Source organism: Lissotriton helveticus, chromosome 8 (genome assembly GCF_964261635.1).
Source record: "Lissotriton helveticus chromosome 8, aLisHel1.1, whole genome shotgun sequence".
Lineage (NCBI taxonomy): Eukaryota > Metazoa > Chordata > Amphibia > Caudata > Salamandridae > Lissotriton > Lissotriton helveticus.
This window is the reverse complement of record NC_136069.1, coordinates 91,359,788-91,431,876: the sequence shown is the minus strand read 5'-3', so window position 1 is coordinate 91,431,876 and position 72,089 is coordinate 91,359,788.

Genomic DNA, 72,089 nt, shown 5'->3' with positions numbered 1-72,089 from the left:
TCAAGCAGTGAAGATTACCCCTGCCGCTAGTCCAAGGAAACAATCCCCTATTGAAATAACAATTGGTAGGTGCTGGAAAAGCCCAAGCATGACCTACAACCGGGTAAAACCGTGAGTTTACCTATGATTGCCCACAACTCACCAAGGTTAGGGTACGCCTTAGAGTGCGTAGACCGCCTGGGAGTGAATCTTTATCTTTTCTTTTTCTTTTCATCTTTTGGTTCTGATGAATGCTTCGCTGAATAGAGCAACTTAAAAGCAGAAACATGTTGACCTTTTAAAGGACATACTTGACTCGAATAGTTGTCAGGAAATGTCTGAATCACTGTTTTTAATAATGACAAACTGACTCCTTATTAAAATTGTTGTGGAGGACAGCTTGCCATATTTTAAATCACATATTTTGCACCTTTTTCTTTTTCACATAGTTGGGATCTGCTCCACTGTAACTAAGTTGTAGCAGCAGTCCAGGGAGACAGTTTGTCCCCTTGGTAAAACCCTATGATGAAGCATGTCATCAACTATGTTGATGAGTGAGGGTTTTAATAAAAAGCTCTAAATATTCCAACCAAAACTTGTTTCCTGTGTCTATACTCTAATAGCTATATTTGTTTCTTGCACCAAATGGGAGAGTCTTAGTTCTCCTTTTTTGTGCATATTATAATACTGGAATTGACAATTCCGCTGTACTTCCTTGGTTACTCCTCTGTTGTTTTTGAGATTATTTGTGTGGGGGACAGGAGTGCCCTTTTTTTCCCTACCTCTCTTGTTGTTTTTGATATAGATCCCTAATATCCAGAATTCCCATGTAGGGGGCAAGGATGTGTCAGTGCAGAGTGCTAGGGCTGCGACTATGTCTCCACAGGAAGATTGGAGGGAGGTGGAAGACCATAGCATGTGGAGCAGGTCCACGTTGAGCTGCCGACAGCATGGACATTCTGAGGTGGCAAGGTTAAAATATCTGTTTATTTTGTTGGGTTAAAGGTACGCTCTCTGTATGATGTATGTTTGTATGAGCTTGAATTTAGAGTCCTTTGGTTCATGTGAAGAGCCAGCAAGATTGGCGTCCCATTCCTTGTCAGTCCAGGGTTGGCCTCTGTCCGCTTCCCAGCGGGTGCAAAGATTCAGCCTTGGTTTCAGCATGTGTGTAAGTAAAGCCCCCATCAATCAATGTACTATATGTGATCCCGTCCCCATTACATGAAAATACTGGAGTAGCAGCTGTGTTGGTGGCTCAGCTGATAGACCTCCCAATAAGGCCGAAAAGGCTCTTGTGAGGGAGGTATGCAGAAGGAATTGCCCTGCAGACAAGTCAGTGTCTTCTGCCAATGCCTCAAAAGTTAATAATGCACCATCTCTGTAGAAGTCCCACAGGGTGTCTATACCTACTGTGTGTCAATGTGTGAGAACCACCTCAGAAGTGGCCGTCCTCCCCCTAGGTGTCCCCAAGAGTGGCAGTATCGGGGCATACGAGATTGTCGCATGGGTGAGATGTAAGCTCCTCCTGTAGCATCTGTACGCCAATCCCAGATGTAATTGGGGTGGCCGTGGGGGCATGGCAGCTGGATAGAATAAGTGATAGATTTGGGAGTGAGTCCACAGCTGCTGCAAGGTTGCCGTGTATTCCAGACTATTGCCACTTAGCCATTTCATCACCCGCTGTAGCTGGGCCGCTATATAGTACAGTTCCATATTGGGGAGGACCAACCCCCCCTGACTGGTAGGAGCATATAATTTCCACAATGCAACTCGGAGTCTGCCCTTGTTCCATATTAAGTCTCGGAGTTTTGCACCACTTGAAGCTTATTTATAGTGGCCTTATCAGCCCCAAGATAGAGCACATTCCCATAATCAATACGAGAAGTCACAAGAGCCTGGACGACAGTTTTCCGAGTAGAGCAGGGTAGCATCCACAGGATCTTCTGCAACCATCTTAGGGTGGAAAAACAGATTGCAGCGACCTTAGTTACCTGCTGTCTCATAGAGAGCCTATCATCTATGAGAAAACCTAGGTTGCTGGCACCGGGGGCTGACTTCGGCAGAGGGCCCATATCACTGGGCCAATGTCGAGGGCCCCACAGGTCTTTATTCTTGCCCAGGATGGCAACCTCGGTCTTGTCACCGTTGAGCTTGAGCAGATGGTTGTGCATCCAAGCAGCAACGCGTGACAGGCCAAATTTCAAGGCCGAGATCTCATTGCCCTCACTGCTGGAAAGAGAGAACACAATCTGCGTGTCATCGGCGTACGAATAGATTGTCAGACCGGCGTCCTCCACGATAGTAGCAAGGGGTCTGATATAGATATTAAACAGCACAGTGCTGAGAATCGACCCCTGAGGGACGCCGTATGCCGATGAGTAAACAGCAGATTCAGCTTCTGTTGAGAACACCTGAAATATACGCTCACCTAAAAAGGAGGTAATCCAGGCCAGCGCAGATCCAGCAACACCAAGGGAGCGGAGAGAATCAAGAAGGATGGAATGAGACACGGTATCGAACGCTGCACTCAAATCCAAAAGGATGAGTGCGAAGGTCTCCCCGCGATCGATACCGTGCCGAAGCCTCTCCGTCACCCCGAGGAGAGCGGACTCAGTGGAATAATATGCGCGAAACCCGGATTGGGACGGATGAAGATATCCCACGTTCTCGACAAATGAATTAAGCTGAGTGTTCACATGTCATTCCAAGATTTTGGAACATGCAGGCAGCAGGGATATATGCCTGAAATTGGCTAAGTTAGAGGTGTCCTCACCGGTCTTTTTCAGCAGGGGAACTACCATGGCATGCTTCCACTCTTGCGCCACCAGAGACTCTGTAAGAGATGAGTTTAGGAGTCTCATTAGGACTCTTCGTGGTTCAAGGTCCAACAGTTTTAAAATTTTTATAGGAACAGGGTCCCTAGGAGAGACCTGATACTGTTCAGACACGAGAGGAAGGTGGTGTCATCAAACAAAGACCAATCGTGAATGTACATTGAAGGGGGAGGAAGAGGATTGCTAAAAGTAGCCACCGGTTGGGAGTCAGCAAGTGGCGGGGAAGTATTGAAAATTTCATGAATACGCTCCACCTTAGAAATAAAAAAATCTGCGATAGCATCACACTGTGATTTATCCAATGCGGGAGCAGAAAGTACTGTGTCTGCTCCCGTTAGCTTCTTCACCACAGCAAAAAGAGTCCGTGGACAGTTCTGTGCCTGGGTAATTGTGGATGCGGTAAAAGTGGCTTTGCCCAATTTACAGTTAACATGGTAGCTTTTTAATGCAACTTTATAAATCACCTTACTGGAGGTAGAATAGGAAAGTCTCCATTTCCTTTCCAACGCCTTGCACTTGGCTTGTTGTAATTTTAAATCTTCAGAGAACCAAGGTGCCGGAGGATGAAGGGATCTATGGTTATTAGATAAAGGAGGAGAGGATGCAATTACAGCATCCATTAACCACTGGGAAACTGCAGCATTAGATTCTGAACCAGAGCTTTCCAGAATCTGAATAGATTCAGTAAGATGATGATTAAAAGTCACCATATTGAGCTTGTCCCATCGATAGGAAGGCTTGCTCTTGCAAACACAGGGCTTAGAGTTGGGTGAGGAGGAAGGTAACATAAAATGTACCGCAAAATGGTCAGACCATTCTAATGGGCGGGCCCTTTGGGAGCAATCATAAGGCAAATTAGAGATGATTGGGTCTAACAAATGACCGGCCGAGTGGGTGGCCCCAGAGTTACGAAGTAAAAGATTAAAAACTTCAAGGTCAGACAATAACGACCGACTAAGAGTACCTTCCACATCTTCAAGATGGATATTTAGATCACCAAGAATGGTGAAATTAGCCGTTTTAAGTAACACGGGAGATATAATATCAGCCAACGATGATATCCAAGGGCCAGCATTGCCCGGAGGGCGATATATTAAAAGAACGGACAGCGTTAGTTGAGGGCCAATCTTCAATTTGAAGAGTGCGGTCTCACTTCCAGGAAGGGGGAACGACTCCAATTTACATTGGTAGATGGTTTTAAAAATAATAGCGATCCCCCCACCCTTCCCGGAAACCCTGTCCTGGTGTACCATAGCATAATTGTTGGGAACGGCTGTGGCAATGTCAGGTCCAGAGCTTTCGTGAAGCCAGGTCTCAGTCAGAAACAATGCATCAGGCGACTCATCATTTATAAAGTCAAATAAATTGAATTTATTTTTGGGGAGCGATCTGCAATTTATGCTCCAAAATTGAAGAGGAAGGGAGGCTAAAAGTTTCTTAGTGGGCTTCCTTTTACCCCGGTGATGCGCCTTAGCAGTTTGTGTCTTTGAAAGCAACATCTTACCGGTGGAAAAGCCACAACCAGCACAAGTGAAGTAATGGGTAGGCAAAGTATATAACGTACAAGGGGCGGATATATGGGGTCGCAAAGATCGTAGAGTAGATGCAGAGTACGTTAAACGAATGGCAGAAGAATCGTGGGGTAACCGGCCCGAGCTAAGATACAAGGAGTCAGTGTACTGCCCGTCCTGCAGCCCGTCCTCAGCACGGACGGGCGCAGACGGGCAGAACTCAGGCGAAACTCCGGCGAAATTTCGGCGATCCCGCTGCGCGTTACCGCTGCGCGTCAGCATGCTTTGATTTATGCTGGTCTAGCCTCCTAGCGACTAGACCGCTGGGAGCATGAAGCGCCGCCGGGTGTGTGCCCCACCAAAGATGGCCGCCACACGAGACAGGGCGAGGGACCCGCGAAATGCGGTGTTTTCCCGATTACAGTGCAGGTAAGCGGGACAGAGGTGCAAGTATGCGAGGCCAGTTAAAAACAGGGGAAAATAGAAATAAAATCAACTAATTAGACAAAAAGAGGTAATTTTTTAAATTATGCACGCGGAACTGCACGAAAATGCAGCGCTAGTCCTGTGATGCACCAGAGCTTGTGAGAACGCTCACCTGAGATTGCCTTGCTTTATGCTGGTCTAGCCTCCTAGCGACTAGACCGCTGGGAGCATGAAGCGCCGCCGGGCGTGTGCCTCACCAAAGATGGCCGCCACACGAGACAGGGCGAGGGACCCGCGAAATGCGGTGTTTTCCCAATTACAGTGCAGGTAAGCGGGACAGAGGTGCAAGCATGCGAGGCCAGTTAAAAACAGGGGAAAATAGAAATAAAATCAACTAATTAGACAAAAAGAGGTAATTTTTAAAATTATGCACGCGGAACTGCATGAAAATGCAGCGCTAGTCCTGTGATGCACCAGAGCTTGTGAGAACGCTCACCTGAGATTGCCTTGCTTTATGCTGGTCTAGCCTCCTAGCGACTAGACCGCTGGGAGCATGAAGCGCCGCCGGGCGTGTGCCCCACCAAAGATGGCCACCACACGAGACAGGGCGAGGGACCCGCGAAATGCGGTGTTTTCCCGATTACAGTGCAGGTAAGCGGGACAGAGGTGCAAGTATGCGAGGCCAGTTAAAAACAGGGGAAAATAGAAATAAAATCAACTAATTAGACAAAAAGAGGTAATTTTTTTAATTATGCACGCGGAACTGCACGAAAATGCAGCGCTAGTCCTGTGATGCACCAGAGCTTACTAGGCACATACAACAATATGTCATCGGCATATAGAGAGATGGCATGCATCCCATCCCCCCAGCTGTATTCCCCACGCATCGCTACTAGCTCGAAGTAACATCGCCAGTGGCTCCATGGCCAGAGAGAAGAGCAGCGGGGACAACGGGCAACCCTGGCGTGTCCCCCGCCTCACTCTAATGGGGTCGGATATGAGCCTACCCGTGCGGATCAGAACAGTAGGACACTGATATAGCAGCTGGACCATGCTCAAGTAATGATCACCAAGCTCGTATTTGTTCAGCACCGCCCCTAGATAGGGCCAGTCCAGAGAATGAAAGGCCTTCTTCAGGTCCAATACCTGGCAGCCAGAGCAGGGCCATCTATGTGTTGCATATTGCTGTAGCCGAAAAAACATACAGATTTTGAGTGAAGTATTCCTAGTGGGAACAAAACCGTTCTGGTCAGGGTGTACCAGCGTTTCTCACTACGGGTGAAAGAGGCTTAGCCAGCAATGCTGCAAGAATGTTGTAATCAGTGTTAAGAAGCGTTAGTGGACGATAGGAACCCAGAGATTCAGGGTGTTTGTCAAGCTTAAGGAGAGACACCAGCAGGTCATCGTTTTGCGTAGCAGTGAGCCTGGAAGCGTCTATTGCGGCCTCATACATCTTCAGCAGCTGTGCTACTAATATGTGCGCATAAGCTTTGTAAAATTCAGTCGGCAGTCCGTCCGGTCCTGGCAACTTCACTTTAGACAACGAGAATATACAGTCCCGTATCTCCTCCGCAAGAAGAGGATAATTCAGTTCCTCTTTTTGTGTGTGCATAGGCTGTAGTATAGCCTTCTCTTCAAGATAGAGCTCTAGCTCCAGAGACATAACCTGTGTGCTGGATTTGTACATGTCCCAGTAATGAGTCACAAATGCTCCATATATGACGTGCTGTGTTTACGCTACTTCTCCAGTTGCCATGCGTACAGATGTGACAGGGAACGTCAACTCATTTTGATGTACGAGCCACATGAGCAATTTCCCAGCTTTGTCCCCAATGTGGTGCGTCTGCGCCGAATGTGCAGCATAGTTTAGACATCGCTGCCGCTATAGCAATCGTGCATTTTCCTCCCTGTGACCGTCGACTTGCCCTTGGGACCCCCCCAGTCGCTTCTCGCTCACTAGAAGCCAGTTTCTTTCTAAAGTGGTGAGTTCCTTTTCCAGTTGCAATCGGATGGCAGCTTGTGTTCCCAAACCCCCACGACTACCTTGAGGGTGTCCCACTTTAACACTGGCGGCAAAGCTGTGCCGACATTGTCTTCAAAGTATTGAGCCACATTAGTAGCTAGCAGGTCACATAATGATGCGTCAAGTAGGACAGCTGGTTGAAGCCGCCACACAGGAATAGGAGGTACTGCATCTTCCGATTGCAACTCCACCATGTGCGGGTTATGATCGGAGTGTGTCCGAACCATATAGTAAGACCCAAAGACACACAGTAGAAGATCATTCGACACCATAAAGTGATCTAAACTTCCATGAAGGTCATGCGCTCCCGAGTAATAGGAATATACCCTATCCTGCTGGTGGCTGTGGCGCCAAGCGTCAAATAATTACCAGTGCATAGCCCAATGATGTAACGCTTTTGCAGCAGTGTGTGTAGCCATTCCGGGCAAGGGAGGAAAGGAGCGGTCCAGTGAGACATCAATACACTATTATAGTCACCAACTAGTGTCATGGGAACATCATGCCACTCGGCCAGCTTGTGGGAAATCAATTTCAGAAAGGCTGCCTGTTCCATGTTGGGAGCATACAGCGATGCAATTATGATCCGCCTCCCGTCCAATACACCCTTGACTAGGACGTACCTACCCTCTGCGTCTATATTGGAGCCTACCACCCGAAAGGGAGTCCCTGACCTGACCCACACCAAAACCCCAAGTGCATACGCCGAATAACCTGTTGCATATAGTTGACCCCTCCAGTGGCTATGTAGTTGTGCCACTTCTGGCTTGTGTAAGTGTGTCTCCTGTAGGAGTGCTATTTGTATGTGGTGGCGTTTCAGATAGGAGTAAATGAGATATCGACGTGACGGACTGTGAATGCCTCTCACATTCCAGATCCCTTTCCTAATAGGTGCCATAGCATTCAGGTACTAGCAGCACAGTCGGTCCAGTCAGACCAAGGGGAGGGGTGAGTCAGTGCTACATGGTTGCGGGCAAGTCTAGTGTGCATCCCCCTTTGCAGGCCAATGTCACAATTGTCCCACCTGAGTACATAAACGATGGCATGCTGAGCAATAAAACAAATAACAGAAATAAAAAAGAAAAAGAAAACAATATCACATTGGCTAATATGCAACAGGCAACCACCCAAACTTGAAGCAAATACCAGCAGGGAGAGTGTGCAACAGGCAATCGTCCAAACCATGTAGTTAAACATCATTCAAGCTATGTCTAGGGGTGTGTGTTGCATGCTACTATCTACGAGTGTGTAGGAAAGAGGAGAGTCTCCCGGGGCTCCCGACTGTCAGCTAGTCATGAATTCAACAGTGCTGTGCCCTCTACCAGTCGAAGATAGGAGATACCATGTGTCATATCTTAAACAGTGTCACGCTAAATAGTTGGGAGATTGCAATAATTATTTACAGTGTTAGAGTAGAGCATACAATCACAAGTGTTCTACATGCCTAGCACCCCACAATAGTACATAACGTTCGGCCATATACTTGCATGTACAATCAATAGGCGTTGATGGTTTCAAGCGAAATGGTACAGCAACAAGCATCAAGCTATGTCATCAGGAGTCTGAGGAGTGACAACCGGCAGTTCATGAGTCTTGCGTGATTAGAGGGTCATCTGAGAGGTCTTCAGCATCACTGGTCTGATCTTGCTGACTGGAGGTGGACGCGCTTTCCTCCATCTGTGACCTGCTGATACATCCCACAGCTTGAAGAGCACCTCGTCGGCCCTGCAACACTTGGTCCTGATCTGGGCCTGTTTTTTGAGAGAGTTGTAAGTGCTCCAGTTTTTTCCCCCTGGTGCGGCCACGCCGGGAGACCTCACCCGTTGTTCTGTCTTTTGCATGGTCAGGTGATGATCCAGCCCAGAAGGAGAGTACGTAGCAAGCCAGTCCTCAGCCTCCTCTGATGTGGTGAAAAAGTGCGTTTTACCACTTGCCACTACTCTCAGGCATGCCGGAAACAATAAGGAGTATTTCAAATTGTTCTGCCTCAGGTATTTCTTCACCACCATTTAAGAATACCTCTGTTTTTGTACTTGGATTGTGTAGTCAGGTAAGAACATTACCTTTTGATTGACCACTTGAGTCTCGTTTGGTTTCCTGCAAGATTGTGTCCCTGGTTCTATAATTCAACAGACGGATCAAGAGCGGTCTGGGATTGGACCCCGATGGCAGGTGTCTTACTGTCAACAACAAAATGCAGAGAAAGGGTCTCCTCTGGCAAGAGGGCATGCAGCCATGCTTCGTCGTAGGCGATGGTATTTATCCCCTCTGTTCCCTCTGGCAGGCCCACCACTCGCACGTTTTTGCGTTGTGCCCAACCTTCGGCATCTTCTGCCCTTTCCTCGAGAAAGTCCACTCTGTTGGTGAGGTGTTGTATATGCTTGTCCGCTGCCGCCACTCGGGGAGTCAATTCCGCTGCCGTGATTTCAAGCGCATTACTACAATACGCTAGTTTGCAATGGTCTGCGTGGAGAAGCATCAGGTCAATGACTCCCTTGTCAATTTTGCTTTCCAGAGCAGTTCAGTTGTGGTTCAAGGTCTCCCCCAATTTTTCCACTGCTACCAGGACCGCTTCTAACTTGCTGGTCATAATGGCCGGAGGTTCTGTAGCCGCCATATGGCCCGCATTAGCCCTGGTTTGTGGGGGTGGAGCCGGTGTGCCAGTCACGCTCGTTTAAAAAAAACTTCTGCCACGCAACATCGATTTAGGAGTGACCAAGGGTTGGCACGTATCAAAAAGACATCCAGTCGAGTTGCAGCAGTACAGCCAGGTTTTCACTCCGTACCCAAGGGATTTTTTCCAGTACCTGCGTGCACAATACTGTCTCCTGTATCTCCAAGGCTTCCCCCCCTTTTGCCTGTAGCGTGTGGCCTCTTGGCATACTCTGTCAGTGGCAAGATACTCCGGTGACACATGGGGGACAGTTCCGGGGCAGCTCCCCGAGGGCCGGGCCATGCACAAGCAGTCCGGAATGTCCCCGTTGACCTGGACTTCAAACACCCGGCCACAGGGTAATGCCGCAATCCTGATCTCCCTGTGTATCATGTGGGTACTGGTAGTATCGGCACAGACTGCTGCATCCGCAGCACAGTTCAATTGCGGTCGCACTGAGCTGCAGCACTACACACTTCAGCCACTACGGGCAGGGGCCAGTTCATAAGGTTGCACAGGATACCTCTCAGGTCACCAGAAGCACTCCAGGACCATAGGCGTACAGGGACCACAGCCTAGACGTGGCGTCCGGCGCGCGCACTCACCGCTGGGATCCAGGCAGGCCTCGGTGTCAGCCGCCGTGTCAGCCCAGATCCAGGGCGGCTCCGATGGGGATGTCACAGTCAGGCCACAACGTGGGTCTCTTGCCCCTTCACAGGTTCGTCCGCAGGGACACAGGCCAACGGCAGTGCCAGATAGTCCGCTCCAGGTCACCAGGTATCGGGCAGCAATCTCTCAGGCTGGGCATCCCATGTACAGCAGTGAGCGGCCTCAGCGAATGAGCCGAAGGCAGCCAGCATGAAGTGCACCACAGATTGAGGCCCATTGGGCGGGGCCAATCCCAAAGCTCATGTGAGTGTCAGTGCCGGCCCATCAGTGACTTGCCGGGCCGCAGGGGAGTCCGCCGGACTTGGTGCGGAGAATTCGGACCAATCACCCCGAAACTCGCTGCTGTTGGGGCAAAACTCAGCCTTGGCAGATCAATGTGCGTGGATATTTGAGGCTGACATGGGGAGCCACTGACGGAGCTCCACATGAGCACGTCTACCTCCATTGCCAGCGTAGCCACGCCCATCAATACCAAATGGCTGATTGTTCTGCCAAGGTCCCTGTAGATTCTGATTATGAATAGGGATGCCTAAGATGGGGTAAGCAACCGGTTGAGGTGCTAGCAGATCAAAAGGGTCCTTATGATGAAGCTAATGTCTTGGGATCTACTTAGTGGTTTTGGCTGATGCAGGAGCTACCTGTAGCGCTCTGTCTAAATAATTGAGTCCTAGGCCTCCCCTGTCTTGCATGATGGTAACATCAATAGTATTCGATTGAACACCTACATCTAGCCCACTTTCACAGCCACTCGCATTAGGACTTGATCAATTCACTGCAGCATGTCAATTCTTGCTTGCTCCTAACACGCTGGACAACATTGTAGGTATCGATATGCCTATATATTTTTGTGCTACAATACGTTGTTCTCCGGAAGGTGTGTGTTTTATTTTAAATGATAACTGTCCTATGGTTGAAAGATCTTGTCTTATTAAAGAGGACGTCGCTCTGTCATCCTTACCTTGCACCCTGTGGGCTAGTTCAAATACAGACGTTGGTCAAATGGTTATTCCACCAGTGCATATTCGAGTGAAAGAGAGTGTCTCATTGCCTCGACTGCCCCAATATAAAATATTTCGAGAAGGGGATGAAGCATTAGTGCATATTCTTCAAGATTTGATCAAAGTGGGAGTAGTGGAAGAAGTTCCATATAATACTTGCAATAGTCCTATTCTTCCTATTTTGAAAAAAGACACTGACACTAGGATTTACAAATTCATAATTGATTTGCGGGAGGTCAATGAAATTGTGGTGTCCCAATATCCTGTTGTGTCTGATATAACAACTTTTCTCACTATAGTTCCTCCTACTGCAACTACATTTTCAGTGATTGATTTAAAGAATGCCTTCTTTTCGATACCTATTCACCCTGACAGCCGTTATTTGTTCAGGTTTACCCTGAAAAATAGATCATACTGGTTCTTTAGAGCACCACAAGGGTACCCAGAGAGTCCTAGCATTTACAGTCAGGCACTGAAAAGGCTGCTTGATTCCTTTCCTGTGCCAAAAGGGGTGGCTCTTATTCAATATGTTGATGATATCTTGTTAGCTGCGGATATCCCGAGCAACGTGAAGAAGGAACATTGTTATTGTTATCATCCCTTGTATTACACCATCATAAAGTTTCACGAAAGAAGTTGCAATATTGTAGACAGCAGGTTACCTATTTAGGTCACCTCCTGTCTAAGGAGGAACATGTACTTACACCAGATCATATTCAGACTATTTTAAATACTCATGTGCCCTGTACTCAGAAAGACGTTCATGCATTGATTGGCCTTACTTCTTTTTGTAGGCAGTGGATCCCTAGGGCCTCATTTATGAGGCTGTGCGTCACTTTTACGCCGCCGGTGCGTGTAAAAAATGCGCCTTGTTGCGCCATATTTACAAAGTGACGCATCTAGGTAGATGCGTCACTTTGTAAACCCCTGCGCCACATTATACCTGCGCCAGGTATAATGTATGCAAGGGGGGGCGTATTGATGCAAGAAAGGGTCCTGGAAGTGACGCAGTGAAATCTATGAGATTTCACTGCGCCACTTCTAGGACGCAAATGCATCAATATCTTACGCCTACCTCCTGGCAGGCGTAAGACTGACGCAGGCCCTTTCAAATGGGGCTTGCCCCATGTGAAAGAACACATTGCTGGAGTTGCATTACTTTTGTAACACACTCCAGCAATGCGTCACTTTTGCGCTTACAGATACGTCAGAAATACTAACGTATCTGTAACTCCTTGCGACATGATGCGTCATATTATAAATATGATGCATCAATCATGTCGTAAGGAGTGCGCACTGAGAAGTGACGCATCGCTGCTTTCACGCAGCGATGCGTTATTTCTCATAAATGAGGCCCCTAGTTTTTCACAAATTATTAAACCCTTGTTGGCCCTTTTTGACTAAAGACACTCCGATGCCCCTCCCATGGACTCATGAATGTCAGAATGCCTTTCAGCAGTTATGACAAACTCTTTGTTCTGCACTAGTGTTAGGAACTCCAGACTACACTAAGACTTTCACACTCTACGTACATGAGAGGGAAGGTTGCGCACTCTCAGTTTTAACACCGATACGCTGTGATAAGCGACGCCCTTGTGCATATTTCTCAGCTGTTCTTGATCCAGTCTCTTGCGCGTTGCCTGGGTGTTTTCGAGCGGTGGCAGCGGCGGCTTTGTCTATACGGCAGAGTGAAGGAATAGTCTTGTCGCATAAACTACTTGTTTTAGTACCCCATTCAGTTGATGCTTTGCAAAATCAAACGAAAACCCGGCATTTGACAAGTGCTTGCTTGACAGAATATTATGAATTGACACTTTTGGCCCCTCATATTACGTTGAAAAGATGTTCGACTCTAAACCCTGCTACATTGTTACCATTCCCAGCTACTAATTCCCAGTCACAAGAGTTACATGATTGTCTATTTCTTACTGAAGAGCAAACAAAAGGCTGTGTTGACCTACAAGATACACCGCTCTCCTGTATTGATGCAGAATTATGGGTCATGTTTAAAGCTGCCTGATGGCACTATGTCTGCTACCTATGCAATTACAACACTTCAGACAGAAGTTGAAACAGCTCGTATCCCACAGAAATCAGCTCAACCAGCTGAGTTGATCGCACTGACAAGAGCGTGTAATCTAAGTACAGACTTACATGTTAATATCTTTTCCGGAAGCCAGTACACATTCGGGGTGGCGCATAACTTTGTCCGCCTCTGGAAAGAAAGGGGGTTTCTTACTTCACAAGGGACACATATTGTACATGGAGAACTAGTGCATAATCTCCTTACTGCCTTATCTTACCCTAAGAAAGTGGCAATTGTTAAGTGTAGTGCCCACAAGAAAGTGACTGATAAAATAGGAGCAGGAAATGCCTTTGCAGATTACACAGCTCGGAGACTGCAATGCAGCGAAGCAACACATCTATGTATGCAGTGAAGTCTCAAGCCGAACGTTGGCATGATGCCAGGCAAGAGGTGCTGGACATGCAACAATCTGCCTCCGCTGATGAGTAGACTAATGTTCTAAGAAGGGAGAACTGGATGATGAGTGCTGTTGGAGAAATAAAGAGATGACTAAATGGAAGTTACCCTCAGCCTACTTATATATCTTTTGATTCACATGGCACATGGGCCGGCACATGTTGGTACATCCTCAATAGCAAAACTACTTATGCAAGTTTAGGATTATCCTGATATTGTCGGCACTACTAAAAAGATAGTTCAGTCTTGTATGATTTGTCTGCAGTATAATCCTGGAAAGGGAATGCAAACTTCAACAGGATGGGTAGAGGCATATGCTACGAAGGATAATACAGCTCTCACTACAGCGAAAGTTCTCTTAAAGGAGATTTTCCCTTGTTATGGCATTTGTCGGGTCCTGTGGTGTGATAATGGACCTCATTTAATTGGGCAAGTTGTTGACTATGTGATGAAAAGATTGGGAATTAAGCAGAAATTCCATGCAGCTTTTCACCCACAGTCAGCAGGTTTAACTCCACGCTGAAACTGAAAGATACAAGCTTCCACATCTTTGAAATGGCATGATGCATTGCCTCTATCATTGCTCTCCATTAGATCGTTAACTCATACACGATCTGGCCTTACACCTTATGAGGTAGTTTTCAGCAGGCCAATGAACATCTCGGGGTCCCTAAACCTCGCCCTATACATGATGTTCACCATGTGTTGATGAGTGACTATTTGTCTCAGTTGACTGACAGATTGCTTTCTATTCATCAGTAGATACGGGAAGCTCTTCCTGACAGGTCGCAAGGTGATGGCCATGATCTGCACCCTGGTGATCAGGTGATAGTAAAGGTATTTCAGCGGTCATGCAGCTTCGACCCTCGTTGGCATGGCCCCAAGCAGGTCCAGCTGGCAAACAGAACTGCAGTCTGAGTGACCAACCGGAAGAACTGGGTCCATTCTATGCACTGCAAAACGGTGCTGTTAGCCTTGGTGGAACCTGCTGCACTGAAAGATCACTGCGATATCCTGGACACTGAGAAACGCCGAGCTGCATTAACTGAAGGACCTGAGGAAGTCTTCCCAGACCACATGATTCCTGGTTGTTAGACCTGGCACTATTGGCGTGGGTCTCCCTTCCATTTTTGGTCTTGACTCATGTGTTTTTGCTGGTGTTAGATGCTTTGGGCACTGTGCCACTGCTGTCCAGTGCCACAGTGCAAGTGCTCCCTACTGTAAATGAATGTATTAATTCGTGGTTCCATGATTGACTGGTTAGGTTTACCTGTCAGACCATAGTACAGTGCACCAGGAGTGCCCAGGGCTTGTAAACCAAATGCTGCCGTTGGGCTTACAGCACTGATAGTGCCACCCACAGAAGCAGCCTGTAAAAGTGTGTCTAAGGTCTGCCATTGCAGAGCCTGCGTGCAGTCTGGTACTGAAATGCTGACTGGGCAAGTGCACCCACTTGCCAGTCCCTAAACCTTCCCTTTTCTTCATATCAGAACCCCTATGGTGCATTGTAAGTATAAGGTGGGACATGCCCTGGTGTGTGTGGCATGTCCTAATAGTGAATTACAGCCATTTTCATTTTTCACTAGTGCCAGGCTACCTGTTCTCCATAGGCCAGAATGAGCAGTTAGATTATTACATGCTTATAATCCTAACTGACTCATGGTGCAAATTCGAGTTTAGTATGCCTGGACTCAGAATGATAAAATACATCTTTTAGTGAAGTTGGTTTTAACATTCTGTGTTTGAAAATACCACTTTTAGAAAGTAGGAGCCTCATTTATGAGGCCTTGTGTCAGTTTTGCGCTTCCGATGCGTCACATCCGTGAAAACTCTTGGCACCAGGATACTTTGTACCTACCTCCTTTTTTACTCCTTGTCACCCTCTGCCTGCTTCTTGCGTTCCTGGCCAGGGCTGTGGGCTGTGTCTACTGGTCTCCCCCGCCGCCGCATCCTCCATCTACGTGGCCACTGAGAGGGGGGACCACAGCCCCCGGAACGCACTGCAGACATCGCCCCGCCCACCCACGGCCACTTTCGCTCTCGGAGGCGCTTAAAGCACCGGAGCTTCCTCAAAGGAGTTGGAGCTCCGTGAAAACTCTTGGCACCAGGATACTTTGAACCTTTTGATACTTTTTACTCCTTGAAAGGCGCTGTCACTCTCTGCCTGTCTCGGGCTGTGGGCTGTGGGCTGTGTCTACTGGTCTCCCCCACCGCCGCTTTCTCCATCTACGCGGCCGCTGAGAGGGGGGACCACAGCCCCCAGAACGCACTGCAGACATCGCCCCACCTACCCATGGCCACTTTCGCGCCGGAGGCGCTTAAAGCACAGGAACTCCCTCCGTGTCGCGGGGCGTGCGCGGGCGTGTCGGGCTAATCCCGGGCAAAGGGCGGGCGTCTGTGGCCGTCCGGGGATGGCCAAGGCTGGGCTGGGCCCCGTCTCTTCATTTAGCTGCATTGGACTCATATTCAGTAAGATAAATTGTCCCATTTATGAAGTTTTTGCATGCTACAATACCACTAGTGAATATTAATTGGCCCCACGCTCACTGTGGCTGATTGTTCGGCCTTTCCGCTCTGAGGTTAACTCTGAGCCGTTTTGTATCTCAGACTGCATTTTAGCATGGCCTCTCGTCTTCCCAATGGAAGACCCTCTCTAGTGGGAGGATCAGTCAGAGGGACATTGGACAGTTTCATCACCAGGGCAACCTCGGTACTAGAAAGGGAAATAGTTTTAGTTTAGTTTGTCTGCAGAGCATCTTCACAACAAGTGCTTGTCTCTGGGTTCCATCCAGTTAGCTAGAACTCCGCAAGCTACAACAGAAAAGGATAGTCTAGCTAATATCTAATCAAGTGATAATAGCACACCTCTACTCTTACAAGATATTACCTTGCCATCTAAAATAGCTGGTAAATCAAATATCGATTCCACTAATTCCTCCTTTAATTCACTATCACTATTGGATGTTACATCAGGGAATCACACACAAGCGAGTGTGCTCTTAAAAACACCGACACAGAAGCCCCAAAATAAAAGAACAGCTTATGGTCCTCCGCCAAAAAAAAGAAAGAGGGGTGGGTTCAACTTATAAAGGAAAATCCATTACAAGAACTAAAAATGCCCAGAGTCCCTTAAATGATACAAATGTAGCAGCTAGAAAAATCCAATCTGGCCATTACCCCCCAGTAGATTTGCCAACTAAGGACCTGATGGGAACTATTGAACAACTAGTTAGATCCCTCCTACTGCCATTCATCGAGAGGATGAAAAGAGTAGCCCAACATCTAGGGTCACTTGAAAAAGCAATGACAAATAACACCAGTTTAATTAAAAAACTATCTATCCCCAATATACCACATGCAATCGGACCCATTCCAACAAAATCAAAGGCGCCTACTGAAGTGCTTCCAACCAAGAGAGGCTCCATTCCGGAAAAATCTAATGTACCACTGAAGCAATCCCATCTAACTCAGGGCCTAGCAAGAATCCATCTCCTGCATCAAATGCTAATATCGTGGCATCCGGGACGAAAGTACTAACCGAGCTAAAGAATAGGGAGGCAAAGGCAGGTGGGCAATCTTGTATTCCTGATAGCCCCTATCCCAAAACACGAAGAAACGGCTTCATGGAAAATACCAACAAGGCAAACAAACAACAAATAGATCTGCCCCCAGAGGCGGTTCCGTACGTTGTGGTACTTACCGGTGTTCAGGCATTAGAGACTGGGGAAAAATGAAGGTTATTATGACCTAAAAAATAAAGTTGTACACTGGTTAAGATACAACAGACCACTTCCCGCCAACATCAACGGGGAAATTCTTCACGTACGGCGGCATGATTGGGTGGGACATAGACCGAAGGAAATTCTGGGGGACATAATTATAATCAACTTTAGAGACCGTAGGGCAATTACAGATATCACCGATTGGTACCCAGAGAAAGGCTGGGGCAGGATTACACCACACGATCTAACTTATTTTTATCCCAGGGCTCTGTTGACAAATTTTTCAAAGCCCCGGGTTCCATCTTTTTGTCACACAGAAGGCCACACTTTTAACATTCCCATCTATAACCGCTTTGCTGCATTCTCTGGCTTAGAGGGAGTAGATTGACTCCCTTGTCCGAAGGGCACGCAGGGGCTTATAGAGGCTGAGTTTGAGTATGGGGCAACAGACACTAGTAATAACCTCAACGTATCTTTCAACCCGGTCCCAGACCCTAGTAAGCCCATAAAAACTGTAGATCAAGGTACAGTGCTCTTGGAGATGGACGTGGGGCTGAATACATCGCCCTTCAATCTGGTGACTTCAACAGCAACTAATGCAGAATTAGCTACCACACCCTCTAACGATATTAGCGGGTTGTAACGGGGAGGGGAGCAAGCCACATATCATCGTCTTGTTTTAGAACGTTGCAGGTCAGCGCTCCAAGCTAGGAAATGATGTTTGGTTTAGTTTTACCCAAAAATTCCAAATCCTATGTTTTCAGGAGACCTGGTCGACATCAGTGATCCATATGGAAGGGTATAAAACGTACTTTTCGCCTGCCCAACAAACTAACTCTGGAAGAGCAAAGGGAGGCCTAACTATCTATATCTCAAATTTAATACAGGCGGTCGAAATTACACCCATAAAACTCAAACCCAATTTCCAGGTTCTTAGTTTCCGTCCAAACAAGACGGATATCATTCTCCTGTTAAACTTCTATAATAATCTCTCTGAGGGCGACTCAGTGACCTTAGTATCTCTGATTCGCTCCTTATTATTATCCAGAGTAAGGAGGTCACCGAAAGAGGTCACCATCATTTGGGTTGGAGATTTTAATCAGGCTCCATGTCAAGATATTAATCGAAATATATGTGGTATCCAGGATGAGAGCGATAACCCAATCCCACACTTTAGACATACGAGATTAGGTAGCTGTCTAAACGAAATTATATTTGACCTAGATATGGCAGTGGCAAATAAAATAATTAATTCCAACACCGTGATGGCCCCTACCTTCCATGGGAGAGGTAATCAAAGTACTATAGACTTTATTCTTGTTTCGAATGGATTGAAGACCATAGATACATATTTTACTATACATCCAAACGCGACCACTATCCCCTCAGTATCACTTTTCCACTGTCACACAAACCTAACCGTAGTACTGCTAGTATTTTGGCACAAAATAATATGACACTAGACAGGCTAAATGGTTATTCATTAAAATGGGGGAAAGTTGACCCAACTGCAATCACCAAAACAGTGGTAAAAAATGCGTACCCCTCGATACAGAAATATTTGGACACGGACATACCAGATGGCGAAGTTATCACACATTTGGGCGTGGTGATAAAAGTCATTAATTAAGCTCTATGGGTAAAAGTTAATAATGCTGCGAAGAAGAAGAAGGGTTGGTTCAACCATAGGTGCACAATAGCCTATTCAAACTTAAAATCGGCCTTACGGAAGGCAGTCAGGGCCCCCCAAGAGATTACGGGCCTGATTCACAGAACTAACTTAAGACAAAATCCTAAACTTACTACTTTTGGTATTCACAGAAGTTAGGATTTTGTCTTAAATTTGTCTTAAGACAAACTTAAGACAGACTTAAGTTAGGATTTTGTCTTAAGACTGTCTTAAGTCTGTCTTAAGTTTATCTTAAGACAAACTTAAGACAAAATCCTAACTTCTGTGAATACCAAAAGTAGTAAGTTTAGGATTTTGTCTTCGTTCTGTGAATCGGCCCCTACATACTTAAGAAAAGAATATAATTCTGCTTTAAAGGATAGAAAATCTGAGTTAAAGCAACAACTTTGGGACCAACTGCATGAAAGTTGCACCTATAAAAACAGCGCCGCCTTCTGGTTAGTGGTTAAGTCTCCCTTCTTGAATAATAACGGAAAGAATTGAGGTGGCAATTGACGAAAAAGACTGGGTCGAGCATTTTTCTAAGATTTTTTCTGACGACTCAGTGGGCGCATACAAAGATGTAATAAATACACATGATTTATCATCTTCTCCTTATCCTATCGACCTAGCATTCACTATTGAGCAGGTCACTCAGGCCCTGAGAGCAAGTAAAAGTGGAACGGCCCCTGGCCCAGATGGGGTGCCAATAGATCTTTTTAAAACCTATACGGATTTGTGGACCCCACTCTTGACAAGGGTTCTGAATGCTTCCTGTGCGACAGGCCTTATGAAGTCATGGTCTAAATCGATACTGGTACCTATTTTTTAAAAAGGGGACCGGAGGTCTGTAACTTGTTATCGTCCGATTTCCCTGTTAGACTCACTTGGCAAAATGGCGGGCAGGGTGATTCTTGAATGCTTGCAGGGTTGGGCGGAGGATGGCTGAATACTATCTGACCTTCAATTTGGGTTCCGTGACGGGCTGGGGACCACTGACCAAGCCCTAAACCTGTCATTGCTGATAGATAAGTATGTAAATGTCAAAGCAGGAGCACTTTATATGGTGTACGTGGACTTATCGGCCGCGTTCGACTGTATTTGCCATGCCAAACTTTGGTCCGTGCTCCTGCAGATGGGGGTGGTATTGAATTTAGTAACCTTTTTGAGGGAATTATATTCAAATGCGACTGCAAGGGTGAGGTTCGGGGCAGGGGGGGAACTAACCGCGTCGTTCGGAGTGGAGAAGGGAGTCAGGCAAGGCTGTGTCCTGGCCCCCTTTCTCTTCACGCTCTATACCAACGGGTTGGAGAGAGAGATGATCTTGGGGTGCCAGGACCTGCCCATAGTAAACAACCGCCCGATTCCTGCGTTACTCTACGTAGACGACGCGGTGATACTGGCCCGTACCCCCCTTGAACTGCAAAGGGCACAGAATAGATATTCCACCTTCATGGCCAATTTGGACCTAAATATCAACATTGGGAAAACATTTGTCATGAAAGCCGGGCTTGGTAATAAACCCAAAACAAGGGCCATTTATCTGAACGAGGAAAAATTAGCGATCACATCAAATTATCCTTACTTAGGAATCATGATTGATCACAAACTTTGTTGGAAACCGGCAATCGAATCATGGAAACTACTTTTTATCAGAACCACTACAGCCCTAGTAAATTTCTCAAGGAAATTAGGGAAAAGAGCCCCTTTGGAACTAGTTAAAATATACAAAGCAAAATGCCTTACAGTGGCATTGTATGGGGCGGGACTTTGGGGTCACGTGGCTGTAGATGCGCTTCAGAGGGTAGAAAATACCTTCTTGAGGTATCTTCTTGCAGTACCTAGAAGCACGGCCACTTTTGCCTGTCATTTGGAATTAGGACTTCCTACCTGGCTGACATAGTGAAAATACAACCACTTTTATTGTGGCACCGAATTTGGTCCTCAGAAAAAACAGCCTTTTCACAGATGATAATCTCAGACTGTATGGCCTTGGAGAACGTTCATAAATCCAGATGGATATCTTATGTGAAAAGCTTTCTATTAGATCTGTGATGGAAAAAATATTATCATGACCCTACACTAATTCGGGAGGTTTTTAGGAAAGCCCTTCAGAAACACTCCCTTAATCACCTCAAAGAATTGCGTCTCACGAGTGAGGTCATGAAACCAAGTGTCAAACATAGCTTGGCTGTACAAACAACATTGACCATCCAGCCCTATTTAACGTATACCATCTCTACCTATGAGCGCTTTCTCTTGGTAAGGTTCAGACTAAACCTTTTTCATCGTTTGGTGGCATTCCCAAAGAGAAATAATTGGGCAAAAGATTTACCTCTTTGCCCCTGTGATCATATCTCTACCCAGACAACTTTACATACCATACTTTTCTGTAAGTTTTACAAAGAGTTTAGAAAGTCATGGCTGATTCCATCACTAAAATTAATGGGGTTTAGAAGATGTCGACCTGCATTTCTATTTTTACAGTTACTGGAGGGGGAACGATTAACTTGTTGAAGTATGTTATTCATCACAGATATAACTTAGATTGAACAAATGATGAGAAAACATGAATAAATTGATTTGTCTGTGGGTTACCCTTTCCTTCCTATAGAACAGCATTCTCCCTGTTTGATTTTAAACCTCACATTTGGTTCATATTTTTTTTAAAAGTATATCAATTAAGCTGTTATAAGTTGCATAAAATCACAGAGAACAAACATTTTATTCGAGACCACGCTTAACCACAATTCATGCGGACGATTTAATATGCAGTCCCTGGTGCGGCCAGTGTAAACAAGAATGTGTTCAAATGTAAAATTGAGTTAAGAGTGATGTGAACTCCGTCGAACCTGCCAAAGTTAATGTTTGGATAACGTTATTTCCACCTATTAAAAAAAAAAAAAAAAATTACAAATGTGTTAATGTATATTCTATAAGAAAATGTAGGACAATAATTAATCCTTAGCAAGAAAAGACTACATTGCTTACGTCTCCTATATCACGCCGCCGGACCCAAAGTTGTCGGCTGAAGGACTGTGTAAATCCAACAGTACAGAAAGGAAAGTGTGAAATGATGCAGCTGGCCCATGGGGTTGTAGGCTAAAAGCTGTGTACGAATGGTAATAGTTAATAAAGGTCTTACAAAAAAAAAAAGGGCAAAAAGAAATAAATAAAAACATTTTATTCGAGTTCCTCTGTACCGGAAAGCGACCTAAAATATTGTATATAGTGTACAAGGAAAATGTAAATATTGTAAATTTCAATACTCACTTATATATGTTATCTCTTTTTAAACATGATAGTGGCTGTACACAATGAACAGTGTGGAGTGCTTTCCTTAATAGCATTTGGTTTTTTATGTACCGTAATATATAATTTTCGATCTTGTAATCATATTTTAATTGTATAGATTTTATTGTCAATAATTGTGTTTGAATGTATGCTTTTATGATTTTGCAACTTAAAATCGAATAAAGCTTAATTGAATTGAATTGAATTGAATTGAATTGTGACGCATTGGTGGCGTAAAACATGCCTCGTGTTGTGCATTATTTACAAAGTGATGCATCTAGCAGATGCGTCACATTGTAAACCCCTGCGCTACATTATACCCGCGTCAGGTATAATGTATGCAGGGGGGCGTTCCCCCGCAAAAAGCCTTGTAGAAGTGACGCAGTGAAATCTATGAGATTTCACTGCTTCACTTCTAGGACGCCGTTGCGTCACAATCTTGCGCCTGCCTCACAGCAGGCGTAAGACTGACGCAGGCCCTTTCACATGTGGCTTGCCCCATGTGTAAAGACGCATTGCTGGAGTTGCGTCACTTTTGTGACACACTCCAGCAATGCGTCACTTTTGCGCTTGTATGTGGCAAGGAGTGCGCACTGAGAAGTGATGCATCGCTGCTTTCACGCAGCGATGCGTAATTTCTCATAAATGAGGCCCTAGGTATTTTCTTGTCTAACCTTCCAAGCCTGCCTCTGCTAGGTTGTGTATTTCTTGTCTGGAGTTTGTGAGTGACAGGGCTGGGGATTCCAGGAGACAGAATGAGTCAGCCCAGTGGTGAGTAGAGAGATCTGCATCTAGATGGGAGGGAGGAGTTGCACCTGAACCTTGAATAGGGCTGTGCCTGCCTTCCACAATGCTGGCTCCACCTCCTGGGGTGTGGCTGATGTCTCTGCCCTGTACAGTGAAAGAAGAGAAGGAATCCTGTCAACAAAGTACTCCAAGGCTGTGCTTTCCCTCCACAGTGCTGGCTCCACCTCCTGTGGGGCATTTGATGTTTCTGCCCTGCACTGTGAAAGGAAAGAAGGAGTCATGTAAACAGAGTGCTCCAGAACTGGTTTGGACTGGGCAAAGGCCCCTCTGCCCTCAGAAGACAAAGGATTTTGGGGTATAAATATTGGGACCCTGATCCCAAGAAATTAGATCACTTTTGAACTACAAAAAAAACCTTTGCTGAGGAGAGGATCCTGAAGAAACTGAGGAGAGACTATCCCTAAGCTGAAGTACTGTTTGGGGGATTGGCCTGCAGTGGTTGCCTGACTGCCAAAGAAAGGAGAAAGAACTTTACTTTATTTTCAACTTGTGAAGGATCTCCAAGAGCTTGGAAAATACCTTGCCTCCTGCTGAAGTCTCAGGGACAGCAGACTTCAACCCCCAGCTCCCCAGAGTTCTTTGGAAGTGCCTGCTGCTGTTTTGGGGCCTTCTGCGGGACTGCGTGTCGCAAGGAGCTGGAAGCGCTACTCAACGAGGAAGAAGTGTGCCACCATTGCTGTTGCTGCCGTCGCATCTTGAATGTCAGCGCCGTAGCTGTCGTATTGCACCACATCGAGAGAAGCGTCTCGCAATGAAGAGGAAGTGTGTCGCTGTCGCTGCTGTCGCATCGTGAATGTCGGCGCTGTAGCTGTCGTATTGCACCGCTTTGAGAGAAGTGTCTCGCAACGAGGAAGAGGCGTGTCACCGTCGCTGCTGCTGCCGTCTCATCGTGAATGTCAGCCCTGTAGCTGTCGTATTGCACCACATCGAGAAAAGCGCCACACATCCACGGAGAAGCGCGCCGCCGTCGGAGCTGCTGCCGTCGCATCTTCAATGTCGCCGCTGCAGGCTGTTGCCGTCCCATCGCTAAACAAGAGTGTCGCCACTGCAGTTAACGCATCGAACCGAGACTTGTCGCATCATCAGAGAAGCGTGCCGCATCTGGAACATCTTCACGTCTTTATTTCTTTGCACCGGAACTTTGCCGCACTACCATTTTTAAGTACAGTATTGTGGATTTTTTTGTCCTTTATTGTCTTGTGTTAAGTCTATATGAAGAATACTTATTTTTTATATAAACCTTGTGTGGTGTCCATTTGTAGTGTTGTCACTGGGTTACTGTATGTGGTCACAAATGCTTTACACAATGCTTCTGAGATAAGCCTGTCTGCTCATGCCAAGCTTCCAAGGGGGTGAGCAGGGGTCATTTTAGGAGTGTAGCCCCTTACCCTAACTAGAGGCAAGGGTCCCTATTTGTCACAAGTACCAATCTTTCCAACTAGAGACCCCCAAATCTAACATTGGTGGTCAGCGGTGAGGATTCTGGGCTTGCATTTGTGACTCATGTACAGTGATTGGTGAACACTACTTAGTGAGAGCAGACCATAACGAAACAACATACTTTTTGGTAGATTTCTTTTTGGGATTTGCTATTTTTGAAAGATTCCATATTTAGTTGTCATGGAGAGAGCAGAATCCTTAGCCTCTGTTTATTGAGATTGGGAAGAGGAGAGGCTGTACAAAAGGGGGTGGTGATGGACAGAGCATCTGAACCAATCAAACACTCACACCCAGTCAACAGATATGGGTTTAATCCATCACCGTTCTTTAGCCCACTCTGCCACCCCAGTTCAGACATGGCCATATGCAAATCAGTCTGACCCTGTGCCTCATGGGAACAGTGCAGCCCGAACTGCCAAGCCATGCCTTCCCTGGACTGGATTCAAGGTTCTTAGGACCGGTTTCTGGCATTACAGCCGTCTTCAGCCAGGCTTGCTTGAATCCAGTAGCAAAGTGAGCAAGGGGCTCACGTCTGAGCATACTCTGCCAACTTATTGCAAACAAAGCGTCTTCAGCCAGGCTTGCTTTAACCACTTCCATGCTAATGACAAGGTCAGCTCGTCATGCAGTACACTGGAGCTGTGCTTATGACGAGCTGACCTTGTCATGAACAATGGGAAATCTCTAGTACCAGCACCCAGCGAGAATTGCCTTAGCAGGCAAGGTGTTAAGTGAAGTGAAGTGAAAAAGCTTTATTCGATTTTAAAATTCATAAAATCATAAAAGCAACAAGTTAATTACAGTAACATTACAGTTTAAAAAGTACATATGTTTTAGGAGGTGATTAAGCTTTTCCTTTTCTTCAAAATACTTTTTTTAAAAACCCAGCATTACAGCTACACAAGTTACATCATTTAGAGACAATAAAAATAGTAAAGCTGGACTGCATTGCCTCCATGTACCATTTAAAAAAAATAAAAAAAGGTTTGATCCATCTAGACCTTTCCACTGAATACATTTTTCAAAAACATATTGCATGCAGCGTAGATTGGGTAGACAAATTGTCGCATGGGCATTTACACAAATTTCTACCCCAATCATTTACTTTAGGGAAAGAAATTAAACGAAAGAAAACATCAAACCTGAACCTTGTTAAAAGATAGCGATCATAAGCCTCCAGGCACCAAATTAAATAGGGCTGAATTGAGTATGTGACTAGGGTGAGATGATGCTTTATAACAAGTTTTTTATTCATTTCCACACCTGGTCTCAGGGATTCAGCATGATACCAGCACAACTGCTTCAAGTCCTTTCTTGAGATCTTAAGGAGTGAGTCTGGTTGATGGTAATACTCTGGTCTTCCTAAGTCCCTGGTAAATTTAAAAATGTACATCAGCTAGGGTATCTTACTGGCCTTATCCAGCCCCATACAATTCTTTATAATGTTTCTATTTAACAGAAGCTCAGGAGTAGTCCAAATTTGGTGCCAAAGCAAGACAGGTTGTATTCTAATCAGGTCAATGATGTATCGAATCCCCAGCTCTGCATGACAATTAAAAACTGGGGAGCTTACTGGAATTGCCAGGATAAATCTTAAAAAGACATTCTCGACCTTTTGTATTTCATAACACTTGTCAATACCCCAAATACCTGCTCCGTAAGTAGCTGTGCTGATGCACTTAGCTTGGTACATTTTTAACAAAATTTCGGAGATCTCTTCCCCATCTTTTTGGAGAACGACATAAGTGCCGCTGTAGCTCTCTTAAACATCAAGGTCCTGTTTCTAATGGCTGACCCCCAAAACCCAGTTTCTTCAAGCACAATACCCAAGTAAGAAAAAGATTTGCTTGAATCCAGTGGCAAAGTGAGCAAGGGACTCACGTCTGAGCATACCCTGCCAACTTACGGCAAACAAAGCGGTACAAATGGGGGTGATGATAGACGGAGCATCTGAACTAATCAAACACTCACACCCATTCAACAGATCTGGGTTTAATCCATCAACGTTCTTTAGCCCACTCTGCCACCCCAGTTCAGACATGGCCATATGCAAATACGTCTGACCCTGTGCCTCTTGGGAACATTCCAGCCCGAACTGCCAAGCCATGCCTTCCCTGGACTGGATTCAAGGTTCTTAGGACCGGTTTCTGGCATTACAGCCGTCTTCAGCCAGGCTTGCTTGAATCCAGTAGCAAAGTGAGCAAGGGGCTCACGTCTGAGCATACTCTGCCAACTTATGGCAAACAAAGCGGTACAAAAGGGAAGCCATACCTCTGAGGACAGTGACGGCCCCCGTGGTGGGACGAGCACTGATGGGAATTTTCTCACAAGTGGGATTTCCTCGCAAGGTAGTGTCTGATCGGGGTACCAACGTCATCTCTAAATTTATGTAGTCCCTGTGGCAGGAGTGTGGGGTAACTTACAAATTTACCACTCCTTACCACCCCCAAGGAAATGGGTTGGTTGAAAGGTTTAACCAAACCCTGAAAGGCATGATAATGGGTCTTGAGGAACCCATGAGGCGTAAGTGGTGCGTCCTCTTACCCTGCCTACTCTTTGCATACCATGAGGTTCCACAGAAATATCTAGTGTTCGGTCCCTTTGAGCTTCTCTATGGACCCTGTCAGAGGACCTCTGGTCAAGGAAGGCTGGGAGAAAGCTCCCAGGAAACCTCCCCAGGACACCTCCCCAGGACGTATATAGCTACATGCTGGCCTTCAGCAACCAGACTAGGCATTTCAGGCAACTCGCTGAGGCGAATCTGGAAGCCAGCAAGGAGGAGATGAAGCGGTGGTATGACCAGAATGCCACTCTGGTAGAGCTTCAACCTGGTCAGAAAGTGTGGGTCATAGCCCCATTGGAGCCCTGCGCACTCCAGGATAAGTGGACCGGACCATTTGAGGTTGTGGAGCGCAAGAGTCCAGTTACCTACTTGGTGGACTTGTGGTCTCCTAGGAACCCCTTGAGGGTCCTGCATGTCAACCGCCTTAAGCCCCACTTGGAGATGTCCGAAGTGGGCATGCTCCTAGCAACAGTTGCTGGAATGGAGGAGGAGACTGAGACTCTTCCTGAACTCCTGTCTGCAACAGAGCAAGATGGGTCAGTGGATGGTGTTAACCTCTCTTCCACCCTGACCCCTGAGCAACAGAATGACTGCCGCCAGTTGCTGGAACAGTTTTCTGATCTGTTCTCCCTGGTTCCAGGTGTTACAGATTGGTGCGTTCATCATGTGGACACAGAAGACAGCTTACCTGTGAAGCACAAGTCTTACAGGGTAACTGATAGGGTGAGGGCTTGCATCAAAGAAGAGATCTCAAAGATGCTTGCGCTAGGGGTGATTGAGTCCTTTAGCAGTCCTTGGGCCAGCCCAGTGGTCTTGGTCCCGAAGGCTGATGTGACGGGTGCCACACCCGAACTCCGGTTCTGTGGGGATTACCGAGGGCTCAATTCAGTCATGAAGACTGACGCGCACCCCATCCCAGAGCTGATGAGCTCATTGATTGTCTAGGGGCTGCACGGTACTTCAGCATGTTGGACTTAACTTCTGGGTACTGGCAGTTCGCCTTGACTGATGGGGCAAAGGAGCTGTCAGCATTCTCCACACCAGATGGGCAGTTCCAGTTCTGGGTTATGCCCTTTGGGATGAAGAATGCCCCTGCCACCTTTCAGAGGTCAGTCAGCCAGGTGTTGGTTGGACTGGATGAGTTCAGTGCTGTCTACCTGGATGACATCGCAGTGTTCAGCGCCAGTTGGGAAGAACATCTGCGCCACCACTGGGAAGTGTTGTTGCCGCTGCGGAAGGCAGGCCTCACGATCAAGGCGAGTAAGTGCCAGATCGGGCAGGATTCCGTGGTGTACTTGGGACACCAAGTTGGGAGCGGCCAGGTGGCACCCCTACAACCCAAGATTGAAACGATCTTGGCTTGGGAGCCCCCCAAAACCCAGACAGAGGTGAGAGCCTTTTTGGGACTCACAGGGTATTACAGGAGGTTTGTCAAAGGGTAAAGCAAGATTGTGGCACCCTTGACAGAGCTGACTTCCAGGAAACAGCCCAAGAAAGTGATTTGGACTGACACCTGTCAGAATGTTTTTGAGGCCCTGAAAGCTGCCATGTGCACGGCACACGTGTTCCTGGCACCCAACTTCTCCAGAGAGTTTATCATTCAGACAGACGCTTCAGAACATGGTGTGGGGGGTGTTTTGTCACATATGAATGAGGAGGGCCTAGGTCAACCTGTAGCCTTCATCAGTAGGAGTTTATGTCCACGGGAACAGAGGTGTAGTGCTATTGAATGTGAGGCATTTGCTGTGGTCTGGGCACTGAAGAAGCTGAGACCAAAGCTGTTTGGGACTCACTTCCGGGTTCAGACAGACCACAGGCCCCTCATATGGTTGATGCAGATGAGGGGAAGGAATCCAAAGCTGTTGAGGTGGTCCATTTCCCTACAGGGTATGGACTTTATGGTGGAACACCGCCCTGGTACAGAACACGCCAACGCTGATTGTCTGTCCAGATTTTTCTGCCTTAGTGATGAGAACTCCCAGGAGGTAGGATAGTTCTCCCCTCCTTTCAGCTGGAGGGGACACGTGTTACACCTGGCACCATTGGTCATGGGTTTCCCTTCCATTTTTGCTGTTGCCTCATGTGTTTTTGCTGGTGCCCCTACTGTAAATTAATATACTAATTTGTGGTTCCATGATTGACTGGTTTGGTTTACCTGTCAGGCCGTAGTACAGTGCACCAGGAGCGCCCTAGGCTTGTAAACCAAATGCTACCGGTGGGCTTGCAGCACTGGTAGTTCCACCCACAGAAGCAGCTTGTAAAAGTGTGTCTAAGGTCTGCCATTGCAGAGCCTGCGTGCAGTCGGGTAATGTCATGCTGACTGGGCAAGTGCACCCACTTGCCAGTACCTAAACCTTCCCTTTTCTTCATATCAGAACCCCTATAATCAATCAATCAATCAATCAGACAATTTATATAGCGCGCTACTCACCCGGAAGGGTCTCAAGGCGCTGGGAGGGAGGGGTCCCTTACTACTCGAAAAGCCAGGTCTTGAGTTGCTTCCTGAAGGAGAGATGGTCGTGGGTCAGCCATAGGTGGATGGGGAGGGAGTTCCATGTCTTGGCCGCCAGGTAGGAGAAGGATCTTCCTCCGGTGGTGGCTCTGCAAATGCGTGGTACTGTGGGGCGAGGCTGGTCGAACGCAGCTGGCGAGTGGGCGTGTAGAAAGTGAGGTGGTTGTTGAGGTACTTGGGGCCCAGGTCGTGGAGAGCCTTGTGTGCGTGGGTGAGGAGTCTGAACGTGATCCTCTTGCTGACGGGGAGCCAGTGCAGGTCTCTCAGGTAGCCGGAGATGTGGTTGTGGCGGGGGATGTTCAGGATGAGTCCTGCGGAGGCGTTCTGTATGCGCTGGAGTCTTTTCTGTAGTTTGGCAGTGGTTACTGCATAGAGGGTGTTCCCGTAGTCCAGTCGGCTGGTGACGAGTGCCTGGGTGACCGTCTTCCTGGTTTCGGTGGGGATCCATCGGAAGATCTTACGGAGCATGCGCAGGGTGTTGAAGCATGATGAAGAGACGGCGTTGACTTGTCTGGTCATCGAGAGGGAGGAGTCCAGGATGAAGCCCAGGTTACGTGTGTGGTCTGTTGGCTTGGGGGTGGTGCCCAGGGCAGGGGGCCACCAGGAGTCGTCCCAGGCGGAGGGAGATGATCCCAGGAGGAGGACTTCCGTCTTGTCTGAGTTCAGTTTCAGGCGGCTGTTCTTCATCCACTCGGCGACGTCTTTCATTCCTTCGTGTAGGCTGGCTCTGGCGGTGGCGGGGTCGTTGGTGAGGGAGAGGGTCAGCTGTGTGTCGTCGGCGTAGGAGATGATGTTAAGGTTGTGTTGGCGTGCGATGGCTGCGAGGGGGCTCATGTAGACATTGAAGAGGGTGGGGCTGAGTAAGGATCCTTGTGGTAGGCGCAAGGGCAGGGTGCATTGTAAGTATAAGGTGGGACATGCCCTAGTGTGTGTGGCATGTCCTAATAGTGAATTACAGCCATTTTCATTTTTCACTAGTGCAAGGCTACCTGTTCTCCAGAGGCCAGAATGGGCAGTTAGATTATTACATTCTTATAATCCTAAGTGACTCAGAGAACATGGTAGAAATTCGAGTTTAGTATGCCTGGACTCCGAATTATAAAATACATCTTTTAGTGAAGTTGGTTTTAACATTCTATGTTTGAAAATACCACTTTTAGAAAGTAGGTATTTTCTTGTCTAAACTTCCAAGCCTGCCTCTGCTAGGTTGGGTATTCCTTGTCTGGAGTATGAGAGTGACAGGGCTGGGGATTCCAGTAGAGACAGAATGAGTCAGCCCAGTGGTGAGTAGAGATATCTGCATCTAGATGGGAGTGAAGAGTTGCAACTGAACCTTTAATAGGGCTATGCCTGCCTTCCACAATGCTTGCTCCACCTCCTAGGGTGCGGCTGATGTCTCTGCCCTGCACAGTGTAAGAAGAGAAGGAATCCTGTCAACAAAGTGCTCCAAGGCTGTGCTTTCCCTTCACAATGCTGGCTCCACCTCCTGTGGGCAGGGGCGGTGGGTGCCATTTCAAAGTGGTGGGGCGCAAAGTGATCTGCATACTGCACCGTAGCGAGCGAGCGCAGCGAGCGTGCCCGAACCCCAAAAGGGGAGTTTGGGGGGATTACCCCACCCCCCCAAGAAATTTTTGAAGAAAAATCGTGCATTTTCAAGCAAATTTGAGAAAGCAGGAAGGTTAATAAAGCAATTGTGAAAGTGCAGTTATTACATTAGTAGATGACATAACATAGGTAGCTGCTTATTCAGTATAACCACAGAGCTTCATACATTCCGTCCTATTACGCTCAGGTGCTGAATTCAGACTATAAGACTTTCATGAAAATCTCAGCTCTAAGAGTAGAAGAAGTTGCACAGCATTTGGGAAACAGCCTTCACAAAGCATTAGGAAAATGAGAGGCAATTACTTGAAAGCAAACTGAAAGCAATGCATCAAGTAGTAACTTAAAGCAATGCATCCAGCAAAACAGTGCACGCAGTCAACCATACAAAAGTAAACTAAAGCAAGTGTGAACCTGTGAACCTTCACTTTGAAAGCAGGGTGCTAGTCAACAGGCCAGTCACATACATTTAAACTGAAGAAGAGTACACTTCAGCATGCAGGCACCAACATAAAAGCACCAAGCAAGTCAAACAGTTTAATGAAAGAAAAATGAAAGCAATACATCCAGCAAACTAGACAGTGACTCAAAAAGTAAACTGAAGCAAGTGCACACTGAAAGGAATGCGCAGTCATAAGTCATAAGTCAGACATTCACATAAAAGCAACTTACCAAGACACCCAATCAATTACATGGGAGAAATTTGAGCCAATGCACCCAGTAAACCAGACCAGCACACCAAAGCATCCCACCCCTGATTGGATGGCAGCTGTGCTCTTAGGGTCACCCCTCAGTTTTTTGGCAGGGTTGAGCACCCCCCAGTTTTACGCCCTCTGCGTCTGAAGGGGAGACAGGCAAAAGGGGTCATAATGGGACATCTGGCACAGCCACTTTGTAATCGAGGTCACCCACCCAGCTCAAGACTGAGTTACAGGCTGATCTTAAATCTTTAAACAACCACAAGGGTCTCCAGCTAGTTGGTTCTTGAGCCAAAACAGTCCTCAGCTCACTGGTAACCTTTACATCGCGCCTGAGATGACATGACAATGTCCCTTAATCTGGAGCAACTGTGGGTACTGGTCTGGGTCCGGATCTGACTTGGTACGAGCAGGATACAAAAAGAAACGGGTAGGTGGTAACCCACTTCAAGTTAAGGAGCTGTAAGGAACCTAAGCGCACTGGTGTTGATACCACTTACAGGGCAGCTCTGGCTTTCTCAGGGTGGGTGTCAGCTGTGTGATGAAACCAGCATGTGAAGCAGTTACCTCAAACAAACTAAAACCAATGCACTCATCAAGGCAAGGAGTTACATGAAATCAAATAGAAAACCACCATCAAGCCAGATAGTCACCTAAAGGCAAATTGAAGTGACTGCACACTATGGGAAGTGCACTTCACCAGCCAGCCTATTACACTAAGGGAAAATAAAAGCAATGCTCCCAGTAAACAAGACAACATAAATTGAAAATGTTTCCCCGCAGGACCAACAGTCACAAAAAGTAAAGAAACAGAACGAAGTCAGAGGCACTCCAGGAATCCAAGTAGTCACACAAAATCATAACTGATTGAGCAAACTGTGTACTGAAAACTATTGCAAATAAGACAATTATATCAGAACAAACTAGTCACAGGGAAACAAACGCATGCACCCATCAAGCCGTGCATCACAAGTCAGCAAACGGAATCAAATTAAACCAGCAATACTTGGTGTCACTCAAAAGCAAGTATAAAGTGCTCTTCAGCAAGCAGGTCAGCCACATTAACAGGAGACTTTCGGGGATACACCCCTAAAAGTCAGAATCAGTTGCAAAAAAAACAAATGCGCTCCAGCAACATAGGAAGTCGAATGAACACCACTGTACATAACAGCACTGTACATAACGCACACATTACACAGAGACTAGCAATAATAGGTGTGTAAAACAGTGTATAGGACATGTTATATAAGACAAACGGGGCTGACTGCTTCGTCTGCGTTCTCCCACATTGCCCTGTCCCTTTTCTCCACACACCCCAAAAAGCCCAGCCCCTTTTCTCGTTTTCCTCTTCGTACATTTATTTAGGTTTTATTATGGCGAGGTCTCGATTTTCCTTCCTATTGCTCTACTGGCTGCCTTCCTCAACTCTTTGTGAAGCCAAGCCCTCCATGTCACCCCTTCTTACTTTCAGGGTTACCTCTGCCTTTTTTCCCTAAAGCATAATGAACGCATGCTCTCCCTATAACCATAACTGATGCCTGTCTCCCTTTGCCATTGACACAAGGTCTCCTTTCCATGGACCACTCTATCTATCTCATCACTAAAACCACTGCCCTCTCCGTTAAGGCCCATGTCTCCATCTCACCACGAATGCTCCTCAGAGGCGTGATAAAAACGGTGCCCACTCCCCTCCCGGAACGCGATGAGGAGCCCCCGAGTCTCCCATGTCTCCAAATATATTCAGTGGCCTTGGGCAGGAAGCCCCGCACTCCATGAAGCGTAGCAGGGGCCTGCCTGACGCCCCGGTCTTCCTTTCTCTATTAATGCCCGTCTCCCTCTTACAGTGCCCCCGTCGATTTCTCTCTCCGCTGACGTCCTGTCTTCCTTCTACCATTAACTCTCCCGCCTCCCTCCTACTGTTAACACCTTCCCCACTCACTAGTCACACCCTGCCTGCTTCTCGCTCCCCATAACTGCCCTGATGCCTTTCTCTCACCACCACTAATGGCCCTGCTGCTTATCTCTCACGATTAATCGCCCTGCTACTTCTCTCTCACCATTAATCGCCCTGCTGCTTCTCTCTCACCATTAATCGCCCTGATGCTTCTCTCTCACCATTAACGCCCCTGTTGCCTGAAAGCGTCATTATTACCTGGAAGAACCTGCGGCGTGAGTGGACTCCAGAGATTTTGAGTTCAGCAAGAGGCTTCGGCTCTTAAGAGTCATAGCCCTTTCCCACCCTCTGAATAGTAGTAAATGCCATACGACACTCTGCACATTTGTATATACTATTGTAATATGCACATATAGTCTTTTCAATCCATTCCAAATTAATATCATAATGTTATAGGCTGACCTGACAATTCGCATCCCAGTAGCTCCATCCTTAAAGTGCAATGTCTTCTGCACACCAGTGGAAACAGCCGCACGTACTGCGCTTCTACTGGAGGTGTGAACGAGCACCCTTGAAAAACCATAAAATCAAGCAAGGTAGCAAAAAATCCCCCTGGTTCAACGATGACCTTAAGAAATCAAAGAAGTTCTGTCGCACCCTTGAGAAAGCCTGGAGAAAAAACCCTAACACTGACAACCTGACCACCTTCAAGAACGCCACCCGCAAACACCACCAACTGATCCGATCCACCAAGAAATCAGCATTCAAGGATCGACTTGACAACAACGCCCACAACAGCAAGGAACTATTCAACATCGTCAAAGAATTTACCAACCCCACCGCCGGCACCAATGACATCACTCCCTCCCAAGACCTCTGCGACTCCCTAGCATCATTCTTCCACAACAAAATCGGCGACATACATAACAGCTTTGAAAACCAGTCCGGAGACCAGTCCACTCCACCCACCTCCGAACCAAAACCCCCCTCTAACAACCTTTGCGCCTGAAACCCAATCACCAATGAAGACACCATCCGCCTGATGAACTCCATCCACTCAGGATCGCCAACCGACCCATGTCCCCACCACATTTTCAACAAAGCAGACTCCAATATCGCACCCCATCTACGACACGTCATCAACTGCTCCCTCAACTCCGCTACCTTCCCGGAAAGCTGGAAACATGCTGAACTCAGCGCCCTTCTGAAGAAACCCACAGCAGACCCCACTGAACATAAGCACTACCGCCCCATCTCGCTCCTCCCATTCCCTGCCAAAGTCATTGAGAAAGCCGTCAACAGTCAGCTTGCCGCCTTCCTCGAATCCAACAAATCCCTCGACCCATCACAGTCCGGCTTCCGAGCCAAACACAGCACCAAAACCGCCCTCATCGCAGCAACAGACGACATTCGAACATTACTGGACAACGGAGAAACAGTTGCCCTCATCCTACTTGACCACTCCGCAGCCTTCGACACAGTCTGTCATAACACCCTCATACAACGCCTCAGCAATGTCGGAATATAAGGAAAAGCATTGGACTGGATCATCTCATTCCTCACTGGAAGAACCCAGAGAGTTCGCCTCCCCCCTTTTAGATCAGAGGCCACGGAAGTCATCTGCGGCGTACCACAAGGATCATCACTCAGTCCCACCCTCTTCAACGTATACATGAGTCCCCTCGCATCCATCGCGTGCCAACACAACCTCAACATCATCTCCTACGCAGACGACACCCAGCTGATCCTCTCCCTCAACAAAGACCCAAACACCGCCAAAACCAACTTGCACGAAGGAATGAAAGATGTAGCCGAGTGGATGAAAAACAGCCATTTAAAACTGAACTCGGACAAAATGGAAGTCCTCATCTTAGGCTCATCCCCCTCTGCTTGGGACGACTCATGGTGGCCACCGGCCCTGGGAACCACACCCACACCAACGGACCACGCAAGTAACCTAGGCTTCATCCTGGACTCCTCCCTCTCGATGACCAGACAAGTCAACGCCGTCTCATCATCATGCGTCAACATCCTACGCATGCTCAAAAAAATCTTCCGTTGGATCCCCACCGAAACAAGAAAAACGGTCACCCACGCACTGGTCACAAGCAGACTGGATTACGGAAACACCCTTTACGCCGGAACCACAGCCAAACTACAGAAAAAACTCCAACGCATCCAAAACGCCTCAGCCAGACTCATACTAGACATCCCCCGCCAAGCTCACATTTCCGGTCACCTGAAAGACCTCCACTGGCTCCCCGTCAACAAGAGAATAACGTTCCGTCTCCTCACCCACGCACACAAAGCCCTCTACGACCTAGGACCCGAACGCCTCAACACACGCCTATCCTTTTACACCCCCACCCGCCAACTACGTTCGTCCAATCAAGCCCTCACCGCAATTCCGCGCATCCATAGATCCACCATGGGGGGAAGATCCTTCTCCTACTTAGCGGCCAAAACCTGGAACTCTCTCCCCACCCACCTCCGCCTTACACAGAACCACCTCTCCTTCAGAAAGCAACTAAAAACTTGGATATTCGATAAGTAAAGTACCCCCCCTCCATCAAGCGCCTTGAGACCCTCTGGGTGAGTAGCGTGCTATACAAATTTTTGAACTTGAACTTGAACTTGAACTAGGGAGTGTTGTTGTCCACATTTCCATGGAACACCTATAATGAGAGCACAGACAATCACTTTATGTTGCCCTAAATTTTCATTTAAAGAGTTGCAGCATGTCTCAATCTTCACTGATGGGTAAATATCCTGCCTCTATGTATTGTCCTCCCTGCCCTTGGTGTTGGGGTTATCCTTTAATGTACCGACAATAAAATAAAAACTAAACTAAACAATTTAATGCAGAATTATAAGTCTTATAAGAGGGTATTGCTAATTAGAAATGGGGATTTTTCCAAAAGGTTAAAATATATATTATATATATTTACATATATAGCCTAATGAAAGCAACAAAACGACTTACTTGGAAACATTGCAATACAATCCTAGTTTAGATAAAAATGGAGGGGCTCGCGGCCATTACTTCCAGCGATTCAAAAAAGGAACATATAGCTTGGACAAGTATGTGTCCAGTCGAGGCACACCTGCCGGGGGCGGTAGCTCTTGCCTGAAGCCCGGCAGTGGGCACAGCCTGCAGGCCAAGGTCTGTGGAAAGCAAAGCTGTCTCTACCCAGCACAGCCGTCTGTGCCTCGACATGTCTCTGTTGGTGCTCTTATAATAACCGTAAGTCACACAGAAACAGCAATTCTACAATCGCCCTTAGCGTGAGATGTGAAGTCGGCATCCAATAACTCTTTAACATCATACATCCACACAGAATATTATTGCATGCCCTCTGGGTTTTAGTTAAAAGTGTGACCTACTTACCGAATCTACGGTATTACATGATGCACTATTGCGTGTCATCTTATGAATATTATTTATAAGCCGTAGTTCATGCACTCTTTTGTACGGGTTGAAAGAGATTACAACAATGATATTACAACACTTCCCAAATTCTCAAATATCGATTCATGCCATGTAGGAGACGATAAAACGTTCGTTGTTTGGATTGATGTCCTCGTATGCCAGACCTCCCGACGGTGTGCTGAATTCTCTCTACGAGAGAATTCAGCACACCGTCGGGAGGTCTGGCATACGTTTTATCGTCTCCTACATGGCATGAATCGATATTTGAGAATTACATACACAACAGGGAACCTTCTATCCTGTTAAGGAAATAGGAAAATTATTACATCCATTAAGCAAACCTGCCGGCCTTCCCCTAGTTTCTTGGAGTGTTTTGACACCCTCTCATCCAACTAAAAGAAATAGCTGTAGCATCGATTTTTGGGCACAGCTTTCGACTGCATTCCACTTACTACCCTGATTGAAGACTGGAACCTCCTTCTTTTTTGCATATCAGCGCCCAAGAAAGCGGATTGTCGCTAAACCTGATTAAAACTACCTATAGAAAAAGTAGATGTGGTCTCCATAGAAGATTCCATCGCTAATATCAAGTTGATATAATAAATATTTTTTTGTCCTGTTGAGTCTATATGCGAATGACGGTCACCTGATGAAGGCAGAATGCCGAAACGTGCGTAGTCAAAACCCACCGCTTTTGCCTACCACAATAGAACATTGACCGATCCATTGTGACTTCTCGTAGTATATGTTTATGTTTCATGGTATTTTTTGTACTCTTATAAATTGTTTATAATCTATTTTTGCACTGAAATTATTATCTGTATAAAAACTGAATATATTGGACAGAAAAAGAAATTAAGCAACTATCTATTTATAATAACAAGTTTTTGTATATCATTACATATTGTGTTACTCTATTCACCATAATATATGTAAGGTCGTATAATTGTTTGTAGCTGTATGCACATTTGTGTTTGAGAGATTTGGCACTTATTAATTTAATGTTTGCTATAAGTATTTTTTCCAAAGTGTTACTTCCCTACCAATGGCAAACTTATTAGTGTAGGGGTCCCCTGTTTTTCAAAAAGAATGATGCCAGCCCACCAGAAAAAGGGAGGAACGCCTTTTATTCCTCTGCCATTCTAGCATAATAGCTCCTGCAAAGCCTGGTTTGCACTGTTGTGGGCTTCTGAAGTGAGTGAAATTGTTTATCCTGATGTGGGAGGACTCAATGCAAAATTGAATAAGAGTTGATATCCTTATGAAGAAGATCTACTGCAAGCTAAAGGAAGTCTATGGGAAATGGAGGAGTATAGCAAAGGAGATTCCTCTAAACACTATGCTTTCCCTAACACTCGTACGATCAAAGGTAAAGGGCCTCCTGTTATCTCTGTTACTAGAGCCCATACATGTCTTTGTGTGAGTAGTTTTGGCTGTATCTCCGTGGGGAAAAGTGACTGTACTACAGTATTGAATATTGATGGGACGAACAATAGCAATTTTCTGTTCTCACGAAACACTTATGTCATCTGTGGTAGTAAAGGCTACTATCATCTAGCCATCGGCTAGTCCGGAGTCTGCTACTTCTCCTTTTTGCTTGCTCCTGTGTTTTTTGTGCCTGCTTCTTATCATAAAGAACAGAAACTGTTTAATGACATTTCATTGAATCGATTCAAAAGAATAATAACTACTGATGAAGTAGATCAAACTGATACAGCATTGCAGCAGTATGTTGATTTTAATCTGGGGTTGTTTTTCTTTGTTGGTGTTGCTTTAAATAGTTGGAAAATAAGGTGTTTGACACGTTTAGTAGCAGCAGTGACTAATCAGACACTCTTGGAATTGTTACAGAAGAGCTCCAAATTACGAGAATTGTAGCTTTACCAAATAGGATGGCCCTAGACATAGTCCTGGCCGACCGTGGTGAGGCATGTTGAATTATCAGAAGTAGTTGTTGTATTTTCATCCATGATAATGCCCCTTCTGTTTTTGAGGCTATTTCAAAAATACATAGAATAGCTCCTGGGATACACCAAGATTCAGGAACATGGACTTGGGGTGGATGGTTCTCGAAAATGTTTTCTCTATGGGGACTAAAACTACTGTCAGCCTTATTTATAATCATTGCGATTCTTCTTTCTTGTTGCCTATGTATGCACTGTGGGCCAATGCTTTGTTCAATGTGTATTTCCTCTTGTACTGCTTGTCTATCATCTAAGACGAATGATAAGAATGTAATCGCCTGTTTAGCAATGGAACAGGAAATTAATGACATAATGTTAATCCATGTACACAATATTTATTGCGTAAAACTAATGTTGGCATAAGCGGCAGCCATTTTAGCTGCAGCGTCCATTTTGTTTGCTTCGTGATTCACTTGTCTCCTGCTGTCCGCTTTTCATTCTGCTTGTGTCATCGAATCTAGTTGACCACTCCGGACATGGCTAAAGTGACGTACATTCTGGGAAAGGGTTTTGTAGTTGCGAATACACCTGGTTTTAGATGTCAACTGTCGACCATTCACTGCTGTTGTAAACACTTTTGCTCCCCCTCCCAATTTGCTGACCACGTGCTCATCCATCTGTAAGTATGGGCTGAAAATCCGCTCCGTTTGCGGAATTTGCGGATTTTTGGCAAATATGCGGTCCGCCAATCGTGCAAATTTGCCCAAAAATCTGCAATTCGCAAGCTAGGGGATTTTTTTATTTGGTCGCTCTTCAAAAATGCAATATCGCGCGCGCGGCTTTGACTTACCGTAATTCTGAGTTCCCCGAGTTGTGTTTTCTCCCGGTTTGCGTGTGCTGTGCCATTTTGGATCTTGCTGCGTGATCACGCGAGAGTTTTTTGACATCGAGTACGACATAGCGGCCCGCCATCTTGCACAGCGAGAGTTTGACAATGCGAGTACGTCATAAGGGCCCGCGATCACGTATCGCGGGCGTAATCAATTGCAAACACGTTGATGCGACGTGCAGCTGACTTCCGGCGGGAGATTTGAACAGCTCGCTTTCCCGAACTTGCAAAATTGCAATTCTGCACAAGAAATCCACCGCAGGCAGCATAAACCTTCTGAAAATGATGATTTTGATCAGAATAACACCTCAGATTGACATTTGGCTGCATTTTTGTGCAAGGAGTCAATTTTGGGGAGGAGTGGGAGGAAGGAAGTGCCCCAGAGTCTCCAACTTCCTGTTCCTGTCCAGCAGGCTCCTCCCAGTGCTTTGTCCATGTCCTGGTCACTTTTCATTTGGATCTGGAGCTGGAAGGATTACTTTTTGTGGCTGCAGCTGGATATTTGGATTTGAGGACTTTTTGGACTTTGGATCACTTTTGGATTTGAGATTTTACAAGTAAGTTGGTGTTGTTTGTTTGGGGCATTGCAGTTGCTGCAACTACAATTTTAAAACTTTTTCACAACTTTAAAAAAAAAATATTGTGGGTAGCCACAGTATCCAGTTGGCCCAAGGTTAGTCATGGGTGCATGATACAACTGTTTCTGTGTGTTTTGTTGAACTTAAATCTCATTTATGTCATGGAATTTTAGCTCACTGTTATATGTGGAATTTTTTATTTTTATTTTGGGGTGCCTGTAAAGCCACACTAGTCAGTAGGCCCAGGGGTAGTGAGTGGTGCATGGACCAAGTCTTTCTGTGGGGTGTCTTGAATTTAAACATCATTGAGGGCATGGATGGCATTGGATTGTGGTGATTTTTGTGAGTTTTTCGACTTTCTGGGGTGTTGTTGGGGCCTGGCAATGTGGGTGGGGGCCATTTTGAGGCCTGGTACAGGCAGGGCCTGGCCATGTGGGTGGGGGCCAAGGGCCCATTTTGAAGCCAGGCAGTGTGCTCAGGCCTGCACTCAGTTTGCCTTGCTTTCATCCATTATGCCCAGGGGTACTCAGTTGTGCATGGACCCAGTCTTTCTGTGGGGTGTCTTGAATGTAAACATTATTGAGGGCATGGATGGCATTGTATTGTGGTGATTTTTGTGTATTTTTCGACTTTGTGGGGTGGTGTTGGGGCCTGGCCTTGTGGGTGGGGGCCATTTTGAGGTCTGGTCCAGGCAGGGCCTGGCCATGTGGCTGGGGGTCCAGGGGCTATTTTGCAGCCAGGTAGTGTGCTCAGACCTGCCCCTAGTTTGCCTTGCTTTCATCCATTAGGCCCAGGGGTAGTGAGTGGTGCATGGACCGAGTCTTTCTGTGGGGTGTCCTGAATGTAAACATTATTGAGGGCATGGATGGCATTGGATTGTGGTGATTTTTGTGAGTTTTTTGACTTTTTGGGGTGGTGTTGGGGCCTGGCCATATTGGTGGGGGCCATTTTGAGGCCTGGTCCAGGCAGGGCCTGGCCATGTGGCTGGGGGTCAAGGGGCCATTTTGAAGCCAGGCAGTGTGCTCAGGCCTGCACCCAGTTTGCCTTGCTTTCATCCATTAGGCCCAGGGGTAGTGAGTAGTGTATGGACCAAGTCTTTCTTTGGGGTGTCTTGAATTTAAACATCATTGATGGCATGGATGGCATTGAAATGTGGTGATTCTTGTGTGTTTTTCGACTTTTTGGGGTGGTGTTGGGGCTGGCCATATGGGTGGGGGCCATTTTGAGGCCTGGTCCAGGCAGGGCCTGGCCATGTGGCTGCGGGTCAAGGGGCCATTTTAAAGCCAGGCAGTGTGCTCAGGCCTGCACCCAGTTTGCCTTGCTTTCATCCATTAGGCCCAGGGGTAGTGAGTAGTGCATGGACCAAGTCTTTCTGTGGGGTGTCTTGAATTTAAACATCATTGAGGGCATGGATGGCATTGGAATGTGGTGATTTTTGTGTGTTTTCCAACTTTTTGGGGTGGTGTTGGGGCCTGGCCATATGGGTGGGGGCCATTTTGAGGCCTGGTCTAGGCAGGGCCTGGCCATGTGGCTATTTTGAAGCCAGGCAGTGTGCTCAGGCCTGCACCCAGTTTGCCTTGCTTTCATCCATTAGGCCCAGGGGTACTCAGTGGTGAATGAAACAACTCACTCTGTGTGGTCTCTCTTCTATTAATGTAAACATCCATTTTTGATTAGAATTGCAATTTTTATTTTGGGTCTTTGGGTGTGTTGTAATAGTAATAAATGCCTAGTTGCAAATATTAATTGAAGCACGACATATGCAACATTTATTTAACTGATGTTCCTCTGGCTTCCTTTGCTTTTAGGTGCACAAGAGAACCACATCAGTCATCGTTCATCATTCATCAGTGCAAGGAAGAAGTCCTGCAGCGGTGTGTGCAGCACAACGTCACGTGTGGCCACGGACATCTCTGCAACTCGTGCAACTGCGGCCTGCTGTTCGGACATCTGAAGAATATGGGCCCCAAGAAAGGTGGCCGTAGCTCCTCTACCAAGAAAGTTGCCAGTGCCACTGCCAGTAGGAAGGAGCAGAAGAAGCAAGTGGCGCCACTTACCAAGGAGACTGGTGTGCCCACAGACACTTTTTTTAGGGAAAAAAACTACGCCTGCAGCAGCGAGGTCTGCCGGGGACCAAGCTGGGAGCAGCACCTCCGCTTCATTGGGCTCAGTGCCACCTCGCCAAGTTAGGTCTAAGAACATGAGTGCTGCAGCCACTTTAATTGCTCAATCACCATCGACCAGTAATGTTGGCTCATTGCAAGAAAGTAGCATCCAATCAACGCAGGGTGTAACTCATCTGACGAGTGTTCAACAACCACAGCCGCAACGACAACCACAGGCGCAACTAGTACAAGCGCAGGTACATGCGCAAGGAGAGGCGCAAGGAGAGGCGCAAGGTGAGGCACAAGGAGAGGCGCAAGGTGAGGCGCAAGGAGAGGCGCAAGGAGAGGCGCAAGGAGAGGCGCAAGGAGAGGCGCATGGAGCGGCACAACTGCCCACAATGCTTGTTCCTCTAGAAGTAGGGGCACATCATGAAAACGAGATTCAAGCAGAGGTTTCATCCGAGGAAGCCACTCCTCCTGATGATGATCCATTGTCTTCCAGATCCCCAGCAAGAAAAAGGTCAAGAAGGGCTACTATAAGTTCTTCTTCAAGCCCCCTTCCTTCTGATGATCTTGATGTTGATTGGAACCCACCAATGCAGTCTGAGAGTGAGGCACGCCATGAGCCGACAAAGGTAGCTAAGCCTAAAAGGAAGGTTCCTACAAGGCTTCTACTTATGGGTGATGACGACGAACAAGAAGTGGTGTATTCTGCTGCTGATGAACAGTCTGACGACGACCCAGTCATCACAGTCGTCACTCCAGCCCCAGCGGGAATGCAGCAGACAGACATTTTTACCCTATCCCGAATTGCTGCTGAGCAGAATGTGGGCGGCGTGGCACTGGTACCACCATCAACGCAGTTAACCACTACACCAACACGACCTACAGCTTCCATATTTTCTTGTCAGAAGGGCCGGCAGGGACCTCCATCCAGCTCAACCTCCATTAGTACCTCAAGTAGTGGTGCTGTAAGTGCACAACAGAGTCAAATTCAGCCACGCCCATCCTCAACTTCATCTGGCATTGAAAGTAGTACCTCCACCACCAGCAGACATCTCCAGTCCCCAGTTTGGGACTTCTTTAGTGTTAGCAAAAAGGTGAAAAACATGGTCGTTTGTTCGATTTGTAAAACTGTAGTTAGTCGGGGTAAGCTTGGTACCAACTATGGTACCGGAGGCCAGAGAGGTCATCTCCAAAAACACCACACTATCATTTGGGTGGCGCCCCTAAGGAAGATCCGGGAATACAAAAGTACAACAAATCCAACTGTATCCATTCATATTGCATCGGATGATGATGACGAGGGGCTGATCGTGCAGGGGGTAAGTGAAGAAGCGACAAACATTTTTTCTGGTGCACCCAGTATCCCTCGCAGCAGCACTGCAGTGGTAGCGCCCACTCCCTCTACCCCAGCAACATGTATGAGGCACACTAAGAGTCTGGGAGAGACACCAATGCGAAAAAGTACATCAATGAGCCTAACTGGGTTGAAGAAGTCTGCATCATCATCATGTGAAACGGTCCAGACCACCATTAATGTGCCATTTGAACGCAACCACCCTACCCTACCTTTATAATGCAATGCCGGCTAAAATGTTAGCGATGGACCTTCTCCCTTTTTCTTTCGTGGAAGGGGTGGGTTTTCTAGAATTTGTGGCAACAGTTTGCCCTAAATGAAAGGTTCCTAGCCGGTCCTATTTTGCCAGAGTTGCGGTTCCAGCTCTACATCAAAATATGCTGGAGGTGATTGGGGCAGCTTTGCAGAAGAGTGCTGTTCACACTATCCACCTGACAACAGACATGAGGACCAGTTGCCAAGCCCTTGATTACATGTGCATCACTGCACACTGTGTCTCTTTTGCCGGGGTTAAAGACAAGTTATATGCAGGTGTTGACCCGGACACAGTTTTTCAAGCTACTCGGAAACATGCAACAGTAGCCATGTTTGCCATGGAGAAATCTCATACTGCACAAAACCTTTTGGATGAGTTTCAGAGGAAGGTCTATGAATGGCTGCATCCAAGAAAGCGCATGATTGGTTATGTTCCACAGATAATGGCAGTAATATAGTTAAGGCGATGCATGTTGGTGGCTATTTCAGAGTATGGCACACAGTATTAACATTGTTGGGCAAGATTTCTTGAAAAAAGGAAACACAGTCAGCAAGTTACTGACCACCTGCCGAAGAATCTGCACACATTTCAGCCATTCTTTTAAGGCCCGGAAGCAGCTGAGGAACATGCAACGTGAACGTAGACTGTCAGTCAGAGGACTCATCCAGGAGGTGGTAACACTTTGGAACTCAACCTTCTACATGCTTGAGCGTATGTCTGAGCAGTGCATTGTAATCAACGAGTATGTCTTTCAATGGGGTCCTACTATGAAAGACATGAGGCTAGAGGAATGGATGCTAGTTAAAAGCCTGACAGACATGCTTCGTCCTTTTGAGGTCTTCACGCGTGAAGTCAGCAGGGAGGACTGTACTTTGGGCAAAGCTATCCCATTGTTGCGCATGCTAGAGCACCAACTGAAGGCGGTGTCTTCAATGTTCTGAGATGATGCTGAAAAGAAAGACGCATATCAGTTGGCGGAGAGCTTATTAAGCCGCCTAGTTGAAAATGAAATGCTTAAAGAAATACATACAGAACAACATTACATTTGTGCCACTATTCTGGATCCACGGTACAAAAAGGCAGTGGCCAGCAAAGCATTCATTCCTTTTAATGAAGCAGATGTTTCAAAGTACAAACATTGGCAAGCTCTGTCAGCCACTCGGTTCGAAAAAGAGTGGCAGAAAATTGAAGGAACCGGCAGAAGTACTACTGAATCAGCAGGCCATCCGGCGTCAAGGTCCACTTCTGAATCTGTGGCCGAAGGCAGTCACTTTCCCTCACAGCCGTTAACGACACCAGCAACCGTATCATCTTCCTCACCTGCACCAGGCCCAGCCATAATATTGTCGGAAGCGGATTGGCTAACTAATCAAGGGTTTGCTCGTTACCAGTGATGCAAAGGCCACAGATGGTACGCAAAGTGGAGCACCCCTGGAGAACCTTGAGTGTATGGTGCAGGCCTATCTGGATGACCCAACAGAGGTCTTCGTTAATCAGAACTCATTGCTGTATTGGTATGGGAAAAAGGTCAAGGGTCAATGGCCACTGATCACCAACCTGGCTCTTAATTATTTGTCTTGCCCACTCGCAAGTGTGTCTTCTGAACGTGTTTTCAGTGCTGCTGGTGCCATTGTAACTTCAAAAAGGACCCACCTCCCGCCCAAAAATGTGGAGAGGTTGACAATGATCAAGATGAATCAGCACTTCATATCACCAGATTACAGAATACGTGAATGCACGCAGGAAGAAGAGGACACCGATTTAGGTGACGGAAGTTCTTCTCTGCTAGCTGACCTACTCCCGTCTCAATTCATAGAGTTTGAGGACGAGCTCTACTTCCCTGACACCGAGGCCTGAAAATGACTTTCTTTTTTTTCGTCCTTATTCACTTTTATTCCTGTGTGTCTATCTTTGTTTTGCAACTTTTACCACAACAAAACTCTAATCACCTAATCACAACAAATCCATCAGCTGCACTGTCTTTGTCTTATTTCCTTATTGAAGGTGCCGCTGTCTGCAATCTTGAAGTTCACAAGTTCACATTCACAACTCAGTCATGCTCCTCTATCCTCCTCCTCCAGACTCCCCCTATCCATTTCCCTCAAGGCAGATGGCTGGATTACGCAGAATGAAGAAACTGTCGCTTCGTAGACGAGTCCCCTCAAAAGAAGTGGGACTGGAATTGCTGACTATATGCTGATTGCTGACAGTTACTTCTGAAATTGATTGACACACACGAGGGGCTGCCCTGTGGGCCTCCACTTTAAGAACAACAAGATGCGGACAAAAAGTGGAACAGGTAATGAATAATGAGATGGCATGCACTGGACAGCACTGGCTGTCTGGCTCTGATAAAATCAATTGCTGTTTGTTTGTTGTACATGAAATGAATCATCATATGTCTTCTGTTATTATTTAATCTTTTACACACTAAATGTAACTCAAGTCTACTCTGTGTTTTTTTTACCTTATTTAATTCAAATTCTTCTACTGCAGGGGCCAGTACGTTGCATTTTTTAATATGTCCTTGGACTCACTGTGTGTGTAGACTGCGACTGCAGGAACAACATTAAGTTTGCCAATATACCATGATGATGATGAGTCTTGAATGATCAAAGTTACATAATATCTTTTTTCTTTACAGTCACTCACTGGGATGGATGCATCATCATCGCCGGTTTACGGAAGAACTATGGCCATTTCATGAGTGGCAAACAGGTAAACCAGTCAACAACAACTACAGCAGAACTACATATCTGACTAGTCGTAGTATGGAGTGGTCGAGCCAGTGCAGTGTTGTTATGCCAGAGTCCACACAGCAGTTCATGTAAAATTGCGACTATGTGGCTTGCTGCATACAATTAGATATTCTTTGTCTGTCTGTGTCAAAGAGGTATGGTACATCAGGTTGCTTCACTCAGTGGTGCTTGCCTTGACTGTCTGCATGGCCCTGGCTGCTGTGTGCTACTTACTATCCTTGAAAAGGAGACTCAGAGTACGCACTTTAGAAATGATGATGCTTGTATGTAATACTGTCACCTCTGAAACTGAAACTGTTATTTTTGCACCACAGCACACCGTACCTTATATTTTTTTCTCCGTGCATTTTTAATTTCACTTCCTGTTTTACATCAATTACAGGCCGGCTTTTACCCAGTGCGATGGGAAAAACAATTAACTCAGGCTTACCATTATTGATCCACAATTCTGCTTCCGCCAGGCAGGCAGTGGACAGTGTGTCTAGTCACCAAGATTGATCGACGGAGCGTCAGATGGAATAGAGGAGTACCGCGAAGAAAAGGAATGGCTGGATGCATGCAACTTCCCAAATTGAACAGGACAACTACAACATGCATTTACAGTATCCTCTTCACTTCTCCTTATCTTTTAAATAATGTTATTGTTGTGAACTTCTATGAGTGTGACTCTGTGCATTTGTTTGCTCTCTGCTTCAAATTCATCCCTCCAGCTATTAAATTTTTCTTTGCTATTTTTAAAACTAATTTAATGTACGACTAAGTGTTTATTCTCTCTGAGGGCAGATAGGCAAGTGAAATTGCCTAATTACTGAAGCCCTGTACTGTCACATTGTTTCTTCATAGTTAGTAAGTTGTAGTACTACTTTTTTCAGTAACCTAACCATCCATTTAGCAACCAACTTCCTGCATGCATTAGTGCATGCACTTCCTTTATGTCCCTTAAAAGATTTATGGATATCTTTGTACCCAAAGATTTGTTTATCTTCATTTGTTGTCCATGCTGTGTTTTTTTTCCTCTCTCCATAAAACTTTCCCAAAAAAACCCCATTCCCATCCAATTTTCAAACCCTAACCCTCTTCCCCCGGGCTGTGTGGTTTTCATTGAGGTGTGACTAAATGACAACAATAATTCCACATACTTGCTGGGGAGGATAAGGTCAAAGCAACAAAAAGATCATTCAAATCAGAATTTCATGTGCGCCATCGTGGATTGATCATCAACAACATCCTCCTCCTACACCTGACGAATCGAATGCTTAATGCGTACGCTGTTGTGTCCTTCACCTTCAATACTATTTCTTATAGTAGGCATACTCCACACAACTAGTACTTATATTTTGAATACTTTAGCACTTCTTAGGCAACAATTTATGGCACTGTTCTATCTCTACCGTACTATCTCTCGTAGTGTGCAAATGCTACGCTCAGGCCACCCAATGTTTAATTTCCTTTTTTTTCATATGCTGCTACTGCCAGTGTGGACCACTACTACTACCAGCACAACAATGAGATTTCATCCGTCCAGGATTCCATACCCAACCTTAATCGACAGTTGCCATGCAGCCAGCCCTGTGCCTAGCCCTATTCTCAAACACGAATCACAGGTAAGATAAGCATTTTGGGCGAGGAAGAATAATGGAGTAGGAGGAGAGGAAAGACTGACGGTAGTACTAGTAAAGTAGTAGGACAATTGATTTCACTAACTCTGTCAGTGGCACTTTTGTACAAATTTGGGCGGTTAGACAATTTGAATCAACCAGCCAGTTAAGTTTCATGAAAACAAACGTACAATTAACCTCCTCCGCCTCCCCCACAAAACAGTAAAAAAAACGCATTTGCTATGTTTAAGTAGATAAATAAATAATTATTGGAGCCCTAACAAAATAAACTATCCCACAAGAAGGCCCACCCACCCCCCTCCCTAACCCCAACCAATGTCCAAATGTCCTTAAAAAAACTCCCTTTCCCCAACGCCCCATTCCCACACCCCAACAGTCTTTAAAAAAGGGGCAAGGGACAGTCACTTCTTCCGGCGGTGTCCTGTGGACAGGTGGTCCTGCATCTCTTGGCGGAGGTCCTGGAGCTGGCGCTGGAGCTTCTCCACCACGCACTCCAGGGAGTCCATTCTCCTGCAGAGGCAGCGCTGATGTGCCATCCGGGCTGTGGGGGCGGGGGGGCAGCAGGTGTTTTGCTTGCTGCTGTGCGGCAGCAGCGGCAGTCTGTCGAACCTCCCGAGCCCACAGCCACCGATATTCAGCGTAAATTGCCTCCAGCTTCCGGGCTCTGGCCCGGACAGCAATCTCCTTTCTGGTGAGCTTTTGTGCAGCATCTATATGAAGAAAGAAAGAAAAATACTGTAACCAATACTCTTTAACATTAACACAAAATAATTCAACAAAAAGTTATCTCACAGTAACACTAGCAACTTGCAAGCACAGTATACCATTTTGCCATGTATCTTTCCGCCGTCTTTGTAGGCCTGTAACATTAGAGTTTCAGGAATTCTACTAGCAGCACTATGGACTCACTACATAGTCAGAGAGTCAGAGAGTACACCAGTCTTCTTCTTTTTTCTCTTGTTTTGCGAAAGAAATTACTTGTACGTGAACTTGTGGTAGCCGGCATAATGCCAGCTCAGTCAGCTTGCACCCAAGAAAAACAGACACAAACCATGATGACGCAGACTCGCATTACTTTAAGCAGTACATGCAGGTGGGGATAGGGAAGCTCTTACTTTTCTATAAGGGTGGCACTGGCCATACTCGGTTACATCAAGGGCTACTGCTGAATGTAATTTATATTTCGCACCGCCCCCCCCCTCCCTCCGGGCCTTGACTACTACAAAAGGAAAATGCAGATTATTAATTTCTGATCATATATCCTGCCGATCACCTGATCTGTGCTTGTATGATGGATGACTTTAGGTGATTTGTTTTGATAGATTGAGTGAACAACAGCGATAGTCCACCGATGACACAGCTGAAAGAAAATTATTAACATAGGGAGTGAGTGTGGTACCCATAATTGCCGGAGGAAGGGACTTGACTTGATATAATGTCAACTATACAATACATACACAATATATGCTATGCTTGCAAAGTAAACTACTGTACTGTTAGTCAAGGGAGTATTTCTGAACAATCACAACTTCTAGTATTTTGATTTCCTCTGCTTTGCTACTCTGGCACCGACATGCTGTTCAAAGTAACACTCTTCATCCAATGAGTGTCTGCTCTACACATACACCTCTGCTATCTATGAGGAAGAATATACCATCCAGGCTTCCAAAGTAAACGGCTATCATTCTTCTTAATGTCTCAACTGTACCAACTTTACTTTTTCTCCACAAACAACTAACACCCTTTTCATTTTATTTGGTAAACCACAGTCTTAACTTGCATTTGAGTTTCACCCAAATGATGTATTGCAATACACACCACACATGCATTTTCTGATTCACCCACACAGGTAGTCATCTTTTCTTTCTCCTCCAACCATCCTTGCTTCAAGCAGCCATGTATCTGATTCCTTCCTATCAGCCACCTCTGCCTGCATTCAAAAACACGTATCATTCTTTACAGTCATAAATGTTACGACTCGCTCATCCTTCCTTTCACCCTAAGTTCTTTCCCTTTTCGTTCATCACATCCCTCAAGTTCATCTGATATGACTTGGCTTCACGATAAACGTTTCCCAGCTGAGTTGAAGTCAAATAGAGGGGGCCATTGCTTACTCGAGAACTACTGCCGCTAATGCTATTGCTAAGTCAAGGGTGACTGTCTTCTCCGTGATTGGCAAAAATATAGTTCTAAATTAGTAACTGTTCTTAACAGTACAGTGCACTTGTACTAGTGTACTGTCTACTGTACAGTACATCATACACTCCTTTGCGAGCCTACTCTAAAATGTCAATAAGTAAGGAATATAATAACTTACCACCGTCCGCCGCTGCTGAGCCATCTCCCTCAGCTCCTCCTGGTGGCACTTGTGGCGCCGCCTCATCACCCCCTGGAGTTGTGGACGCCTCCGCGCTGCTGGCCCCGGCACTGGTGGTGGGAGGTGCCTCATCCGATGTTGTGATGACGCCTAGAAAAAACATGTCATATTTTTAGATGCCATACACCACCCCCTATTTCGTCTCGTAATGGAAGAAAATGTTAATACAGAACCAATTTTTAATTATTGGGAATGAAAAAAAATGACGGTTTTGGGGAGGGTGTTAACCTTTTATATGCTTAGCCATTACATGCTACACTTTTTGGCACAACTGATGAATGCTTGCTAATTAACAAGCACAATTTTTCTAATTACAGACAGAAGATGCCATTGCCCTTCTGCCAAACAAGAGCTTTTGAATTCACCACCTACTTCTGTCCCTTACTCATCACCAGCAGTACTTGAAGTTCAAACAAGGTGTGGGCTCCCGCACAGGTATTTTAATAATTAGATGTGTTAAGTTGAAGTATATTGATTCTAGGAAATGGTGTTTAAACTTTAACATCATCTATCACCACTGCTCGCTCGGAATACTGCGCTATTAAAAATAAAGAAATAGTTTTTTTTATTCCTTATTTGAAAATAAAACTTTAAAACTAAAAAACACTGTGTGGTTTTTGATCACGAGTGAGTGAGCGGAAGGGTTTGCACTACTGCACTTTGCAGGCATGCTTCCATGACTCTGATAGGTCGGGACTCGGCGGTAGTCTTCCTCTGTTCTTCTGGGTCGTAAAATCATTGGTCAAACACACTAGATAGTCGGTCAGGGGATTGGGGGTTCAACTTCTGTTCGGACTGAGGTATGTGGAAAGTCGAACTGCACCTATCATCAACAATGTCCTATTTCTCTTGTCCATGCTTCTGTATGTGCAGAATAGTCCCTGAAACACTAGCGGCATGGTATGTGCTCCTATCAAATCAAAAAAGCCAACTTCTAGCTTATTCTTGGTGGACACATTGACATTTTGTTGTTGGAAATTGTCAAAGCATTTACATTAAGAAGACTGGAATAGACAGCAGGGGCAACCCAGAGGACTGCACTCAGTGCCTGGAGCTATTGCTGGATCAGAGTTTTGTTTAACACCGTTTGCTGACTGGGCAAGCTTAGCTACCTACACAGACCGAATCATAATAATAGTAAATAGTAATAGCACAGAGAGTGATAGTAGAGGCAGGATAAGAATGTAGAAACAGTCTACAAGAAGATCAAAGACTATTTTGTAAAAAATAGAATTAGGAAACAGTTCGGAATGAATAGGTGCTGTAAAAGTTAGGGAAGTATAATTATTAATATTAACAACAGAACAACTTACTGGGGCCAGCAGAAGAGACCGCACAGGACCGATCCTGCCCACCTTGTTCCACCGGCGTCGCAGTCGTCCCCTTGCCCCTGGGAGTTGCTGATGATAATGAAATAAACACAAACATGGATGATGGTTTTTTTAAATATTTGATTTCTTTGACCACAATCTAAAATTATCTCGGGGAAACAAATTACCAACAATTGCACTAAATGTATTGACCTATCTGATCTGGTCAACTCGGAGGATACTAGTACAGTATTGCTGGATTCGCAGACTGTCTAATTGGAAAGTTATGTAAATCACTAACTAAACCAACGACAAAAAGGTTCTACTACGACTGCCAGCACTCAGCAGCACGCGACATGACAGACACAGTCCGCCATCATGATTGCAGACCACTAAAAAATGTCCTACTACTAAATAACAAGTCATATTATACTCAACCTATAAATCCACCACTATCTCTTCTTAGTGGAAGCAGGAGTACAAAGGAAGGACTAGACTTGAGTCTCTAGTCTCTCTAGCATTACACAGTTCTGTAAAGTACTTCACTCATACATAATCAGGCCAAATGAGCACAAAGTTGCAAACAAGTAAGCATAGCAGCAACACCACCGAGCAGGCGAGCAGTGCACCTGCAATCACAGAAGCTATAAACATTAATTTACCTGCAATGTAATCGAATCGGCAGCATTCTTGCTCTTTGGGAAAAACATATATTAGCAATATAATATTAACACAGAGCAGAAGAAAACAAAGTAGTTATTAAATAGCTACTCACCAAGCCGGGGATCTCCACGCCTAGCAGGTCGAGCAGGTCACGATCCAGGTCAAGGAGGTCAGCCCACGGTGCGTCGCCTGATGGTAGGTGCGCAGGACCCCCGACTCCCTAAACATGGCCCGGCACCTTATCCCACAGCTTGCGACGCTCCAGGAGGCCATATCCTGTACAGGGCCTGCCGCCTGCTGCAACAGTCTTCGGGAGGTGGCGCTGAACATAAAAGATAAGTGCGGCCAACTCCACCGCACTGAAAATCTCCCGGGCCAAGACATCCTCCCCCCTTAATCGCCCGCAAGGGAGCCGGGTACGGGGCGCAGGACCCTTCCCATTGCTCTTCCCAGCTCCCTTTGCCATGGTCCTGGACAGGAAAGTTAAATAAAAAATAGGATAGAATAGGGAAAAAGTAAATAAAAGAAAAGAGTTTAAAAAGTAGTTTAAAGTAACCAAAAGTAGAAAGAAAACACAAAATATAGATGTAGAAAAAGAGAGGGATAGATAATGAGTAAAAAAGATCCAAAAAAAGTTCAAAGAAACAAAGGAATGCAAAGATTAGGGGAGGATTGAAAAAGCATGCCCAGAACCATAGCAATGAATGAAAAATAAGATGGTCACGCCCATTGAGGACCGCGTGGGTATGTTTGTGCGATATTTCCCCCGCGAGCACGCAAAAACGCACGCGACCACATAATCGCGCCCCGCGCACAACGCGAGCATGCAACTAGTGCCCAGAAACGGAAATATGCAACGCGAACAAGATGGCCACGCCCATGTACGACCGCATGGCTAACTTCGCGGTCGGTGCGCTGCAAGCGGCCCGCGAACACGCAAAGCGCTCTGCGAACAAGCCCAAAAAAATCCGCACATTTGCAGAAATACGTGGATTATGCGGAACGAACATTTGCTTTCGCACAAATTTGCGTACCGCAAATTCGCAAATTTCGCCCATACTTATCCATCTGTACTTATTTGTCAATAGCGATTCCTGTGTTTAAACTTGTTGATTCCATATATGGCTACTTGCTTGCATTGCAACAAAGACTGTATAAAAAGCCCGATGGATGTTTGTGTATTTATTGCACTACCTCCTGCAACGCTTGAGAGTGTTGCGTGGACGTGGTACCACTCATGAATGATTAATAAACGTTGTTATTGTTCCGACTCCAGTGCCGATCTCTAATTTGTTGGTCTACGGACCCGTGGAATAGAGGGTGGCCCCTGCACCGTTGTGCTTACGCCTAAAGCACATTTCCACACTGCAGCAATATCAGCAGTCAGATTAGGATGCACCCCTTGCAAAATCCGACCGCCGTGGATGGATTCCACACAACTCCGCCGGGTATGTCTGGAACAGCTGAAATACATCCGCGGCGGTCGTATTTGCGGCGGAAAGACAAAAAAACGCTGTTCGAATGACTGCAAGTGAAATTACTATACAATGGTGGTGCCAGCGGAAAGATCAGTTGTTTCCTTCCCCCGCGATCGCAACAAATGATGATTGGGAGAGCCGGCGTAAGGGCTGTTGCATTCCGACCGCCACGGTCATGTCAGAAAAGTAATGGCGGTCAAAAGCAAGCACACATCAAGACTACCAAGTGTGGCTGTATATCGGCCTCAAAAAACACCAAACACACCCCAATGACACATCCCCATGGCAAGTAAAAAATACAAATCCCAGGTCAACCCACACAACACACCTGACATGATTACTCCATTTTGACCCACCCACATAGCTGAGTATGAAACCAGCCCCATCCCTGCCCAGAATCCTTCGCATAACTCCACAAGTTAAGGGCCCAAACCCACAGCACAAAGGAGAGGCAAATCGGCATAAATCAGCACCATCACAACCACACAAACACCACACACATCACCACCTTCACACCTGCACTTTTCCCCATTTGCTCGTCACACACCATGTCACAGAAGAAGATGTCCAAATTCACTGACAATTAGTTGTCAGTGATATTAGATGAGGTAATCAGAGTAGAACCACATTTGTTTGGAAGCATGGTCCAACAGACACCAGTAGCCACAAAAAAACAAATGTGGGCAAGGATAGTCAACAAAGTCAATGCAGTAGAGACCACCCCGCGCACCCTGAAGGATATCAGGAGGAGGTAGCATGACCTCAAGACCAGGGTTAAACAGCGTGCCAACAAGAACCATGAACTGGTTTAGAGGATTGGCGGTGGCCCTCCCATTCCACCACTAACATTCACTGAATGGGAGGAGAATGTGCTTGCCACGCCGCATCCAGAGAGTCTCACAGGAATACTCGGTGGAGTTCAGGCTGGTATGTACCAACAAATGTCTCCCATTACACTGGTCTGTACTGTCTTGCACAACTAAAAAGCTACACTTCCTAGACCCAAATGCACTTACCTACAACACTCTCTTCCCGACACATGCCTCACAGATCTAACATTTCCTTCCTCTGAATCACCTCAAAGGTAGCTAACAATATTTCCATGGTGGCATGTGGCCAGACAGCCATCAATACAACTCCCATCAGGTCCACTTGTCCTATAGCTGAGCAGGATGGAGCACTTCCCCACCCACAACCATGAGGCAGCAATTGCGTTGCTCACCTCAAACTCACTGGTAGGTAGCCATCTTAACAGGGAGGGGTGTTTGTGGGTGGGAAGCCAGCACTACAAGTCCCACCAGGCCCCCTTGTCCCACAGCTGAGCAACATACAAGAAGCTATCTCCCTGCCCAGCTCTCGCCCCACAAAGGCCAGAATATACACATATAGAGGGACTCATCCACTCCCCCTCAGGGGAAATTAAAGCAGAAGTCACCAATGACAGGTACACCACGAGAGCCAGGATCCACATCACCGGAAAAAAAAGGAACTCTACTTTGCTGTCACACGGCAGAAGACCTAGGTCTGTTTTTCTTTGGTTTTCTTTGCATCAAAATTACAGGCCCTTGGTTTGCGACCCCCCTGGAGAGTTACAAGATCTAATAACTGGACTAGTGACAGAGGCAAAAGAAAAGAAATGGGTTACCTCTAAAGAAGCAGACTTCTAATTAACATGAAACCACAAGTCCTGGCACTCTATATACTGCTAAAAATACACAAAACGCAACGTCCTCCACCGGGCCGCCCGATAGTCTCGGGTATTCAGTCCGTGTTGGAGCTGTTGTCGCTATTCTCAGATTTTTTTCTGAGGGAGTGTGTAGTCACCCAACCCTCTTACTTGCAGGATACAACAGATGTATTGAACATCTTGGAAACCCTTAATAATGATCCTGAACATCAACTTTTGATAACGATTGATAATGAGTCGTTATATACAAGCATACCCCAGGAGGCCACGCTGGTGGCAGCAGTGAGGGCCCTGGCGGCGTGTGAGTGGTTTTATGACACTCCTCAATCGTTCGTACTTCAGTGTGTTGAAATAGCTCTGACCAGAATTTTTTTAAATACATAGGGGCAGATTTACAAGCCCCTTGCGCCGCTTTTACGCCGCCGTTGCGTCACTTTTGTGAAAGGCAAAGGCAGCACCATGCTGCGGGGTATTACAACGTGACGCATCTAGGAGATGCGTCACTTTGTAAAGCCCTGCGCCACATGTAGGCGTTCCGGCGCAAGGGCGGGGGGCGTTCCGGTGCAGGAACGCCTCCTAAAACTGGCTGAGTGAAATTTACAAGATTTCACTCAGTCACTTTTAAGGCCATGCTGTGTCAAAACCCTGTGTCTGCTTGAAGCAGGCGTAAGGATTAACGCAGCATGTTAGGGATAGGGCACCCCCGTGCCTTGCTGGAGCTGCGCCGCGCTTCCAACGCAACTCCAGCAATGCATCGCCTTTAGACGGGGATGCGACAAGCATCTGCCCATCTGTGCGCCATGGTGCGCCGCATTGTAAATGCGGCACATCAGTCGTGGCACACGGGTTGGCAGATGCTTCGCAACTCTTCTGGCGTATCCCTGCTGCTTAGCAGAGATGCTTCAGAAGTAGTAAATCTGCCCCAAAGTGCAGATGTACCTCCAAGTGTCTGGTACTTCAATGAGGGCAACTTTTGCCCCCAGTCTGGCCTGCATTGATAGAATCTCACTGTTTACATGAACCGTTTAGGAGGGTGATTCTATCTCAACCTCTACGCTTCCCCTTTTGGTTTTTTGTAGTCTGCATTTATGTAGGCCAGTTTGAAGCTAACTACATCAATCACTCATCTAACCCCTTCCAGAATAACATCTGTCTCTGGAAGAGGTTTATAGATGATGTGTTGTGTATCTGGTCTGGCACTGAAGAAAATCTCCAGGAGTTTCTAACCTGGCTGAATGGACTTGATGAATGCCTGAAATTTACTTGGAAGATCAGTAGGGATACGGCGACTTATCTTGATCTGGACATTTGTCCAGTGGAGAACCAATTGTGTAATAATGTATATCAAAAACCAACAGATAAGAACTCCCTACCGCACTACAAGTCTTTCCATTCCTGAACCTTATGGGACAACTTGCCCATGGGGCAATTCCTACGTTATCATAGGAATTGCAGCACTACGGAGAAGTTTGTAGAGCAAGCAGCAGAACTGGCAGGCAAGCTTGAGAATCGTGCATATCCCAGGAAAATCGTGACTAAGGCTAGCAAAAGGGCATTAAATACATCCAGAGCGGCCTGGTTGGAGAGGAATGTCAAGGAGAAAGGGGATTGTCTACCGGTAGTTACTACGTTCGACCCATTATCCACAGGGGTACGCCAGAATATCAGGAAACATTGGCATCTGTTGAGTACAGATTGCTTTGATATGCCACCCCCCAGGTTCGCTTTTAAAATATCTAGAAACCTGCGGAACCAGTTGGTACATACTCGCCCTAGGCAGGAGATGAAGACTACGGGACTCCTCGCAGGGCAATACCCATGCGGTGGATGCTCTGTATGTGACCTGACGTGGAAAGTGAGTAATGTGCAACTGGTGGACGGGATAACGTGGTATTTTAACATATTTACCAACTGTAATACAACCAACGTTATATACCGTTTGACATGCCCATGCGGGCTTCACTATATTGGTTTGACAACCCGAAAGATTAATATTAGGTTTCAGGAACACCTGATTACCATCAAGGCCGGTAAATTGACTACCCGCTTGGTAGGGCATTATCAAGAACAGAAACATCATCATAGAGATATCAAATGGCTCGTCTTAGAAAATGTATGGTGAGATGCACTGAGCATTAAAAATAGACTGACTAGCAAGGAGGCCCGATGGATCTAACAGTAACGGGCTGACCGACAGGGTTTGAATGATGTAATTGAGTAGAACAAGGTAGTATCACACACATAGTTATAGGAACTGAGTGACAAAAATGATGTGCACTTCCTTATTGACCACTCTGGTGGGGGAAATTTTGTGACACTATTGCCCATGCTGTTGTGTGGGTGGTTGCAATAATTTACCATCATAGACGCACCAGCACTAGATGGAGTAATCGTATATGGTGGCCATAGCACATGTAATATATCACTTATAGGAGCGAACTTATTCCCTATAAAACTTGATGGGCATCCAAGTATAGAAAGCATTATAGAGATGTGTTTGAAGAGACTTGGGTTGAAAATATTTGTAAATACTGGTCTAATTCTTCAGAAAACCGATCTTTTCTAAGCCAAATTGTTGGCACTTTAAATGTGTTGCATTTTGCAGCGTTGGCAAAATTGATGGTGCCATTGAATCTGTATAGTGAAGTGGAACGAAGAAAACCACTCTAAGATGGCGCACAAAACGAGGATCGCGTGATCGGAACTCGCTGGAACGGGAGGGGCGTGTCCTGAATGCCCGCTTTGGAAGAGTTAAACATGCCGCCTAATAGAAGACGAACGAGCGGGGAGTGAGTGAACAGAACGCTACAGTAGAAGTCCGGTAAGTGAGAGCCTGAAGGAATGAATGGCCGCATGACATTAATTCCTAAGTGGCGGGTGGTGTCATTAAATAGTGACCGCTTTTTTTCCTGTTTTTAGATGAGCGAGTGATATGATAGAAATGGCCAGTGTCGGCAAAAACTGGTAGATATCTCCTTGAAGAAAGGGTGATAACAGATCGGGTGAATTGTGGGTTAGCGTTGGCAGAGAGACAATCTACGCTACCCCATCTGAATGCGGAGTCCATGTATATGTTGTAGTAAACTCATCTGACCCAAAACGGCTATAGAGATACGAGCCGTTACAGAGAGGGAATGTAAATATGTATTTTATTTATAGGTTGACGCTGAGCAACTGGCATTAAGACAGTGGGATAAGTGGACGCATACACGACATTCCCAATAGGTGGCTGTAGGTATGCCATAAGGGTGCAATCACCTGGTAAATATCTGTGGCTTTGTGGAAAAGTAAATTTTGCCATGTTCTGTGTCCCTACGCCTCATCCATCATATGTTATGTATGCATGACCAATATGCATATGTTATTCCCCATTTCTGGTTAAAGACGCAATTACAGTTGTGTCCACCTCTGGTATGCTATTTTCCAGTCCTCGTGAATACTACGAATATCAGGCCTATGTAAGTAATGTTGCCACGTTTCTCAGTGTGCACGTTATTCAATTATAAGGTCCCCGTTTCTAGGCCTCAAAAGGGCCCGGACCACAGATTCAGCTCCTGTCTCCTGAAAGCCTCGCTGAGGAGCGATACAGCCCCCACCTGTATCCTCGACCCTTCACTCACTTCCTGCCTTGCAGTGCCCGGTGCAGCCCGGCTCTGCCTCTGAGTCTGCCAAAAGTATGTTATAGTTCCTGCTATCAGTTCAGTCCTCCTCTTCTGCATTCCTAAGCTACTGAACTGCATCAATAGTTTCCGTCATTGTCTAGCCTTCTCGTCTCCACGTTAGAGAAATACTGTATTTAATGGTCATTTAATATTCCTCACGTACTACATGTAGAATAATGCATGGTCCAGTCTTAGAATCAGGTTAGCTTTTCCCCTCATGACTTCTAGTTTATATCAACATGTTCCCTAAACATTAGATACCAGATAGGATTAGGTACATGTCGCTCCGACCCTCCAGACTCTAGTCTCTGCTCCTAGCACAGAGTTCATAGCCCCCAGCTTCTCCTAGTAACACGTCATTGCCAATTTTCGCGCACCATTAGGTTAGAGGTCCCGGCTCCTTAGGTAGCCCCCTCCAATGTTTCCGCCCATTCATGACATATTCTGTTACGTTTGCATCACATGTCTATGTATACTCCCAGTTACACCCACTTTTACTCTTATCTTTCGCGACTGTTACACGTCACGCCTTCTACTCCACCCACTGTTACGCCTACTGCAATGTAATGCTATGTGTTTGCGCTATGTATATATGCCTGTATCTTGTTATTGAATGTTAGCGCGCTCATTCCATGCTCATCCCAGACCAAGCCCCAGCAGCTGCTGGGCATCTTTTTTCCCTTACTAGGTCCCAGTTGTCCTGCTGGGCCCTGTCATTCTGCTCATCCTATGCAGGTTGTCCTGATCCTGTCCTTATGCTGTAATAAACCTGCAAAAACTCCTACTACCTCGAATCTTGACTCTTATTTATTGAGCTATCTGTTATTTATTCATTCATGCACTCAAAAATAGGGTATTATTTATTTATTTACCACATAATGGCGCCCGAACAGGGACTTGCCCTTTCCCCACGCGTCGGTGAAGCCACGCCGACCCCCTGACCCCCTGCAGTCGTGACGGAACTCTTCTGGCCAAGTGCAGATATTTCTGCTTCAAGTATCCCTCAGGCCCACGGAGGAGACGGAGGAGGCGGTCCAGCATCCGAACGAGACGGTGGAGGAACGCGGCGAGTCCCGACCAGAGCCCAAGCCGAGAGTCCAAGGTCCGAGGTATCCGGAGGTCCACCCATAACTGAAGTCCGAAGTCCGAAGTTCGTCGTCGTAGTCCAGTCCCGTCCGAGGCCTTCCGTTCCGTGCTGCCCGGTGAGTACCATTGCTGGGGTAGTGTCTAGACAGGGTCAGTCTAAATTGACTCTGGTCCGTGGGTTGGTGGTATCCAAGCCCGCAAACGAAGTGTTCACCTAGGTGGATACGGGTCTTGATGTGTTCCTTTATGGGACCGGTATGTTCCGTACTGTTACAGCAGTGCATCCAGTAACTCTAGTCTGTTCCGTTCTCGAGAATTCTGTTCTGTTTCTGTTTTCAGTATTTTTCAGGTAGTATTCTGTTCGAACTGTTATTTATGATGTTGTTTAATGTATTTTCAATGTCGTGGTATGCCTGAATTGTTTTCCCAATTGTTATTGTTTTCCGTGTATTGTATTGTGTTCCGATTCAAGTTTAGAATGCCGCTCTTTTCCAAGTTACGTCAGTTAAAAACTAGAAAGGGTCTGCTGGAAGCAGCAGTTCCTGTTCCGCCTAGGGACAGTCCAGGTCACTTTATGTATCAGAAACATGGCATAAGCGCCATATTGTATCTAGATTTATGGGTAGAGTATACCAAACAGTTAGAAGAAAAGTATAGATGGCCCGTATCGGGTACATGGGATGCCGAATGTATCATGCGAGTAGAAGAAGCATTATGGAAAAAGAAAGCCAGACAGTCACAGAAAGATGCCATCGAGTTATGGCGTAAGGAAGCGCATAGAAGAACGGAAAAGGAAGTCAGAAGGTCAGAGTCAAGTAGAGAATCCCAAGAACGAGCCCAAGAAAGAGAATTAATCGAGATAGGTGAACAAGTCAAAGCCGAACAGTCAGACAGACAGAGGCATGCCCTTATTAAGGGTATGTATCCTCTTCTTGCCGAAGGTGTGCCAAAAGCGACCCCGGAGGCACCCAGTAATTTCCCGCCACCATTAGTTCCGACCAAGCTACGTCACAAACCGACCGCAGCTGATATTTTCATTTCGTCCTATTTGGATGACACCGTCCCAGAATATGCAAATCCAGTTCGAGCTCCACCTGTCCCTGTAAATCAGGCACTTCCCGCTCTTCCAGGCACCGGAGTACCTGTTACGGTACCCCCGGGTCAGCCCGCCATACAAGTTCAGCCCACGTTACAATTACCGACCCTGCAAGCACGAAGAATGTCAGTCGACGATTCTAGTCTAGGGGCCGCAGGAGGAGGTCCTCCTCAAACCCCGCCGCCGCACAAGCGTTTATCAGCACTCGAATTACATGCTCAAGCATCACAGCGTACTCCCAAGAGTAATAAGTCTGTCGCAGAAATCAGGCAAGCCCTTAACGAATGTAGTTATGATCCAGTTCCAGGCGAAAATACTATGGTTTTATATTCCTTGCGTGTAAGAAGAGTGACCGAGTATCTAGTCACCTTGCCGAATATGAAAGAAGATCTAGACAGAATATATCGTTTCATCCGTACAGGGGATGATCCAGAAAGTATTGGCGAGATTATGTCCCAAAGAAAAGCCGAGATTCAGCTCATGATATTAAAGTTCCTGATCAATTGTCTAATAAGAGAACAAGATTACCCGACTAAAGATCCCGCCGACATGAGAATCCTAACAAGGTGGAGTGATAATATAGCCGAGGGTAAGCACAAGACCGTCGGTGCCATGGAAAGTATGTACAAGAAAATTCGTAAAGAAATAATAAGGTTACACGAACAGCGTAAAGCAGCACAAGTAAGCGAGAAAGAAAGTGCCTCTGATCCTGAAGAGGAAGACGAGAATCCTGTCAGAATAGCGTATGTAGGAAAATCCAGATTTCCAGATCGCCATTTACGTCCAGAACCTAAGTCTATTTTTCATCATCCAGCACGAGAGCCGCGCTCTCTAGAACAAGTATTTCAAGCTACCGATCACATTCTGAAATCACGAGTCGGTTATAGCGAATTAAGTACTATGCACGAACAAGAACTAGCCCGATCAGCAGTCCGATGGATTACTGATTCTACCACTTTTCCAGACGAAATAGTGGCACAAATGTTTCTGAAACTGCCCCCAGCCGAGCAACGACTGGTGGGTATGTATATGATCCAGCACCTCATTACTCTGTATGAGGGTCAACATTCTGATCCAGGTCCGTTACATGATATCCTGAACGAGTTACTCCAGTATAGATGGAGAGGTCTAGGTACCGATTTAATTAGTGTCATTCTAGAACAGCGCCACAAGTATAGAACGTTCCTGAACCCGCATTTTGTTCATGTCTCACCCCCAGAAAGTAAACCGTTTTACATAGACAGACAGAATCCGTTACGAGAAGTCCACCCAGTCCAAGGGGCGGGTGGCGACATGCAACGAGTGTTTGTATACACTCCGATATCAAAGATGGAACTCCTCGAGATGAAGAAATTAATTCCCTGTCATGACAAAGATCCAGCAGGGTTCCATAGAGAATTAAAAGACATGCTCCGTATGGGAGAATACACCTACCCAGATATCATTAAAATGTTAAAGGTTCTGCTACCCGCAGGGGTGTATGAAAAGTTAAAGGAAAAAGAATGGGAGGTGGGAGAGAAAAAGATCGATTGGACAGCTCTAGAAGCTGAAGACAAGGCACGAGTACCAGGTACCGGTCTTGGAGATAAATGTAAAGAATTACCAGAATTATTGATTCAAGTTTTACCCAGATTATTGACAACGAGGAAAGAAGACTGGGATGCAATCTCAGCCTGTAAACAGAAACAAGATGAAGACATTAGTGATTTTTATTCTAGATTCGAGAAATGTTTCAGTATTAACAGTGGTCTCAAGACAAGTAGTGAGTCATACCCTCATCTTTTCGTTACTAAATTGGTCGAGAATTCAAGTCCACAGATTAAAAACCGAGTTTTGAAAGTCGAAAGCACCTGGCAAGCAAATAGTCCGTCCCAGATGCTCCAGATGCTCCAGTACCACCAGAATAGAATCAGAGAAGAGCAAGAACACGAGAGAAAACGTATGAAAGACACGAAAATGAAAGTGCTAGTTGCACAATCTATTCCCCAAGACAGTCAGAAGAGGGGTCCGAATCAAGCCAGTCATCCTGCAGCTCCCGTTAAAGGGAACTGCAATTATTGTAAACAGCCAGGTCATTTTATAAACGAGTGTGCAGTTCTGAAACACAACATAGCTACTGGTAAGACCAAAGAAAGACCACGTCCGCCTAGACAAGAACAAGTTTCACAGGCTCCTCAGTCACAGAATGCACCACAGACAGTTACAGTACCGCAGCCTATTGCTGCAACACAGCACGTTACATCGCAGATGTACCAGTATGCACAGTCTGAGTATCCAGAGTACCAGTCATATTCATGAAACAGCCTAGAGAGGGAGGTAGGCTTGCCTCTCATCGAGATACCTGTAGACCAAGAAGGTCCCTATGTTCATAGTCAAGTATTAGGGAAAGACAGAAAATTTCTGATCGACACAGGGGCAAGTAGGACCACAATTAGTCATGCCGAAGTTCCAGGGGCTCCGCTCTCAGGCTCAAGAAATGTTTCCCTTGGATTTTCAGGAAAACCCATCGTTAATGAGATTTCAAAGCCAGTTACTCTAGAAGTAGGTCCATTGTCCCGTACTACTGATCTGTTACTTACTAAGTCATGTCCAGAAAATCTATTAGGTATTAAGACACTGAAGGAGTTAGGTGCAGTTATTTGCTGTTCCCCAGAGGGAATACGTCTGTTCCTACGTGACTTTAAGGGTCACTATGTATTACGAGATTTTGATTCAAGATTGGCTAATGTTCCGCAGCATTTATGGGCGCAAGGTCCAACTGATGTAGGTTACATGCAAATCACACCCTATCGTGTGACTCTCAAGCCAGGTGTAGTGTTACCCCGAATCAGACAGTACAGATTGCCACCTGAGGCTGTAGCAGCCTTATCCAAAATTATTGACGAGCTCATGGCTCAGGGAGTAGTTGTAGAAACTGACTCCAATGTATGCAATTCTCCGATCATTCCAGTCATGAAGCGTACTGATCCGAATGCATCCCCAGTATATCGATTAGTGATTGATTTACGAGAGCTTAACAAATGTATTATTCCTCAGTACCCAGTTGTTCCAGACATTTCTTCTCTGTTAACTGCCATTGATTCCGAAGCCATGTTTTTCACTGTTATTGACCTCAAGAATGCATTTTTTAGTGTTCCAATTCATCCAGACAGCCAGTTTCTTTTCGGATTTTGTTTAAATGGAAGGAGCTATATGTTTACACGCGCTCCTCAAGGTTTCACAGAAAGCCCTAGTATTTATAGTCAAGCACTCAAGAGACAACTAGACAACATTCACATGCCAACTGACACTGCCCTGCTCCAGTATGTCGATGATCTACTGATCACAGCCCGTTCTGAACGTGCTTGCGAGCGAGCATCACTTACAGTTCTGTATTTTCTAGCCGAGATGGGGCACAAGGTGTCACCTTCGAAGCTTCAATTCTGTGTCCAGCAAGTGGTATACTTAGGACACTTGCTGTCCAAGAGGGGTAGGCAGTTGACACCCGACCGTATCCAGTTAATAGCGAGTCTTCCCCAGCCCAGAACCCAGAAGGAGGTACGTGCTTTTATCGGCCTTACTTCTTATTGTAGACAATGGATTCCCCAGTATGCATTCCTAGCCAAGCCACTGATACAGTTAACGACACAGGAGGCAGCCGTATCGACTGTCCTCCCTTGGACATCTGACCATACACTTAGTTTCAACGAGTTAAAGAAAGCCCTATGTCAAGCTCCAGTTCTAGCTACACCGAACTACAGTAAGCCTTTTACACTTTTCGTTACAGAACGCGAAGGTACAGCATTATCTGTTCTCACACAAGATCAAGCAGGTCAATACAAGCCCTGTGCTTATTTTTCGAGCACATTAGATCCAGTCGCCCAGGCGTTGCCTGCGTGCCTCAAGTCAGTTGCAGCCACAGCACTGGCTATCAGACAAAGTGATTCCATAGTTTTAGGACATTCCCTGACAGTACAAGTTCCACATTCAGTAGAAGTTCTTTTAAACCGAACACAAACTCAGCACTTGACAATTGCACGTTTAACAGGTTATGAATTGACACTGTTCCAGCCACACATAGAAATTAGACGCTGCAACGTCCTGAATCCTGCTACACTGTTACCATCAGTTAGTTCAAATCCAGACACACATGATTGTGTGGAAGTAGTTAACATTACGACAAAGCCCAGACAAGACCTGACAGACATTCCGTTACTAGATCCTGACCTGACACTTTATGTGGATGGTTCATGTATGAGAACTAGTACAGGAGAACTAGTCGCCGCGTATGCAGTGACTACTGACACTGAAGTTATTGAAACACACCGTATTGATACTCTGTCCGCTCAAGCAGCAGAGCTAGTTGCTCTGACACAAGCCTGTATACATGCCAGGAACCTGAAAGTTAATGTTTACACAGATTCACGTTACGCATTCGGAGTTGTACACGACTTCGGAGTGCTCTGGCAGGAGAGAGGTTTTATGACTTCTCATGGAACCAAGATTCAGCATGGTCTCCTTATTCAAGCCCTGTTAGATGCCATACATTTACCGACATCTATTGCTATCATGAAGTGCAAAGCACATACGAAAGTCACAGACATTATTTCCCAAGGTAATGATCTAGCAGACCGCACAGCCAAGCATACAGCACAGACTCCAGACGTTCCAGTTAATCAGACACATACTCCAGATCTGATTACATGCATGACAGTTAAGGACCCTACTCAAGATGTCATAGATATCCAGTTACATGCTACTCCCGATGAAATCAAGAAATGGTCTGTACAAGGAGGGGTCCAGACAGATCAAGGATGGTTAACGAAGGGTAGAGCCACATGGTTTCTCCCCGATTCTATGGTTCAAGTCATTATCAATACCGCACATAGTCCAGCACATTTAGGAGAAAAAGCTATGCTAGACAGTATCCAGAACATTTGGTTCAATAAGCATTTACGAGCTGCAGCCAAGCAGAAAGTCCGTACCTGTATGATATGTTGCCAGTTTAATCCAGGTAAAAGTGTCCCGGTGGAACAAGGTGGTTTCCAGCCCCCTGACCACCCTTTTGAGGTCCTCCAGATGGATTATATTCAAATGGAGCGATGTCGAGGTTTCAAGTATGTCCTTGTAGTTGTATGCGCCTTGTCCAGATGGACAGAAGCATATCCAGTCCCAGATTACACAGCCGCGACCACTGCCAAGCAGTTGGTTCGTGAATTCTTCCCTAGATATGGACTCCCTAGAGTCGTATATTCTGATAACGGTCAGCCATTCTCCTCAGAGTTAATGAAGCACGTTTCCCTGTTGTTAGGGTACCAGTGGAAGTTCCATTGTGTACGCCATCCAGAAGCAGCTGGACTAGTAGAAAGACATAATCAGACTCTGAAAATCCGTATAGCAAAAGTCTGTAAAGACAAAGGTGTAGACTGGTTAGTAGCTTTGCCAGTCGCTCTGTTTTACATGCGCATGGTCGCACATTCCAGATCAGGTCTGTCCCCGTATGAGGTCGTTTTCGGCCGCCCCCCTAACATGTGGGGTACTCCTAGACCCCGAAGTATTACCGATGTTTCATGTAATATGCTGACAGATTACCTAGCTTCCTTGATGTCTGCCCTCAACTCATGTCGTTCACAGGTTGCCGCCGCATTTCCAGACAATACCGAGGTGGCACCGCACGAGATCGTTCCAGGATCGATGGTCCTCGTCCGCAACTTTGACAGATCAAGTCCGCTGGAACCACGTTGGAAAGAGCCACGTCAAGTCCTCTTGACCACCCGAACTGCCGTCAAGTTAGAAGGCAGGAAGGGGTGGGTCCACCTTTCTCATGTAAAACTTTTTAAAGGACCGAGACCAGATTTTAAAGACATTGCCAAGAACATTTCCCAGGATTCGAAGGATTGCCAGAACATTGTTTTAAAGGACTGTCCCGCACCAGACTTTGTTACAACCCCTCCCTTGTTAGAGAAAACTCCGCAACAGGAGTATAAGTTAAAGCTCAGGTCTAATAAGTCAGCCAGTTTGATTGTATAAGTCCTCCCCTAGGTGAAACGGTTAGACTGTTTCTGACATGTATAAAATAGACCCCCATAGTGAGAGAGTCAGTCGCAGTTCACTACAATGCATCGTTTTTCTGAGTTTCATATTATTTCTCAGCCTAATGATTTCCTGCACCAGCTACGCATTTTTCCTGTATTTACCAGTTCCTCATGTAAATATGTCTGCTAATGCTACAGTAGAGCACACGTTTAGTGATCTGCCTCCTCACGAATATTCATACCGCCTCGCCATGCGTAATAACACATTCATCCGTATGTTACATTATTCACACCAGACCAGCAATGCCACTAATTGTTGGGTGTGTGGTCGACTCCCCCCTTTCCAGACATCGAAGGGAGTTCTGCCACTCTTTCCTTATCCATTCTCACACAATGGTTCGTGTGGAGCATGGTCCACGTTAACGTCATCCTCAACAGATATGTCTTTTCTTAACAGTACATGTTTTCCAGACAAGCAAGGTTTTCCCCACAGAACAGGTTTAGATTTAGAAAATGAGGTATATAATTTAGGAAATTATTCGTCGAATTTCATGGTTCTGAATATTCAGTCTGATAATACTCCAGACTCACCTGCTATTTCAGTACTACCAGTCAAAGGCGAATTATGTGTCCGTAGTTATGGTTCTGTACATATAGGTCATAGTGAATGTGCTACTGTTATCCAGTATAGTGACAGTGGGAAATCTATTTTCAAAGCTTCACGTCATTCTTATTTTGTTTGTGGTCAAACTGCATATGTTCGTCTGCCCCTCGATTGGGAGGGAACCTGTTACATTGCTTTCCTACTGCCACCTGTTTTTCTAGCCCCACCTGACTATCATAGGAATTCTTTCTTAGTACACACTAGACCTAGAAGGGAGTCCCCAATTGTCGATCAAACTGAAACTGCTCTAGAACAGTATACAGATTTCAATAAAGGTTTCTTCTTCTTTATAGGACCTGTCCAGAATAGTAAACTAATCCGTAGGTTAACAAGAACCCTCGAAGCTGTAGTAAATGAGACTGCCTCTGCTCTAGGTAACTTAACCGAAGAGCAATCTGCTATGAGATTTGTCGTTTTACAGAATCGTCTCGTCCTTGACGTCATACTGGCCGATAGGGGCGGGGCCTGTAGAATTCTCGGATCTAGTTGTTGCATTTTCATTCCAAATAACGCGCCGTCTGTTTATTCAGCTATAACCAGACTCCATAAAATTGCCCATCTGTTACATCAAGATCCAGGCACCTGGACATGGTCCGGTTGGTTCTGGAATATAATTTCCGCATGGGGATGGAAAGTCCTGTCCTTCTTAGGTATTGCAGTAGCGATCATATTTAGCTGCTGCCTCTGTATACAATGTGGCCCTGCGATTTGCAGCATGTGTGCTACCTCTTGTATTCCCCGTCCCAAGCCCCGTTCTAAATCCCGTTCCAAGACAATTCGAGACGAGCAAATGGTACTGTATGAAATGATAGATGGTATCATGAATATTGATGTTTCCTGATGGAAACGTAGTGACAAGGAGGGAATGTGGAAAAGTAAATTTTGCCATGTTCTGTGTCCCTACGCCTCATCCATCATATGTTATGTATGCATGACCAATATGCATATGTTATTCCCCATTTCTGGTTAAAGACGCAATTACAGTTGTGTCCACCTCTGGTATGCTATTTTCCAGTCCTCGTGAATACTACGAATATCAGGCCTATGTAAGTAATGTTGCCACGTTTCTCAGTGTGCACGTTATTCAATTATAAGGTCCCCGTTTCTAGGCCTCAAAAGGGCCCGGACCACAGATTCAGCTCCTGTCTCCTGAAAGCCTCGCTGAGGAGCGATACAGCCCCCACCTGTATCCTCGACCCTTCACTCACTTCCTGCCTTGCAGTGCCCGGTGCAGCCCGGCTCTGCCTCTGAGTCTGCCAAAAGTATGTTATAGTTCCTGCTATCAGTTCAGTCCTCCTCTTCTGCATTCCTAAGCTACTGAACTGCATCAATAGTTTCCGTCATTGTCTAGCCTTCTCGTCTCCACGTTAGAGAAATACTGTATTTAATGGTCATTTAATATTCCTCACGTACTACATGTAGAATAATGCATGGTCCAGTCTTAGAATCAGGTTAGCTTTTCCCCTCATGACTTCTAGTTTATATCAACATGTTCCCTAAACATTAGATACCAGATAGGATTAGGTACATGTCGCTCCGACCCTCCAGACTCTAGTCTCTGCTCCTAGCACAGAGTTCATAGCCCCCAGCTTCTCCTAGTAACACGTCATTGCCAATTTTCGCGCACCATTAGGTTAGAGGTCCCGGCTCCTTAGGTAGCCCCCTCCAATGTTTCCGCCCATTCATGACATATTCTGTTACGTTTGCATCACATGTCTATGTATACTCCCAGTTACACCCACTTTTACTCTTATCTTTCGCGACTGTTACACGTCACGCCTTCTACTCCACCCACTGTTACGCCTACTGCAATGTAATGCTATGTGTTTGCGCTATGTATATATGCCTGTATCTTGTTATTGAATGTTAGCGCGCTCATTCCATGCTCATCCCAGACCAAGCCCCAGCAGCTGCTGGGCATCTTTTTTCCCTTACTAGGTCCCAGTTGTCCTGCTGGGCCCTGTCATTCTGCTCATCCTATGCAGGTTGTCCTGATCCTGTCCTTATGCTGTAATAAACCTGCAAAAACTCCTACTACCTCGAATCTTGACTCTTATTTATTGAGCTATCTGTTATTTATTCATTCATGCACTCAAAAATAGGGTATTATTTATTTATTTACCACAGCTTTCCTGTCCAATGAGCAGTAACAATAAGAAGTTCCTTGTAATGTATAGAGCAGCTCTGATGTGTGTCACTTACTGTTTTTTTGTATATGTTGTCTGTGTCTATGTGCCACAGGTGTCAAGCTGTAAATTCACATTGTGGCGAGGACTGACCCGTATCCTTGATAAGTATTAATAGGCAATGAAACATGTTGGCTTCATATATAAAATGACGAAGCACAACAGTAGGTCTTTGTTTTTTAATGTAAGCAAACACACAGCATCCATGGTGGCGCAGTCGTGACGCACAATAACTGGCGCATCCCTGTTGATTTGCAGGGATGCGCCAGTTATTGTGAATCTGCCCCAGTGTGCGGTGTACCTTATTGAGCGCAGCGCTAGGCCCCTGCATGACCTAGTCTGCGTTGCACCACAACTCCCTGGGCAATTGAAAGAACGAACAACAAGAATGATGCATTTCAAAATGAACAATCGTCACTACCACCACTTTTGTCATCACATGTCAAGCTCATGCTAGCAGGGCGAAGATGCCCTCGTCTGTCCTCACCGGACATTTGTTCAGCCCTAACTCCCCCCCCCACACACACCCCCACCATCACACCCCCTTCCCCCTGTTAGACCTGTCAGCCCTAGGGTGGTCTTTCCCCGTGATTTTTTGCCCTTGCCTCATTTTTTCCACCTACTTTTTGTTGGCCCTTACGTCTTCGGGCACCTTTTCATAGCTAATCTGTGTTAGGGTGCAGATGCTCTCTACTTCCAACATGGCTGCCACTGGCCCCTGCTACTGCAGCGTGGTCTTTTTAGTGTAGCACCCTAGTTACCAGGAGCAGGCTGGGTCCCCTTACCATGTTGCAACACCAGCCACCCAGCCCCTGTCCATAGTTAGAGTGACGCCCTTACCATCGAATACTGCTAAGTACCAGCAGAGGGTGAAGGTCAATGGGGAGGAGGTGGACGCTCTGAGGGAAACAGGAGCCAGCATGATCACTGTAGTGAGACGGCTGGTGTCCCCTGAGCAGGTTGTTCCTGATGTGTACGATCCGGCCGTGTTGGCTGACGGCAGAATGAGCTACTATCCCGTGGCTCAAGTTCCCTTTGATTGGGGAGGAGTGTCAGGCCCGTTGAGAGTTGCGATCAGCCCTGCCTTGCCTGTGGACTGTCTGCTCGGTAATGACCTCGAACATACCGCCTGGAAGGAAGTGGAGTTTAAGGCCTACGCTGAGATGCTGGGATTACCAGGGTGGACGTGCGTA